The sequence below is a fragment of the Oryctolagus cuniculus genome, chromosome 4, assembly GCF_051225735.1.
Source record: "Oryctolagus cuniculus isolate XC-2025 breed Fujian yellow rabbit chromosome 4, ASM5122573v1, whole genome shotgun sequence".
NCBI lineage: Eukaryota > Metazoa > Chordata > Mammalia > Lagomorpha > Leporidae > Oryctolagus > Oryctolagus cuniculus.
In genome coordinates, this window is record NC_142870.1 from 57,111,020 (window position 1) to 57,183,108 (window position 72,089).

General features: G+C 37.1%; 1 protein-coding gene across 1 annotated transcript; it reads left to right on the forward strand.

Moving 5' to 3' along the window:
- The first annotated feature begins 4,568 nt into the window (after positions 1–4,568).
- On the forward strand, positions 4,569–50,004 carry ZPLD1 (zona pellucida like domain containing 1). Its single transcript, XM_008267008.5, has 10 exons — positions 4,569–4,674; positions 20,318–20,538; positions 23,119–23,300; positions 24,767–24,839; positions 30,765–30,862; positions 32,611–32,691; positions 39,691–39,862; positions 41,187–41,295; positions 47,111–47,140; positions 47,579–50,004. The coding sequence occupies exons 1-10, from the start codon at positions 4,569–4,571 to the stop codon at positions 47,752–47,754; spliced, it is 1,248 nt and encodes a 415-aa protein (XP_008265230.1). The 3' UTR covers positions 47,755–50,004.
- The last annotated feature ends 22,085 nt before the right edge of the window (positions 50,005–72,089 follow it).

Consider the following 72,089-nt stretch of genomic DNA (forward strand, 5'->3'; position numbering starts at 1 on the left):
GTACATCAGAAATTCTTAGTTTAGAAGTAGTTATCATTTTAAAATGCATTTTTAATATGAGAAATAATGACATATTTGGCAGCAAATCACTTAGCATGTAACCTCCTTTGTGTTGCTAAGTGTAAAACACTAAGCCTATTAGTGCCATTTCAGACGTGCTTCTTTTTTTAAATGAACACTTCTGGATTTCTTAAAATTCAATATCTTACATAGAGCCTTTCTCCTCCTCTTATTCTTGACAATTTAAATGTATGAAGGTACTAAGCCAGAAACACCTACAAAATCCTTATGCATACATACCTTCAATGTCTTTATTATCTGAGAATGAGTTATATATATTTTTTCATGTTGGCTGTTAGGCAGTTTGTAAAGCACTGTTTGCACTCAGTAGGGGTGTTGGTTGTTGCCTTTAGACACCTGGAAAAGATGGGAAATACTTCTGCAGATATTGTCTACTGAGAGTTTGCTGGAGACACAGTGAATCAGCAAGCACCTCAGTTTATCTCAAAGCAGACCACAGAAATCAGACTAACACAAATCATTTTTAGTCAGATCAGGACTGGAATGCACAAGTCTAGAATTGTACCCTTCCAAGAGATAGCATGAGCAATTAGGGTTTTATGGTTTTATGAATGTAAGGAGTGTCAACATAGTCCTCAAATCCCAAACAATTCCATTTCAGAAAAGTGTTTTGCAACTATATTAAGGTAGCACCTCCAAGCTTGCTGCTAAGGGCTAATGTTTTCTGTGTACAGGGAAATTGGCAAATTAACAGTTCATTGTTTTGTTTTAATTTGAAGGTGGAATATAAAATGCCTCCAGAGGTCTTGAAATGTCATTTTACAGAGATTCAAAATATAGATATTCCCTATATAAAAATGTGATATCCTTTTGAAATTCCCTGCTTAATATACCTTAATATTAAAATAAAGATCAGTGCAAATGTCACTGTAAATAAAATAATATGATTCAACTAATCAGAGTAATCATTAGCCTGTGGGCCACACTCATGTCCTAATCCAGCTCCTGAACACATGGCTTTGCCAATAAAACTCAGAGAAAATCTGGCCACAGTCTTCTCTTGGATGCCCTTGTGCTATGAACAACCTACTTATCACCATTGGTGCTCCTGAAACTAAGATTTCAGTGCCCTCTCTATGTACAGACTATGCTCTAGGCTATGAGCTATTTCTTCATGCACTGATATTTTAGAGTTTTATGATCATCATGATTATTTACAAATTGATTTATTTGAAAAAAAAATAAAAAGAAACAGAAGCAAATCTTCCATGTAATGTTTCATTCCCTAAATGCCCGTAATAGCCAGGGCTGTGGCCACAAAAAAGCCAGGAGCTGGGAACTCAATCTAGGTTTCCCACGTGGCTAGCATGGAGCCAGGTACTTGAGCCATTATCAACTGCCTCCCAGAGTGCACATTAGCAGGAAGCTGGAATCAGAAGTGGAGCCAGGACTTGAACCCAGGCAATCTGATACAGAATGTAGGTGTATCAAGTGGAATTTTAACTGCTGTGCCAAATGTTGGCCCCATCATTTTGATTTTTCAATGACCAATATAGAGAATGGCTGAGGAGATATTTGAATCTTTATTTGCTGATATCAATGTCAATGTACTTTTTAAGGATTTACTCATTTATTTGAAAGGCAGAGTGAGAGAGGGAGAGAGAAGGGGAGGAAGGGAGGGAAGGAGAGAGAGAGAGAAGAAGGAGAAGAAGGAGAAGGAGAAGGAGAGAGAGAGAGAGAGAGAGAGAGAGAGAGAGAGAGAGAGAGAAAGAGAGAGAGAGAGGATCTTCCCTCTGCAGCTTCATTCCCCAAATGCCTGCAACAGTCTGGGCTAGGTTAGAAGTCAGAATGAAGTCAAGAGCCAGGAACTTCACTTGGTTCTCCTCTGTGGGTAGCAGGAACCCAAGTTTTTGACCCATCATCTCTGCCTCCCTAGATCAGAAGCACAGGTGGGGCTTGATCCCAGGCTCTCCATCTGATACGGGAGGCCCTAGGGTAGCTTAAGCCACTGTATCACAATGCCTGCCTCTCTATGTATTTTCTGTTAAAGCAAGTTTTTTTTTTTTTTTTTTTTTTTTTTTTTTTTTTTTTTTTTTTAATTTCTACCTCTTCTTCATAAAGTAAGGTATATCTGCTTAGGATTTTATTCTCCTGGCCGGCACCGCGCCTCACTAGGCTAATCATCCGCCTGCGGCACTGGTACTCCGGGTTCTAGTCCCGGTTGGGGTGCTGGTTCTGTCCCGGTTGCTCCTCTTCCAGTTCAGCTCTCTGCTGTGGCCCAGGAAGGCAGTGGAGGATGGCCCAAGTGCTTGGGCCCCTGCACCTGGCTCCTGGCTTTGGATCCACGCAGTGCACTGGCCGTAGCTGCCATTTGGGGGGTGAACCAATGGAAGGAAACCTTTCTCTCTATCTCTCTCTCTCACTGTCCAACTCTGCCTGTCAAAAAAAAAAAAATACTTTTTGGACAATCTTAAGTCTTATTTCAAGTTGTAAGGCTAGGACTTTAGCTCTCAGTAGGCTATAGGTTCTTTCAATTGACATGAGTTCATCCACTTTTGGTAGTACAGATGTGTGCAGTTTATAGTAATATCTTTGAATTTTTTCACAATGAGTAATCAGTGCCTTTCCCCTTTTTGATAAATGCTTTTTCTCCTTCTTAATACTCATTTTACAAAATATGTTTATATACAAATTTTATGACTCACATAAGAAATTTCTTATTAATTATTAAAGAGTGAAAAATTTAAAAAGCTGAAGAAAACAGGTGATGACAAATGGCAACCTAAAAACCAACTAAATTTATTTAATGACAAATGATACTTAAGTAGCTTGTGCTGTGAGGTTTACTAGTAATAAGATTCAGAGTTTAATTCTAGTTGCTTTACTTGTTTTCCATCACACTTAAACTCTTTGAGACTTTTTTTCTTTGTATGAGGAATAATAATTCAAACCTCATCTGATCATAATAGAGATTGTGAATGAGGGACTATGTTTAAATGGTTTGTCACACAGTACTTTGTTTGTGCAGCATGTATACTCAGTAGATGTTATTTTTCTTTGGTGAGCAAATAGAAAAACTGGAAAGTATTTTAAAATACTAAGCTCATCAATTTAAATTCCTGACTCTGAATTCTTAGGAGAAATCCCTATATTGGGAGCCAATAGTGTGGGTCTGGAGTCTCCAACATATTCTGGCAATTATGGGGACCCATAATGAGGAGGCAGTGGCAGGGCATAGAAGTCATGTGTGTGGTGAGCTGTATCTCTCAAAGCCAAGCTGCTGTCTTTCCTAGTAGGCTTCCAAAGACATCAAAATAGCAGGGCCATGATTCTATTTGAAGTGTCTGGATGGCACTGTTTGGCCAGGAGATCCCAGGGAGTGGGTCAGCCATTGTGTGAGCTTTCTGTTTGTGGACTGTCCCAGGGCATCAGAACCAACAAGAGATGTGGTTGTTCTCAAAGTTGTTGGAGATTCGCCTGAGTAAGTATGATACAATGCGGAGGGAAGGAAGTTCCCTCTGAATTAGTATTTTGTTTAGAGCCTATTTTTGAAAGTAAACTTATGCCTTCCTTTCCCACATCCTTACCAAAGTGACTTTGTTCACCATAAACTTGTTATAAAATGATGATTCTAAAGCAAGATGCATTTCCTTCCTTTTGCTAAAGACTTAATTAATCACCTAAAGGGCACATCTTTAAGGACAGCTGAAATATTATTCCCTGCCCCTTTCCTCAACCCAACCTTTTAGAAGATACTAAATTATCTGACTAAACCATTTACTATTTTATTTTCCTTTTGCTTTTTATGCATAGACCAAAACCACAAATAGAAAACACTTTTTTTTTAAGTGTAAAAACTACACCATGAGAGTATGTTGTGCACTTCTGGAAGATGTTTTAACTTTATCAGGCCAATAAAAGCGCATCCTGAAAAAAATATTAAATGCCAGACTGGCTGGTATTCAACTGTTAAAGTCAATTTCTATTTATGTGTCCAACCCACATGGACATCTTAAAAAGCACCTTCTATTACTTTCTCCTAAGAATTCAGTTTTCATAAGTCTGTATTACTCACCAAGGAGCAGTCACTGAAACTGGTCTGATGCTGTACACACACATACTATTTTCTTATTTTTCCTTTTGCCTTATCCCTGTGTTTCCTGAGAAAATGATACACAAACCCTAAGTTTGCAGAAGTGGAAGAAGTCTGGAGTTCTTTTTTGAGTGAAAACTTTTACTGACACTATATAGTTAATTTTCAAAGTTTATGGTTTATATTCTAGCTCTTCTATAACAATAGTGTGATATTGTCCACTGTAAGAAAACTGAAGTCAGACATTGAAAATAATACGGCAATATGATTAGAAAAATCTCTGCCTTCTTTGCTGATAGGTATTTCTGATAATCTTTGGCCTTTTGTGAGCTTTGAATGAGTGGATGTGGACTGTTTACCCAGTGGTGAATTGAGATCAACCTTATGCTCTCTAGTAAGATGGAGTTAAGGCTGTGATATTCACACCACATGTAACTCTTGTCTAGGTTTTGCAATGGAACGAATATGGTTGCCGCTGCTTCTAACAATTAGAGTGCTTCCCGGATCTGCTCAGTTCAATGGCTATAACTGTGATGCCAACCTCCACAGCAGATTTCCTGGTAAGTCTAAACCCAATCTATTCTTTAATTACTTCTGAGAGGAGTGATTATGTTTAAGTAGTCAATCATTTAAATATATATGGAAAACAAAGGGCCATCCCTTTACATTAAGTGGATATTAACAAATGGGAAATGACAAAGAGATATTTTTCTGGAGCTGTAATTTATGCCTACATTAACATACAAAGTGGTCATCATAGTTAATATTATTATAATGGCTGATCACAGATGTGAATGATATTGGCTAGTGGATAGTAAAATTGGGAGAGGCTAATTTCATTCAAAATTTGCCTGACAGCTTTTTCCTCTCATAAGTTAATTCAGATTTTTAAAACTACCTTTATATGCAAATAAATTTGTTTGGTAATAACACTTAAGAAAATGACTTAAAATGTTATCCAATGTTCAAAAAATGTTGTTCATAACCAAAGTTCACAGCTTTGTTTCAGAATGAATTCCATAGAAGCCCATCAGTATTGTGACAGATAATAAGATTTTGAACATATTGAGATACATGATCCACAGAGTTAAAATCTATACTCATTGAGAAGGTAATCCACGTACCATTTAAATATTCATCATTTTATATTAGCTAGAATTATAGAACCACAGTTCTGCACTTGCGTAATAATGATTACACAATTTGAAAATATTTTTCCAAGTCTGCCACACAAATTATGTACCTTTGGCCATGTTTTACTTTCTCTAGCTGATGGTACATAAGGCAGAAGCACATTTGCATAGAAGTGTCAGTGGGGAGGTACACAAAGTGAAGTTATTATATCAGTGTAAAGACTAGACTGTATCTGAATGTCTCCATGAAGCTAGTACAGTAGTTCTTAGCATGTTAAGTAAAATGTAGAGTTCATGACAGGGTTGTCAACAGTAAAGTCTGTATAGGTATGGTAAGGCAGGGATTTATTGGTCTTACATACTCCCAAAAGAGTGCTTTTCCCCACTTTTTTGTTATGGAAAGTTTCAAACATATAGAAAAGTAGAGATAAGTAAAGAGAATATCCTACTGATTATCCAAGCTTTATTAGTTATCAATGTATATAGATTTTATGTCATCTCTCTTTTTTTTGACTTCTATCTCTGGAATATTTTTAAATAATTTCATTATTCATTCATTGGTATGTGTATCTAGTGGAAAAAACTTTAAAATCATTATACTTCATGTTTATATCAAATACACTTAATAATAATGCTATATAGTCTCTAATAGTCAGGCTACCTCTAATTTTTCCATTTGTTTTATAGAATTCCAACACTCTGGATTTAGCCAAACTAAGATTCAGTTATTTTGGCAAGAATTCTTTACATGCTATATCATGTACTGAAAGCATTTTGTGTTTATTTTGAAGGCATGAAGAGCCATTGAATGTTTTGAGACATACCTTGTTAAATTCTTGATGTGATCACATTTCATTATAGAAAGCAGACTTTAGAAAAAGTATGAAAGATAGAATCAAGTTGGTAAAAACTGGAGCAGAGAAAAATATGAAGGCAGTGACAATGTGAACAGCACAAAGAGACAATTGTTAGGAAAGATTTTTGTGGCAAACTCAACAGAACTTGAGAACTTATTAGCTTTGAGAGATGAAAGAAAGAGGAGACTAAAGCATATTTTGATCTTGGACAACTAGATGTTGATATTGTTAACTGTTGGCCAAAACATAGGATACTTGTACATTCCAGAAAGATAGCTTGGGTTTAGAAATAATGGATTCAAGGTAGTTTTAGAACATGTAGGAGAGGTTTCCATCCAAAAGTTGGAGACAGGGACCTTAGTCTGGGTAGAGAGGTTGAGCTTGAAGATAGCTATGAGAGTTGAATGAATAGGGGAAAAGAAAATGATAGATTTGTCAATGAACTGATATTTATTGATCTTTAGTGGTGTAGCAAAGAGAAGATCCTGAGCCAGAAACTGAAATGAGAAAAGAGTTTTTGTTTTTGTTTTGGACTAAAGAAGGCTGAGTACACATGAATAAAGCAAAAATATTCAGAAATCAAAGTACCAGTAATTAGTAATTCTAGGAATTGATGTAATGAGGAAAGAAAATTTAGAAGTGATCAATGGTATATGCAGAGGAATAAACCTTGGGAAGGAATAGCTATTTCTTTGGTTTGGGAGAGGAGAGATAAAGAGGCAGACAGAGAAGGCGAGAGATGAGATGTTCATTGTGCACAGGGAGGGAGTGGCCCTCAGGAAAGGGAGGCGCCAGAGGTCTGGCTGGGGTCCTGCAAAGGGTAGCCAAGCCATGACCCTATTCTGAGTGGGCATGAAGACCAAGATGTAAGAAGGCTGCCTAGCAGAGGATATGGCTGATGCTCTAGCTATAAACACTCGTAATGAGCCAGGAAGTACCTAGAAAAGCAAAACGAAGTATTTATCATATAGTAAACTTTTAAAAGATTATGTTAAAATCCATTTTTATGGTATATTCTGACTACCTGCATCAAAACCACTTATAGTTGTTAAAAAAATGTGGACCGTAACACTTTATCCCAAATATGTAGTGTTAGAATCTCTGGGTATGGTGTCGGGAATCTGTATCTCAAACTCTGTAATGAGTATAATGTACTCTAATGCATGAGAATATTGGGTCTTATATTCCATTATTTTCTTGAGTCCATTATTCCAACTAAAAGCACAATCATGCATTAGGGAAATATAATTAAAACAATATCTGCTCCCAAGACATAATTTGTCTCCACCAAAGTAGCAGAGAAACAAAACACTTCTAATATTGAACGTGCATTAACACCAGAAAGAAATGCACATTAAAGGCCATCATTGAGAATTCAAAGTCAGAAAGAAATCTTTTTTTTTTAAGATTTCTTTATGTATTTGAAAGGCAGAGTGATGGTCAGGGGTGGGAGAAGAAAAGGGGAATCCACTATGTACTGGTTCACTCTCCAAATGGCTGCAGGAGCCAGGACTGGGCCAGCATGAAAACAGAAGCCAGGTTCTGGTATCCTACATGGGCGGCAGGAGCCCAAGAACTTGGGTCATCTTCTGCTGCCTTCTCAGGTGCATTAGCAGGAAGCTGGATCAAAGTGGAAAAGCTGGGACTTGAATCTGCACTCCAATATATGATGGTGCCATTGCAATTAGTAGCACAACTCTGCACCACAGCACCCACCCAAAACTCTCTCCTTTTTAATATAGCCAGGCAGGTACAACCAATATATATGTGGTTTGTCCCACATCCTAACTTTACCTGGCAATTGGAGTCATCATTGTTGTTAGTGCTTTGGCTTTATCCAGAGGAAAAATTAACTCCTCATATCTTTACAACAGGATGTGGTTTTGCAACTTGAAGAATCACATCAAATCAGGTTCTTATTTTCCCAATAGAAACTGGTAGATAGGGGCACCGACTCCCTTGATGTTCACATTTCAGAGATGGCTCTCAAGTCATCAAGAAAGACATTCCTAGGTCATAAATCTGACAAGGGTTCTACCTAGTTTTCCAAAGGATTTATATATATTTCAAGGAGAGAAGAAAGTACTTACCATTTCATGTTCTCAGCTGTAAATGCTCTGAGAAAAGAAAGGGAGGAGAAATATCTTCTGTTATTTTCAGTAGGGAGAAATAAGCTTCTCAAATTTGCATTTTTTATTATACAAGCTAGCACTTTCAGCACTGCCTTGCTTAGGCAAAAAATATCCAGACTTTTTGGATGTACATGAATACACACACTCCTTTTGCTGTAATTTAATTTTTCTATATTTTTATTTCATTAATTTTTAAAAATATTTATTTATTTGAAAGGCAGAAATACAGAAAGTTGGAGGGGAGTGAGAAAGAGAGAGATCAATCTTCCATCTGCTGGTTCACTCCCCAGATGGCTACAAGGACAGGTGCTGGGTCAGGTCAAAGCCAGGAGCCGGGACCTTCATATGGCTCTTCCACATGGGTGGCAGAGTTAGCGTATTTGAGCCATCTTCTGCTGCTTTTCCAGGTATATGAGCAGGGAGCTGGATCTGAAATGGAACATCCAGCACTCAACTGGTACCCATGTGAGATACTGGTTTTGCAGCTGGTGGTTTAACCTGCTACATCACAATGCTGCCCCCATTGTTACAATTTAAAAATTATAATTAAAAAGAAATCCCAAACTCTAAAATATGAAAAGAGTAAATGTCCAAAGAGGGGTTTAAGTTTATATAGGTATTATTTAGTAAGCATTTTTGCAAATTGCTTGCATAAGGAAGACCAGAGGGAACAAAGAAATCCTAAAGGTTAATTGTGACTGCCCTCTTGACTTTCCACTTCTCTTCCACATTAGAATCACCCTTGATGTCTGCAGGAGTTCCACAAACTGCTCAGATCCTAAGCAATGAGACAGAATGAGAATGAGTCTGGCAAAGGCGAAGAGCTTTCTAAATGCAAAGCAATGTTAATAATGACTAAAGTAATCATGTCACCCACTCTGACCTTAGCTGTTTCATGACATTAGAACTATTTTTTTTAATTTCCATGGAATTTTTCCTTGGACCAACAGAACACCATGGTCTAATTCATTTGAAGTTAAAGGGATACTATTTGATTTCAAAATTAGTTAACTCTTGTCTGTCCTTGCTCATAGCAAGGAGTAGATTTGTATACCACTAGAATTATAATTCTATTCTCCCCAGAATAAAATTCAAAGCAGAATATACTTTTAGATACCAAGGAACTAGTTGGTTTGAGTAAAATAATACAAAGAAATGTACCTGGCTTCTTTGATGGATACCTCTGGTACTAGTGTCCATTTTTGGAAGGGAAAGGTATGTGGGTTAAACTTTCTAGCCTCTAAAGAAATCTTGAGGGGCTGGCATTGTGGCATAGGAGGTAAAACCCCCACCTGCAATGTTGGCATCCCATATGGGCACTGATTCGAGTCCTGGCTGCTCCACTTATGGTCCAGCTAGTGGCTAATGTGCCTGGGAAAAGCAGTGTAAAATGGTCCAAGTATTTGGACCCCTGCACCCACATAGGAGACAAAGATCCTGGCTCCTGTCTTCTGCCTGGCTTAGCCCCGGCTGTTGCAGCTATTTGAGTTGTCAACCAGCAGATGGAAGATCTCTCTCTCCCTCTATCTCTCTCTTTCTCTCTGTAACTCTGATTTTCAAATAAATAAAAATATCTTTAAAAAAAAAAAAGAGAAATCTTTGATGGTAAAGACACAACTCAGGACAGAAGTAGATTTATCTCACTAGAAACTAATTCATGGCCTTCCACTGTCTAATGGTTAACAAACCAGTTATGGAAAACTGCGTGTACTTCCTGGTTTTTCTTGACATTTTATTTAAAATAGCACTAATAAAACAATAGGCTCCATGTGTTGAGTGCTAGGTACAATACAGAGTTCTCTCTTATTCCTTACAAAAAAACCTAAAAAATGATTTTCAGTCCCCACTTTACAGTAGTGTAATTTTAAGATTGGAATTTTTCTAATACTTCAAAGTTAGCTAATGACAAGGACATAAAACCAGGAATCTTTTCATCAGATATTGAGATCAAAAATCGAATTTTTTTTTCCATTTTTTTTTTTTTGACAGAGTTGACAGTGAGAGAGAGAGACAGAGAGTAAGGTCTTCCTTTGCCGTTGGTTCACCCTCCAATGGCTGCCGCGGCCTGCGCGCTGCAGCCGGCGCATCGCGCTGATCCGATGGCAGGAGCCAGGAGCCAGGTGCTTTTCCTGGTCTCCGATGGGGTGCAGGGCCCAAGCACTTGGGCCATCCTCCACTGCACTCCCTGGCCACAGCAGAGGGCTGGCCTGGAAGAGGGGCAACCGGGACAGAATCCTGCGCCCCGACTGGGACTAGAACCCCGTGTGCCGGCGCCGCAAGGCGGAGGATTAGCCTAGTGAGCCGCGGCGCCGGCTACCAAAAATTGAATTTTGAATATTAAATTTAAAAAACAGTATGGAGGGGGCAGTGCCGGAGCTCAACAGGGTAAACCTCTGCCTGTGGCACCAGCATTCCATATGGGCTCTGGTTCGAGTCTTGGCTACTACTCTTCCAAACTGGCTCTCTGATAATGGCCTGGGAAAGCAGTGGAAGATGGCTCAAGTGGTTTGGGATCCTGCACGCATATGAGAGATTTGGGAGAATATCCTGGCTCCTGGCTTTGGATCGGCCCAGCTCCAGCTATTGTGGCCTTTTGGGAAGTGAACCAGTGGGTTGAAGACCCCTCTCTCTGTCTCTAACTCTGCATCTCAGATAAAGAAATCTTTTTTTTTTTTTTTTAAAGCCTTATATAGATAGAGATCAAAATGGACTACCGTGTTAACAAGTCTGAAATGTCAAGTGTCAGGGGAATTTGTTTAGCCTTTTCCGGGCCTGCTTAACTAAGAAAATATTTTTTTTTCTGGTAGTAACTATTAATATTTCCATGAACATGGCTGTTCCATAGGAAATCAGATTGAAAATCAAAAATTTAATTAATAGAATTCATGGATAACTTAAATTGATCGAAATTTTGTAAATCAAGCAAAATGAACTGTCTAATGTTGTTTAGACTTTGTTTTACCATTGCATTATTCCATGCCCAAAGACAAAATACAAGCCAATAATGGAACAATTACCCCCAGGGAGTATGTTCTGGCCTTCTCTGTAGATAAGAAAGGCCAATTCCTCTACCTTGGTTTCCAAGTTGTCAAGAGAATGCCTGCTTTCCATTGCACACCTGTGACTTCAATTATTAGACCAGATGAGGCAGAACTGACCTAGGTGGGATTACTGATCATGATCTGATTAATCTACAGTGATAAGGCACAGTGGAGAAGACAGCAATTAATCACTAAATTCAGGACCAAATAATTCAGGGTCCATGTCCTTCTTTGTTTTTAAAACAAAGTTCTTTATTATGTGAATTTTAGATTTCCTCTATTTGTATGCACTCATATGGTTTCTTTTCTGCCTGAAAGAGATGAACGGATACTTCTTCCAAAGAATGTGGAGCTGCAAGTGTGATTGTAAGCTGGCAAAGTTTGCCTCAGACTGTACATGAATTTCCTACAATACTGGAAACAACAGCTTGCATTTGCTAACAAGAAACAGATGTTGTGATGAAAAACTGAGGTGGCAAGAAACCTGTTCAATATAGAAAGAAAACAGGAATTCCTCATTGACTTAAATTTCTCATCAGCCGTTGGTATTTTGTGTAGATGAAATATCAATACCCCTTCAGGATTTCTTGCTCTTTTAGCACCAAAACCTCAGTCTTGTATTAGAACTTGGTAAGAGGAGATGAAACTTATAAAGGATGAATGAAAACAACGTATTTAACATCTATTGTCTAAGCAGTTTGTGTCACACAAGCTATCACTACTCTGATTCTATAGATGGAAGCAGAAATGATACATGATATGTAAGTTACTTTTATAATCTACTAAGATGATCTAAATTATTATATTTATTAGAGGTCAGGAAGTAAATCATTTCCAAGTAAAATTTTCTATGGTACTGTATAGCTTTCTTTAGCTTTAAAAAGTCTCCTCCCTCCATATTGAGGATATTTTTGTTTCTTACCAGTTTTAGTTCTATACTGTTCTTATGTACAGTACCAACCCATGGATGCACACACCATCATAGTTAACAGAATGCCTATATATGAACTGCATGGTACCTCCACTTGCTTATTGTAGACCCTGCTTCTGCACTGTTTCAGAGTTCTTCCAGTGGTATTTCACATGCTCAGGGAAAATCTACTAAGCTTCTTTTTGTAAGGAAAAGTGGCACAGAACAAAGAGGAGACAGGATACGAACTCTCAGCCAGGCCAAATTTATTCAAAGAAAATAAACTTGCAGAGGTCATCCAACTGCCATTGTGCACAAAGATTGAACATGTGACGGAGGGCGCAGACCCCAGGGGCTGAGTATTTTCATATCTTAGGTGGGCCAAGGGTCTGGAGAGGGGCAGGGCAATAGGTGGAGGTGAATTCCTTCATAAGGTTCTTCAAGTTTGGCCAAGCAACTTCCAAACCCAAGGAAGGATGTGGGGGTGGGGATGGGGATGAGGGTGCAAATGGGTTGGGGTTGTGGAGAAAAATATGGTAATGAGACTGAATTAGGATCTTGAAAGAAGGCAGGGGTAATAAGAACCTGAAATGGCTCAGGCTTATGTTCTTGTTCCGTCACTTTTCCCCTGAACTTTGTGACCCCGTGATGCGGCACCACATTTGCTGGAAGACTAGAAACACTACTCTATTTGGCATAGTTGCCTTTTGGGGTGGCAGTCCTGCTCTCTACTATAGTTATTGTTTGTGGAGTGGATTAGAGATGGGGGTTGAAGAAGACTGACTCTCTTCCCACTTTTGTTTCATATTGTTGTTTCAGGAGTACAATAGATTTACCTCTCTCCCAGAGTCTTCCATTAGCTCTATTTTTTTTTTGAAATCAAGATCCCAAGCCAATTGATTTCCCCAACTAGGACAGGAGCCAGACTCTTGCATTTTCTTCATGCTTCTTGTCCATTTCCCACCTTTCTTTCTTTAAATCCAGACCTTTCATTCTTGTAAGCAAGTGAATCATATCAGTATATATTTGATATATATATTGATATTGATATATTGATATTGATATATTGATATATATATATTGATCCATCCAACAAAGTTGTGACTTAGCAGCTCAATGGACTGAGAGACTTACAGCATTACCTGGGAGTGTTCATGAAATTCAGAAACTCGAGTCCTGCCCTAGATCTAGTGCATCAGAACCTATGTTTTAACAAAATGCTCTGATGACTCATTTGCACAAGAGTCTAAGAAGTGTTAGTCTGGTGGGTGTTTGGAGCTGTGGTTAAGATGCTGCTTGGGATGGCAGTATCCAATATCTCAATGCCTGTTTCTAGTCCAAGTTCCTTCACATTTAATCCAATTTCTTTCTATTGGGCATCCTGGGAGGCAGGAAATGATGGCTCAAGTACTTGGGTACCTGCCATCCATATGGAGCCCATTACAGAGACTGACACAACATATGCATACAACAAATGCTTTCCTGGAATCCTTTGTTATATGAAGCAGTGCATACTTTAGAGTTTGAAAATAAATACAAACAATAGCCTCTAGGCTAATAAGAAACTGAAGGCACTGATTTTGTATATTTCGGCTTTGTTCTTTGCAACTTTTGGTTATATTATACACTAAGCTCCAGAATTTCTTTTCATATGGATTTTTATTTTTTCAGCTCAGTGGTAAAAGAATATTTTGAGCAAATGCATTGCAATGCTGAGTATCACCGTACAGCAAAATTTCAACGTGTTGCCACCTTTGTATTATACATGTATGCAAATTATTTGAATAATTGCATTGTTCTGTGTCATGTCTATAAAATTATCAGAAGATGTTAAAAACAAATCTGATGCTAGTGAAAGGAATTGTAGACTTCTAATGTAACAGAACAGAGAGGAGACAAAAATAATTCAGTCTATCAAACAAAGCTAGGGAACTTGGTCCTCATCTGGATGTTAGATTTAAGCAAGTTGACTGGGGAAAAAGAACTCAATAAGATATGTTTATTAGATATGTGAATTATTTGTGCCACATAAGTTTATCTAAAGGCAAGGTATAATTAAATATTCTAGGATAAACCTTTATTAAGGATATGTAAGTTGAGTGATGTTTCTGTAGAATTGTACCCATCCCTTGCTTACTCCACTTGTATAATAACCATATTTGATGAACTCCAAATCAGAATGCTTTTTTAATACATGGTAATAAGAGTACCTGACACTGTAACAGGATATATAAAATCTGCATAATTTTAGAAAATCTGAGACAGACCATCCCATTACCTAGATAATAGATGAGAGGGATACAGAATTTATTTTTACTAATTCAATTGTATATTGCACTTAAAAAATTTTGTGGTGGCCAGTGTTGTAGCATAGTCAGTAAAGTAATCTCCAGTAAGGGTGGCATCCCATGCAGGCTCTGGCTTATATCTCAGCACTCTACTTCCAACCTAGTTCCCTGCTAATGGCCTGGAGAAAGCAGCAGAAGATGATCCAAGAGTTTGTGCTCCTACCACCCACATGCGAGACCCAGATGAGGCTCCTGGATCTTGGCTTTGGCCTGGCCCAGCCTTTTGTTGCACTCATCTGGGGAGTACACCAGTAGATGTAAGATCTCTCCCTCTCTGCCTGTAACTTTGACTTTCAAATAAATAAATCTTTTTAAAAAATTTTATGAAGAGATTGGCTTAGTTAAAATAGCAGGGAGAATGATCCTACATGGGAAGCAGGATACACAGCAGACTCATAGAATGGCAAATGCCCTAAACAGCACTCTGGCCTCAGAATCAGCCCTTAAGGCATTCAGATCTAGCCAAAAAGCCCATGGGAGTTTCTCAGGCATGAAAAACCAAGACACTGTGGCAAAAAAAAAATGACCTAAATAAAAGATCTCTGCGAGTGAGATCCCAGTGGAAAGAACGGGCCATCAAAGAAGGAGGTACCTTTCTCTGAAGCGAGGAGAGAACTTCCACTTTGAGTATGGCCTTGTCTAAAGAAGATCAGAGTTGGTGAACTAAAGAGGCTTCCATAGCCTTGGCAGCTCATGACAAGAGCCTCGGGTGCTTACTGACACCATAATAAGAGTGTCAATTGTTAAATCAACAACAGGAGTCACTGTGCACCTGCTCCCCATGTAGGATCTCTGTCCTTAATGTGTTGTACTATGCAGATTAACAGCAAAATTACTACTCAAACAGTACTCTATACTTTGTGTGTTTGTGTGGGTGCAGTCTGTTGAAATCTTTACTTATTATATACGTTGATCTTCTATATACAAAGATAATTGAAACTGAATGTTAATGAAGAATGGGATGGGAGAGGGAGTGGGAGATGAGATGGTTGTGGGTGGGAGGGAGGTTATGGGGGAAAAACCTCTATAATTCAAAAGTTGTACTTTGGAAATTTATATTTATTAAAATAAAAGTTCAAAGAAAAAATATCAGGGAGAAAAATGGCCATTTTTGAAACATAATTGCACATAAACTATGTAATCAGGTGTGCCATTTGCACATACTGAGTATCTTTAAACACAGAACATCGAAGTCAAATCTCTCAAAAATACTTATCCTTGTTTTTTTTGTTTGCTTGTGTTCATTGGTTGTTTACTACTCAAGTATTGTTGAATAGTATGTTGTTTTTCAGGCTAGGAATGGACAGTAAAAAACTCAAAAATTTAATTATTGAGGGCAACTGTTATTTTGGTAGAAAATAGAGATTTTTGCCCTTTGAGGACTTGAAGCTTCATCTTTTTTCTCCCTGAAAGGCTCAGAAATGGCAAAGTTGTGCTGCATGGGTATCTTTAGTATCTATAACCAGTGTTTCTCTGAAGGACAGTGAAAAGTCTTTAGAAAACTGGGTTAGGATGGATTTGAACAGATTGCTTTTCTTACACTACATAAAGCCTTTTGTTTGTTATCATATCTTCAAGTGGGATCAGCTTTTAGGAAATTCAGTTCCATTGCAGGGGTTACAAGTCTTCGCTATAAAGCAGAGCACAGAAAAGAGCTCTCCATGTACGCACTGCCATTTTCAAAGTATTCTAAGCAAGAATGAATTTCCCCACGAGGAGGTGAGGAAACTGAAGTCTTTAGCTGGCTTAAGTTAAGGAGAATAAAACCTCTTTTGTGAAATTATTTTTTAGTTTGTATCCACTTTGTGTATTTCTGATATATCAAGTAATGCAATAATACTTGTTCTCTATTTCACTGGGCATAAAGAGTTGTTAGCAAGCTCTTTAATAGTTGAGAATTTGATTTGACATTCAGGTAGACATTTTGCTATTTTAAAGAGATCATTTTACATGTAGACATCTCCTATGATTTTTTTTCCTGTGCCTGCCATTTGGCCACATTTCCTGTCATTTTTTTTTCCATTTTAAATTTTAATGAAAATGAACCAACTCCTAACCAGTCTGAGCATTTTTCATTATTCATCTGGTCTCCTTTGTGTTATAAGTTTTTTACTCCTTATTTATGATGTACTGACACATCAAAACCAAGCTCAATACCACATTCTCCAGGCCATTCCCAACCAGCTGGTCTGGGCAATGTTGGCCTTCTATGCCACCCCATAGCTCTGATGCAATCTGCCAGTGTGGACCAAGTTATCATGTCTATCTCCTGTAACATATTATATTTCAGGACAGGGGCAGTACTTTTTGAATCTTCTGTGCAGTCTATTGTGGCCAACAATTTATGTAATTAATTAATTAGATACTCACTGGAGTACACCGGTGAATATAATAGCTTTACTGCCTCCTCAGACTTTTATTTGAGAAGAAAAATACACAAATATATATACTTCTTATGCCATATGATGTCATACAGCAGAGTAGCATATGTTAGATACAGATCAGGGAAGTCTTTTGGAAGAGAAAATGAAATCTGAGGCCTGGAAATCTGGGTTGTGGCTACTTACAAAAAGCTTGGAGGTAGGAGGATTATTGTAAATAGAGGCAAAAAAAAAATGAAGGCCATATGTGTAAACTTTTATAGTGATTTAAAAGCTTACAGTATGCTATTTTGGAATAATTTACATGCAAGAAGATGGGCTAATTTTAAGAGTATAACTTCAAGTGTTAACATCTGCATATACTCCTATAATGCCCACTGAAATCAAGACAGAGAGCATTGTCATCTCCCCCAAATTTTTCTGAAGCCCATATTCTAAACAATCCCACACAGGAAGTTTACATTATTTTGGCTGTGATCACTCAAAGAAATGATAGAAAAAAATATATGGATTAAGGGTGATAGAAGAGAGGGAGATGAAAATGCAGAGGTAGCAGGTAGGGGATCATGGAGAGTCTTGAGGACCTGAATGGTTTTAGACTTTTGTTTTAAGTGAAATGAGTAGCTTTTGTCAATTAGAGCAAGAAGTTTACTTAACCAGATGAAAGTATTAAAGCTATACTAATTGAAGGGGATTAGAGGTGGAAATAAAGGAATCAGGAAGTTAATGCAATATACCAAAGAGAAAACACTGATGACACGGGTCAAGGAATAGCATATAAGTTGAGAAAAGTCAATAGATTTAAGATGTACTTTGAAGCCCATAAGTACTCAAAAATAATTGTGAAAATGAACTATATTGTTTTAGGGAAAGATACATTTGAGGGGTATGTTTGCATTTAAATAATCAATGTTGTTGAAGGTGTGGGGAGCAGCTCGGACTAGACTGTTACTGGAATTAAGACTTATTCTATGCATCTGCTCTCCCACAATATGGCGCTGGGAGAGAAGAAAACAGATTCTGCACAGCTGCCTCCAGTTCAGCCAATAAACTGTAGGACCTGCTCCTGATTGGAGGAGAGCAGTGTACTCGGCGTGTGGGCAGCCGAGCATGGATTGGCGGAGGAGGACTATAAAGGAGGAGAGAGATGGCATGCACCAGGAACATCTAAGGGGAACATCTGAGGGAACACCTGTGCAGCCCCCGAGAGAGCCGGCCGGCGGTGTGCCGCTCCCCTGCGGAAGTGGGGAATGCGGCCAGGGGGAACTGCCCTTCCACGGAGGTGGAAGGGATAGTAGCCAACCCGGGAAGAACCAGCAGCAAACCCGGGGAGGGCCGAGCAGACGAAAGAACAGCGCAGGGTCCTGTGTCGTTCCTCCACGAAGAGGGGGAGCGACAGAAGGCTGCAAAGATATTTCCTAATTTTAAACAATATGCATTGTCTTTTATGTTGGCAAAGCATACTTTATAATTAATTAATTTTTCCACCTACAAAGGAAATATTGCTTGGAATTTCTTATGCCATCTAGCTTAATATTTGCCTTTCAGCCATGGTAAAAGTTTTCATTTTTCTTTATGGGTAATTTTTAGTTTCAAATGATTACCAAAGATAGAAATTTCCATGTTGACTTCTTCATGCCCACAAAATACAATGCATTTTCCAAACAAAAAAAAGTACAGAAAATAAATATAATGTTGAACAGTTTTACTGTTATTATAGGATTGAGATGTTTATGCAAGTTAAATTTATGCTAAATTTTTTGAATAACATATTCATGTTGCTTAACATCCTATCATCTGTCAGAATGTATTTTATTTTGTTTGATTATCCTCTTTTTTTTTTGACAGGCAGAGTGGACAGTGAGAGAGAGAGACAGAGAGAAAGGTCTTCCTTTGCCGTTGGTTCACCCTCCAATGGCTGCCGCGGCCGGCGCACCATGCTGATCCGATGGCAGGAGCCAGGTACTTATCCTGGTCTCCCATGGGGTGCAGGGCCCAAGTACTTGGGCCATCCTCCACTGCACTCCCTGGCCACAGCAGAGAGCTGGCCTGGAAGAGGGGCAATTGGGACTAGAACCCAGTGTACTGGCGCCGCAAGGCAGAGGATTAGCCTAGTGAGCCGCAGCGCCGGCCTGGTTATCCTCTTTTGAAAAATAAAAATCATCACTCCAAATAGTATAATCAGTCTGGTTTATATCTTCCCACATTTTGTAAATCTGATGCTTGTTTCAGATTTCTATATCTAATTATTGAAATAGATTATTAAAAAGTGCTAAGTTTTCTGTATTAGTTTCCTATGGTTGCCGTGATGAAGTACCACAAATAAGATGACTTAAAACAACAGAAGCTTTTTGTCTTGTGGATGATTTAAAACAACTGAAATTTATTGTGTCACAGTTAGTTAAAAATTCAAACTCAAGGCAGGGGGTTCCAAATAACATCTTGGGTATGGGCAGTTAGGACTTAACATATATATATATATATATATATATATATATATTGGAGGAAACAATTCAACCCATAATAGTCACCAGATCAGATAAAAGTAAAATCATTTGACAGTGGAGAATGACATAGCAGCCAAACTCTGCATTTCTACACAGAGTTTGTTCTACACTTAGAACTAACTAGAAGTATGAAAATTTTGAATGTGTGTGTGAGTTCACTTCTACAGACGTTGGACATATCTCCTTACTAAGAACTCATGGCATCAAGGAGTGCCATACAAATTGTGTTTTACATTTCTGTGCCTAATTCATTATTTTATTGAGGCACAAATAGTCATTGTCAAATTTTTTTGGTTGAGAAAGCTGTACATTTTTGTTAATAATATCAGTGCACAATTTTTCATCCCCTTTATCCTCAAAGTGGTTTCAATCTATACAAATAAGACAGAATTTTTTGGATGGATTTTGTCACAATATCTTGTATAAAATGGGTTACCAGATTCTAAAGTGGCTATTTGATTTTGGGTGAATTTAACTGCTTCTTTTCCTTTACTTGGCAAAACACAGCATTGTTACTGAGTTTCATACACTAGACAGATGATCTGAATTATTCAGCTACTCTAGTTCTGAATTTCCACAGTAATCTAATTTTTCCCCTCAATTCTCTGATCATTTGACAATACTAGACTGACATTTAATTCACACCTGCTGAATACCAGGTGCAAGGAAGCAAAGATGAACTGTAATCCCTACATTCTTATATCTCTCCCTAAATAACTAAATCAGAAACCATTTTCTGGATAAATTTGCTCATTGTATTATGGGGTATTCAAATCTAGAAATGAGTTAAAACTTCTAAGGAGATGAGTAAATATTTAAAGGCATATTAAAGTTATTTGTGTTCTCTCTACTACGCCATTGAGACTTACATTGGCTTCTTATGCTTTTATTCAGCTGAACGAGACATCAGTGTCTACTGTGGGGTGCAGGCCATCACGATGAAGATTAATTTTTGCACGGTGCTTTTCTCCGGTTATTCTGAAACAGATCTGGCACTGAATGGGAGGCATGGGGATTCCCACTGCAGGGGCTTCATCAATAACAACACCTTTCCAGCAGTGGTCATTTTCATCATCAATCTCAGCACCTTGGAGGGCTGTGGAAACAATTTAGTGGTAAGATGACTGTGAAATTGTGTGCTAAGTCTGGGGTCATAAATAAAAATACTCCCATTTAATGAAATAATCAAAAGTCCTATCTATCTTTCAAGAAAAATTCCAATAAAATGGAACAAATCTCATTCCTTTGCCTGTTTTAGGGTTACACTCCTAAATATACAGTTCTGCCTTCCCCCGGCAGTTGAGGGGGCTGAGGTTAGCTGTGCTACCCTAGGCAACATTCTTTTGTGTGAGTGACTGATGACTATTTCTGTACAGTTTATTATTAGCCATATTCCTCATATTGTTTTTGGAAAAATCTGCTCATAGAAAGGATGTTTGTTCCAGTGACTTTGGTGGTGAACCTCTTAGACTGTGGCTTCAGTGACTCATTCTGGAAGAAAGATCAAAGATAGAATGGGAAATTTGCAATTTTCTTTCATGTTTGTCATTGAATGGTTGACACCAGTGCTTATAAAAGAGAGTTGTCCACGTTTCTGGTGTGAAGTTCTTCATTGTGTCAGACTGAACTTTGCATTTCAACATGTTTATTATATTTGATCTTACCCATGGAATCCCAGTGGTACATTCTCTCCAGTCATTGTGAAACTCAAAACACCACTTTGAACACTTCCACCCTGAGTGAGTTTGGTCTATATCATTCATTTCTTTATTAACACTTTGAACACCAAAAATAGAATTGAATAATTGAGGTGAATATATGGTCTTCAAAAAGTTCATAAAAGATGCATATCATGAAAAAAAACCTGTGTGAATTTGGAAAACGTTTACATTCAAACAAGTTTATCTTTTAATTCCATTTCCCCATGAATTTTTTTACTTGCCTTCATATTGTGATTTCAGGGAGAGGTATCAGTTATACTGAAATTCACTTAGTACTATTTTTGGTTTTGCTTGATTAGATATAATCTCATGGGTAAATCCTAGCTAAGACAAAAAGGCGATACATTGCACATGACTTTTACTCTTCACAAATTACTGCCTGGGATACGGGGGAAAACTTGATTATTCCAGAGACAAAGTTTCTAAGAGTTGGTAGGAGATGCAAGACAGGAAAAACATTTCTTTGAGCCTTCTTATGTACTTCTTCCCAGAGGACAGTTAGAATATTGTGCCCATGACCGTTTCCAAGCCTGCAGCTTGGGTATTGTTGACTCTTTTTATTAAAAACGTTTATTCATCTCCGTGAGTTGTGTGCAGTAAAGTTATGAAGCAAGCCTAAGGGAGAAGAGGCAGGTTGATTATTACATGCCTATGTTTCCTTGTTGAGGGAGGGAGTCTGTGCGCAGATTGACAGCATTTCCACCCCTCCTTTCATGCCCTGAAGCCTTTCCTTCATGGTTTTCTTCTCTGGGTTTAAGGCACCAAGCCTTGCTACCCAGAAAACAATTCAGTCAAAAAGCCGAGAACAAGTTCTGTGTGTGCGTGTGTGTGTGTGTATTTTTTCAACAGGTAGAATTGATGTATTTAGCCAGCAAGTCAGGCTAATAGTGGGAGGAGGGAGTGGTTTACTTATTTTCATTTCTTCCTTTGTAGATAATTGCCTTAGCTTTGCTCATATGCTGTTAGGTTCACCCATCAAGTTTATTATAATGTTGAAAACTAAGTGCTACAGTTCTCAGTGATAACTGCAAAGGATATTTATTGAGCACCTTGTTATATTTGACATGGTAGGAGTAGTTATGTCCTCCTCTGGTCTTATGAAGGTCAAAATGGCTGCAAATCTTTCCTAAAATACTAGTGCTTTGATTTTAGTAAGGTTGGAGAGTCCAGTGAAAACAAAAAAGCCCCAACAAAATGTACACATAGGCAATATTTTTGTGTAACTTCTGGATATTTATGCTTCCCCTGAAAAATAATCTGTGAACTCCTGTCCTAGAAGGGAATGAGACTCTCTGAACCACAGAGGAAAAACCTGAGAAAAATAATCCTCAGAAAATTTGAGATCTTCATGCTTTGTTCAAAAATATTTTTGGGGTCCAAGATGCAGATAACTGTGCTCTGTTGAAGATGCAAAGGTGAATAGGCTGTGATGGCTCTTGTCCATGAAGAGTTCTGATGAAGGTTGAGAGGACCAGCAAGACAGCAAGCTCTTCAAGCCTCCTGTTGTGATGGAGCGTGCATGTGGGGGAAGCAGGGACAGTTTTCCAGGGAAGATGAGCTCCAGGAAGGAGTGAGATACACCACAGTGAAGGCAGTGGGGGCAGGTGACTGAGGGAGTATGCACAGAAGCCAGAGCAATGAAGGTGCTTGGGTTGGGAGCATTATTTTTTGACAATGAGATTAAAGTCATTTCTTTTAAACCATTCCAGAGAATTCATGAGTATTTTAATAATTGTAGTCCTCTGAACATATAATCTCCCTCCTTATTTGTGAAATATGAGTACCTTAAATAAATATGAAGTTTCATTTAATTAAAATACACCCTTATTCATTTATAAATAACATTGTATGTGTATAAAACCATGGCATTTTGTTGCTAACTAGACCCTAGAAATGATCTGGTCTAGTGTTTTCTTTTGCATTTGTTATATACATAGTCATTTAATTAACAGATTTGACTTACCATTCTAACAGGTATCCACAATTCCTGGAGTCAGTGCTTACGGAAACACATCTTCAGTACAAATAGGAAATATTTCAGGATATATTGATACTCCAGACCCACCAACAATCATCAGCTATCTACCTGGGCTTCTTTACAAATTTAGTTGTAGCTATCCATTGGAATACCTGGTTAATAATACCCAGCTTGCCTCGTAAGTTTGCATTTTAGTCTTGCTTTCTTACATTATCTTTGTGTTTGAGTCATTTCTTATCTTCAAGAAATTTACATAAATACCAATATTTATTAAGAATTTATTAAGAATGGCCAAACTCACCCAATGTAATGGGAATTATATTATGAGCAATTTATCTCTGTGTCTCTCTTTCTCTTTCTCTCCCTCTCCCTGCTCCTCCCCTTCCTCCTCCTCCTGCTTCTTCTTCGTTATCATCATGAATATCATCATCTATTCCTATCTAATTGTCATTACCTAGACAAACAACCCCATTAGAACTGCTTAAACCACTCAGGTGTCTGCCTTGCGTTCCCTTTGTTCCCCTCATCTGAGAATCCTGGTTGCTTAAGTGGTCCTGAAGCTCCTTCCGTGTTTCCAGGTGTGAGGCATTTGATTACTACATCAGTGGGCCTTGCTTCCCCACTGGGTTGTGCTATATATTTTCACTGTTAGACTCTGCTGTCCCAGATTCTGTTGTCTCATGACTCCCGAGGGAGCTTTCACCTCCACTGGTGCTCATGCTTCCCAGGGAAGATGGCATGACCCACAGCCAAACAGTTCTAGACATGGACTAAGGTTGCAATCTTTGTTTGTTTATTTATTTATTTATTTATTCCAAAGCACATACTCAATGAACACGGTTTTATCTGTTACAATGTAATCACCTGTATTTGTCAAATATTTTTGACAAAATGAAGTGATTATTAAGAGGAATTTTTCTGTCTCCAGTTTTATAGTTTGCTATTAAAAAAGTCCTACTTTTTGTTTCATCTTAGTTATATGAAAACATAGAAGTCACATTCTGCTTCTGTTAAAAAATAATCGTCATCAGTGTTAATAGCCCAGTGATAATTAAAAAAAAAAAAAAGAAACTTGAACAAAAGCAAGACTTCAATGCAGAGAAAAGAAAAGCCTTGTGTCAACAGAATATAGGTTGTAGAGAGGAGGATATCTCCCTCTGCTCCCCCTCATCCCCACATTGAACACATTCTGAAGCTGCAATATCCATGGAAAATCATTTGTTACATCCGTAGTTATTACACACCTACTACTTACCATGCCATGTAATAGCAGCAAAGTAAAACAAAATCCTGATCTCATGAAACAATAATGGAACTGATGAAAGCATATTTCCATCAGATCCAATTTCTTATGAAATGAGGGTTTTCTGCAAAAAGTCTCATATATATATATAATGCAGAGTGAAAAAGGATGACTTTATAAATAAAAAGATCATAAAGAACAGTTTGTCTTTATATTTGATCTTCCTTGCTTTTTGATTATTTATCTCTTCGTTGATTTAAGCAGTATGCCCACTCCAGGCCCAGCTAAAAGTCTGACAGCTTACTGAAGAGTTTTATTGCCTTAACTTTAACATTCAGGTCTAACTGAAACTTCTGGTTTAAAATTTAATCAACACTTTCCTTCTTCTAAATCTGTTTTAGGTCCTCGGCTGCTATTTCTGTGAGAGAAAACAATGGAACATTTGTCAGCACTTTGAACCTGCTCCTTTATAACGTAAGCTGATGGGTGAAGGATGCTGTTTTCTCTTTCACTATTGGGAGGAGCCATTTATGCGAATGCTTCTCTATAAAAATCTGCTGAAAGCCACATTAACCCTACAACACTTTTGCTAACATTTATCCATTTTTACCACCATTTTCATATGTCCTATTGATAAAGGTATACTAAAAACCCCATTAATTTTGTAAAAGCTGATAAATGATTTGAATTTTACATGATCAATATGATTCTGTAATACTTAAAGTGTCTACCTGCATTTCCAAGTATATATTTATTTATGCATGCTTATATAAGTATGTGTGTATAGCCATATCAGGGTTGATTGGGGAATCATATTTTTTGTGATAATAAGATATAAACAGTCCAAATTATGCTTCTTGAGGAATCATTGGTGACGAATGTGTTAATATTTTCAATATGAGCTTTGACTAGTGATAATTCTATCACTTCTGAAATAACTCAGATCTACTACATAGCATTGTCTACTAAAGTTTTGTCATGTAAATATCAACAGTGGCAGCAAAATGTGAAAAATACATGAATTTCTATTTATAACTGTAACATTAATCCCCCAAATGATATTTTCATGTTGATTAAAAATTTTTATTCATACATTTTAAATGCCTGATTTAAATATCAATTTTTCAATCTATCAACCCACATTTTAGTAAATTATGAATCTGATTTTTGCATTATTATTCATGTCATCATGGCACTGAGTTATAATTCATGCAACTGATTTAAAAGTCAGTACTTTATACTTTGAATATAATGAGCTATAAATATTGTAGTAGGACATTTTCCAAAGGCATTTAAAAAATCATGTTTATAAGTTTGTAGTCTGTCACCACAGAGTTCTAAACAACAAATTAAAATGTGTTGGAATGAAGATTGCCTTTCTGTCAGTTCTAAACTTTATTTTGCAAAAGAGAAGTTGCCAAGTTACTTGCCTCTATACTACTCGGCAAATGTATGGTAATATTCATTCCTGACCTCACCAGATGTTTATTATTGCTGGGAGCAATAGTTCTATAAATAATTATAAATTGAGATGATTCTACCTATTGATTTATGTAAGTTCTTTGTGGTAGAATTCAGGTGACTAGTTTGTGTTCAATATTTATTAAAACTGAATCAGACAAAGATGAGCATCCCCAATGTTAAAAAGTTAAAAAAAAGGAAATCCACATGACAGTTAATTTTCTTTGAAATTAAATTATACTATCAGTGTAAAAGCATAAAATCAGATTTAGAAATGTGAATTTGGAAAGAGCTTTGTTATAAACCAATAGAAATGATATTGTAATCCTGCTAACATGAAATTCTTGAATCTTAATGCTAAGTAAAAGTCTACAATTTGATAATAACCTAAATATTTGAATTCTATGGTAAAAATGCAACCTTTTTTTTTTTTACCAATTCCACCATTCTTTTTTTAAGAGAGCTTTTATTTAATGAATGCAAATTTCATGGGTACAACTTTAGGAATAAAGTGGTTCTTCCCTCCTGTACTCCCATCCCCACTCTTGTCCCACCTCCTACTCCTTCTCCCATCCTATTCTTCAAGATTCATTTTTAATTAACTTTATGTACAGAAGACCAACTCTATACTTAAGGAAAGATTTCAACAATGTGCACCTACACACAGACACAAAGTATAAAGTACTGTTTGAGAACAAGTTTTACAGTTAATTCTCATAGCACAACTCATTAAGGACAGAGTTCCTACTTGGGGAGTAAGTACATAGTGACTCCTGTTGTTGATTTAACAATTAACACTCTTATTAATTATGTCAGTCATCACCTGAGGCTCTTTTCATGAGCTGCTAAGGCTATAGGAAGCCTTTTGAATCCACAGACTCCATCAGTATTTAGACAGGGCCATAAACAAAGTGGAAGTTCTCTTTTCCCTTCAGAGAAAGCTACCTCCTTCTTTGATGGCCACTTTTTTTTTTTTTCTACTGGGGTCTCACTCAGAGATCCTTCATTTAGGGCTTCTTTTATTTTTTTGCTACTGTGTCTTGGCTTTCCATGCCTAAATGCCCTGTTGGGCTTATCAGTCAAGAGTGCTTTAAGGTCTGATTCTGAGGTCAGAGTGCTGTTTAGCACATTTGTCATTTTACATCTGCTGTGTGGACTGCTTCCCATGTTGGACATTCTCTCCTTTTTAATTCTATCTATTATTATTACCAGATACTTGGTCTTATTTCTGTTATCCCCTTGACACTTAATCCTATCTATATGATCAACTAAACACTCAATATGATAACTTTAACACATAAGATGGCATTATTACCATCTAGGTTAATGGGAGTCCCATAGCAAGTTTTTAGCTTTTCCCTTAGGGGTAAGTCCATGGGAATGTGTGCAAAACTATACAGCTCCTCCCTCTCTTATTCCCACTCTTATTTTTAACTGGGATCTATCTTCAATTGACTTTATGCACATATGATTAATTCTATGGTAAGTGAAGAGTTCAACCAATGGTATTAAGTAGAAAAAAATCAATAAAAAATAAAATAATAAACTTTCTTAACAGTCAAGACAAGAGCTGTTTAAGTCATTGCTTCTCATAGTGTCAATTTCACTTCCAACCAATTTTTTGATATCAGACTATAATTAAAATAGATGGTACAAAAATGCTTCTCATTTTTTAAAAAGATTTTTATTTATTTATTTGAGAGGTAGAATTACAGAGAAAGGGAGAGATAGAGAGAAAGGTCTTCCATACACTGGTTCACTCCCCAAATGGCCACAACAGTAGGAGCTGCGCCAATCCAAAGTCAGGAGCCAGGAGCTTTTTCCAGGTCTCCCACACAGTGTGGGGGTCCAAGGACTTGGGCCATCTTCCACTGCTTTCCCTGGCTATAGCGGAGAGCTGGATCAGAAGTGGAGCAGCTGGGCCTCCAACCAGCGCCCACGCTGCAGGCAGCGGCTTCACTCGCTATGTCACATCGCCATCTCCAGAACAATTTTAGGTTTACAAAATATTTGACTGGGAAGTACAAAGCCTTGCACACACAATTTCTTTTATAATTTATATCTCATATTAGTATGTTACATTTATTATACTCAATGAGCCAATGTTGATATATTAGTATTAACTAAAGTCTATAGTTTACATTTAGTTAATTCTTCCTTTGGATTTTGACCATTATATCAAGTGGCATATATCTGTCATTACTGTATCATACAGAAGAATGTCACTGCACCAAACATGTTTTTAAACATGATGCTATCATGATATCTTGTCATGTCACAGGACATTAAAAATTAGTAGTTTTCATAGGAAAATATGATATACTTTTAAAAATTGATCACAAATTATATTTGCTATTTGCTTGACACATTTAGCTACTGAAATATAATATTATAGCATTTCAAATCAGATGTCCATGCATGGTCACTGGGGGCATTTCATATGAAATTTTTTATTTTAATGTTTAGGGAAAAGAATTCATCAATAGTTTGTAAAGTGTTATGTGTAATTGTGTTTAGGGATGATGAAAAGTAATACTGCATACTTACTACTCTTATTTCCTGGTTTGTTATTTGAAGGGACAAAGTTGTACCCTATTGGGATTTACACAATTGTTTATTTCCATGATTCTGGGATTAAGCACATGTTCTCAAGAGAATTGTATTTATAGTGGCAGGTATTTGGCCCAGAAGTGAAGCAGCCACTTGGGATGCCTGCATCACATATCACATGCCCACATCTTATACCCAAGTTTACGGGCCAGCTCTGTTTTCCATTCCAGCTTACTGTTAATGCATGTCTTCTTGCTAATGCACATCGTAGGGGGCAGCAGGTGATGGCTCACGTACTTGGGTCCTTGCCATCCGTGCAGAAGATCAAGATTGAGTTCTAGCTCCACTTTGGCCTGGCACAGCCTGGCACAGCCTAGCTATTTTGAGCATTTGGAAGAGTGAATAAAAAGGATGGAAAATCTCTTTTTCTGTTTCTATCTCTCTTTTTCTCTTTCATTATCTCCATGTCCAATAAATGAAATAAATCCTTTTCAAAAAGGAAATTATACTTATGAAAAATACTGACATGTATTGATGATATTTCCATATGTGTAGGTTATTTATTAATCTGTAATTATAAATAGATTTTAAAAGCTGGGGTAAAGCTAAATAAATATAATTGATTTTAAGGACAATATAGAACAAATAAAAGTAAAGGAAGCTATATAAAATTATATGTTAGATAACTATACAAAACTATCACAAAATTATCTCTTAGAAACAATTTCAGAAGGAAAAAGTTGATGATTCTTAATTAAACCTGAGCTGGATCACAGGTCATTTGCAATGACTCAGAAGTAAACCACTTGTGAAGAAAGTAAGCATTCTTCTGGACAACATGAGTATTGATGCAAACGTAAGATGAAAGAGCTATAATTAATGTAGTGTGGTTTGCTCGAAGAAGCTCGAGAAGGGAGCCGTGAGGTAATTCAATAAAAATGCTATTTATTGGATTGGTTAGAGTAGCTTTTATGGTTTATCTCAGGAATACAGAAAATAAGACTGACATTCAGCAGTTTTGAAGTATTACATATAATTCCTCATTTGTTCAGGAATGCAATGTTCCACATGAATGCAATTTAAAAAATATAAATATAGAAACCATCACTGTTTTCATTTTAAAAATTCAAAATATGTTGCTTTCTTCCCAGCTTTCTATACAGAATATGTTCCATGTTTTCACTTCCCTTGGCCACTTTAAGCTTTCTCAGGGAACATTAGAAACATTTTTGCTTTGCTGCAAAACAGTAAAATTTTCAGTTTCAGCAGAGTTTGAGGAAATAATTGGTCTCTAAGCTAAATTATTTGTTTAAATTTTGCATTTTAAAATGTGTTTACAACTTGTTCCACGTTTTTCTTCAATATTGTGTGATAGATGCCACTTATTAATTTCTACTCTGCAGCTTTAATCTACTATAAAGGGGCAGGCGTTTGGCACAGTGACTCAGACGCCTTCATCCCATATCTTGGTGCCAAGGTTTGAGTCCCTGCTCTACTTCTGATTCCAGGTTCCTGCTAATGTGCACCATGGGAGGTAGCATATGATAATCAAGTGCTTAAGTCCCTGCAACTCACAGGGGAAATCCAGACTGACTGCTAGCTTTAGCCTAGCCAGGCCCAGCCCCAGCTTTCGCAGGCATTGGGAGAGTGAACCAACAGAGGGCACATGTCTATCTTTGTCTTTTTCTCTGCGTTTCAAATAAGTTAAAATAAGTAAATAGAAATAAATAATTATAGTAATTGCAGTGATATAAATAAACTCACTAAAAATTATCTAAAATAAAGGTAAAAAAAAATAAAATGAAGTCCTGAGATAACCTTCTATAAATAAGTGCCGAAGAATTTGGCGCAGGAATTCCATATCACACAGTGTGGCAATTAAGAGATGGTGTTGGTCTCCTTATTAGCTCTTAATAAAATTTTGGTGATTTTAAATAGCCACATAAGTAATTTAGGATAAGTTAAACATTATCAAAAGATATATAAGACCTACAATTATAACAATAATGGTTTATACTGAAGCAAATATAATATAAATAAATGTAATATAATGTTATCCACCATTATTTTTCAATAAATGGAATTTTAATCTAAGAAATGTGCCCATTGACTACTGAACATTAAGTAAACTGAATAGCTAAAGACCATTGAATACATACATGGTTGAACCATGGGACAAAAAGATTTATGAATGGAGATAAAATTGTTACATAATTATGGCTTAAGAGCAATTCTGCAAGAAATCAAAGGATTAAATTAATCCTCTAGGTGTTTGTTGTGTAGAACTATGGTGATGTACTTTTCTTTTTCCATAAGACTAGTGTTTTAAATGGTAAGTGTGCTGTTGTTGGGAAGGTAATGACAGACTGTTTTTTGTTTCATCATTAGGATTCAACCTACAGTCAGCAGCTAATTATTCCGAGTATAGGATTACCTTTGAAAACCAAAGTGTTTGCAGCTGTACAGGCCACTAATCTGGATGGCAGGTATTTCTAAATTCTTTTCCTTTGTTAGTTAAAAGTGTCCAAATCCTCCTGAGTAATGTTAGCTCATTCACTTTTAAATCAATTTGAAAAACACTGTCATTACTATACCATGTAAGAATACTAATAAAAAGAAATAACAAATTATAAAGTTAAAAGGGTGACAATCACACTATGTCATTCATTAAAAAAAGAAGAAAAAAAATCTCCCATAAAGATGAGAGGGTAGTGACTGAAGAAGGGCTTGGGGATGTCTTCTGGCTCATTGGTTCTTTGGTTGCAAGATGAAAACCAGATGCAGTCATTGTGAACACTTTTGATTTGTACACTTTTTTAATGTATGTTATTATTCAATACTAATTTATTTAAAAAATGGAAGAACTCTTCCTCCAAAATCTGGGGCAAAATTATTTAAAACAATCTGCAGGAATACCTCTGCAAAAAATTTTAAAAATCAATCAAGTATCTTATGATGCTTAGAACACTCAGAATGATCAAAACTGGAAAGACACTCAAATGCTGAAGATCTTGCCCCATCCTATAAAAAAGTCATATAGAAATGGTTTATTTGGGGTTTCATTTATTATTATTTACAGTTTGCATCCTGATGAGATTAGTATACTTTAGAAATTTAGGACAGCGCCGCGGCTCAATAGGCTAATCCTCTGCCTGCGGTGCCGGCACACCGGCACACCGGGTTCTAGTCCCAGTCGGGGTGCCGGATTCTGTCCCGGTTGCCCCTCTTCCAGGCCAGCTCTCTGCTGTGGCCAGGGAGTGCAGTGGACAATGGCCCAAATGTTTGGGCCCTGCACCCCATGGGAGACCAGGAGAAGCACCTGGTTCCCAGCTTTGGATCAGCGCGGTACGCCAGCCGCAGCGCACCAGCCGAGGCGGCCATTGGAGGGTGAACCAACGGCAAAGGAAGACCTTTCTCTCTCTCACTGTCCACTCTGCCTGTCAAAAAAAAAAAAAAAAAAAAAAAAAGAAAAAAAAAGAAAAAAAAAAGAAATTTGACTCTTTTTACCCTCTCCCCTTCTGTCTTCTTGACATTTCTGTTCTTAGACACACATGATTCTGAAATTCTTACTATATGTGTTTTTTTTTCATTTTATTGACATTCTTTTACCATGAATCAGTATTTTTTAAAAATAACACTCAGAGTTGGAATGAAGTAAATCATAAATCTAGGCACAATCCGGCCTTGTAGGAAAAGGTTGTGAATTTGTCTCATGGCTTTCTTCTTCCTAACAGAATGTTTATTATGTATTCACACTCCTACCCCCAACAGATTCTGGTGTATGATTTATATACAGTATTTGCTGTATTTGATATTATAATATTCTCTGTATTCTGTCAAAGATAGTAACTTCTGGGAATGAAACCATTGTTCGTTGTGAGTATATAAACATGTACCTGCCTATGGAGTATACTTTCAGGTTTTGTTTCCCCAGATTGTGACCATTCACATATGTTTCTCTCTCCGTGTGTGTGTGTGTGTGTGTGTGTGTGCATTTGTCTGTGTGTCGTATTAGCCTTAACTACACTCAATGAGGGGATGACAGTTTGTTGCAAAATTTTAAATGTCTTGAGCTGAGGATAAGATTTTAATAAATAAGAAGCCTCTGTAAATCACAAGAAATGTAAACTATATTCCACGGGTTAAGATTTTGTCAATAATTACTTCCTTTGAATTAATAACCAGCCCCTAGAGGGAGATTCTAACTCTAGATTGTGCTTGCCTCTTTCTGCAGATGGAATGTTTTAATGGATTATTGCTACACGACCCCATCAGGGAACCCAAATGATGATATTCGATATGATCTCTTCCTTAGGTAGGTGTCTATATCTTGGGTTGCTACTAAAGACCCAGTTATAGATAACTGAAATGGAAAATCAAAGTGAGATAAAGAGATGATAGGGCACTGCTACAGCTTTTGAACTGAAAGTTTTACATCTTGAACTTTTAGTCCTTCTGAAGCTGGAAGTGTAAAAAGTTGAGCTAAGTTTTCAACACAAAATGCTGATAATGCCATTGTTGAATGAGAGTGGTAAGTAAGTTACGTATACCAAAGATGTTTTATTCATGTTTGGGAGATGTGAAAATATTTCACTGTCATAGGAAAAGCATGGTTAGATTTTTCACAATAAGAGAAAGGCAATGGGAGAGAATTATTTATCTGCAACTGGGCCATCTCATCATATGTTGAAAGTGGAGTAAAATTAAAGTAATGGACTGGATAATTTAGACCCCAAAGATGCTTTTGTTCATTTATCAGTAGTTAATAAGAAGTATAATATTGTCTACCACTCCTTTTTCATCAGAGCCAATAACTTCAATTTCATTCCCCAATAGACAGTGATAGAGTGAATGTAATCTACATTTGGGAAAAGGGGACATTGATCATAAAACCATTCAGTCATTCCAGTTCCCTTTCAGCATTTTTATCTGACAGCAGAACAGACTTGATAGTCAAGCAATGTCTCCTAATCACCTTGTAAAATGCAGTTGGCTCAGATCACTGCAGCTTATTGACACATGATGGGAGTAATATAATGGGAAACCAAAAGAATATGTTTTATTGCCTATCAAGGTTAAGATGATGTTTAAAGGGTATGAATCATGTTGTTGGCAGTGTTAATTTGTGCAGCATTTTTTGGGAGTGAAAAGTTAATATGCATCAAAATCCTTAGCAGATGTCATAAATGTATTTAAAATAATTATGATGTTCTAGTCTATCAATGATAGCTAAAATAGTGTAACATAGGAAAAAACTATGTATTCAGCAATAGGGAAGCGCGTAGGTGAATTATGGAGACCCAGTAAGTTCAGAGTTCACACAGGTACCACAGTCTTATAAAGTCATTTCTCAAATGCAAAAAGTAGTTCTGTTTTAGTTTCTTTCTTGTCTTCTTGATATTTCTGTCCTTGGAAATAAATGATTCTTTAAAATTTAATTATATTAGTATGTGAAGGGAATGACTTGGCATACACATTCTATATAAAATATACCTCACTTATATGACAGAAATGACTGTAAAGAAAAACACCCACAGGTTCATATGGAGATTGGTACGTGGTGGGGTTATGGATCATCGAGTTTTGACATTATCTTACTTCCTAAAGTTTCTATAATGACCACACATTACTAATCTGGAATATGATCATCAGACTTCCAGAATGCATCTTTTGGTTCTGAATCTTTTCAGTTTTCTTACTGGAAACAATAGAGAATGAAATGGGCACTAAAAAATAAAAAAAATTCACAAAAATGTTATTTTTAGTCAATATATTGTTTAATGAAAAAAACCTTGATATTAAAAAAGAGTTAGTGTTGATACAAGTGGCTAAGACCAGGAGAAATGGTACAGAGAGGGGCTTGCTGGCAGTAGTGTGAGAAGAGGTGGTGAGAAAGGCATGGATGAAAAGAGAAAGCTGAGGGGTCTGAGTGCGGCAGATTCCAGGAGCAACCAGCAGAAACGCATTCCCAGAAGCAGAGGGCACTCCTCTGGGGGACAGGTGCTAAGAGTAGGACTGAAATAAAGAACCACCAGGGCTGGGGAACATGAAGGATGAAGGAGCAGAGAGTGTGCTGAGCGTCAGAAGGGGAAGACTGCATCAACTTCCTGCAAATGCACTCCTTCGACAGGAGAAGGAGTCCCTGGGAAAGCAGGAGCTTGAGCCTTGGAGGCAAGGCTGGTCAATGAATCCAAGGAACTCAGGGTTGTTAGAACTCTTAAGAATGAAGCTCAGAGAGGTAAAGTCAGTTGTGCAGTTACCACACAGCATCACAGCCAGACACTTTGCCTGTGGCAAAACAGAAGAGGGAGCCCTAGGGATGAAAAAACTCTTGAAGAGGTTCTTACTGTTCCACATTGCCTTAGGAGTCCTCTGAAAATCTGTCCAGGGAAATCTAACTTTTTCAAATAGGGATGACAAATAAATGCATGCATTTCTTGCAGTTTTCTAATATGCTATGAGAAAAATGTCAAAATGACAGAAAAATTTAAAGATGAATTAAAATCATCAGAAAAAAAGATTGTCATGGAAGTTAAAAATTGTAATTAAAGATTCCAATATTTTTAATTAAAAATAATAATCATGATTAATATATTAATAAGATGTTTGTAATAGGGGAAGTTGAATGTGGAGTAAATGGGAACTCTGTACTACTTCACATATTTTGTTTTGTAAATTAAAACTATTCTGAAATAAAAAGCTTATTTAAAAATAATAGTTACAGAGATGGAACTATAAGAACTCAGGTAGCTTGGTATAGGACAATAAAAGATAAAGCTATGTAATAAGAAGAACATAGGACCCAAATAGGAAAGATAATTACATTACTGAAAGGAAGACATAATTAGAAAACATTCAAGGGAATACTGACACAGCAAAAAGTACAATAGGGGACTTTAAGGATAAACATTTTTAAAATGCAAATGAAAAGAAACAAATATAAAGAAAAAGATAAAAAAAGATTAGAGTAGGGGAGATAGAAATAAAAGGTAGATAAAGGGAATTCAATATGTGTATAATATCCATAAATAGCAAAAATAGTAGAAAAATATTTAAAAATATAATCCAGGAAACTTTGCTAAATAAAAACTGAAACCTGCATAGTGAAAAGTTGCTTTGGGTGAATCTGAAGCTTTCATAAGATAAAATGGGGAGTATATAAAAAGACATAGTTAAAAACACTACAAATTCAGATAATTCAATCTGCCTCTGAAGAAGATTAATTCTGGTGGCCAACAATTAAATATTGTCAAAGATCTAACTCACATAATCAGTAAACTGCATATTGAATATGGCAATTTGTGATAATATCAGAAAACAAAGTACTGGAAGTTTAAAAAGACAATTAATGACACATATCAAAAATGGAAATGTGAACTAATATTTTTCAGTAAATTAAGAAAAGCAGATTATTTGAAAAAGCAGAGAAACATTTGCTAATCTAATCAATAAGAAGACGGAGATAAGAGACAAATACTATTGGAGTGGCTTAATTCACTCAGCATAATGTTATTTGTCCCTTTGGGATTGGTATACTAAAATGGAAAAGTATTACATTGTACATCAACCGTCAGGACAAGAGCTGATCAAGTCACTGTTTCTCATAGTGTCCATTTCACTTCAACAGGTTTCCCCTTTGGTGCTCAGTTAGTTGTCGCCGATCAGGGAGAACATATGATATGCTGAGTGAATTAAGCCAGTCCCAAAGGGACAAATACCGTATGTTCTCCCTGATTGGTGACAACTAACTAAGCACCAAAAAGGAAACCTGTTGAAGTGAAATGGACACTATGAGAAACAGTGACTTGATCAGCTCTTGTCCTGACTGTTGATGTATAATGTAACACTTTTTACATTTTAGTATTTTTTTTTGTTCTAGTACTATTGGTTGAACTCTGTAATTAACACAAAATTATTCTTAGGTGCTTAAAATTTAACTGAAAAGTGATATCTGTTAAATATAAGAGTGGGAATAAGAGAGGGAGGAGATGTACAATTTGGGACATGCTCAATCGGACTTGCCCCAAATGGTGGAGATAGAAATGTGCCAAGGGATTCCAATACAATCCCTACAAGATTGCATGTAGCAATGCCATCTCACTAGTCCAAGTGATCAACTTCAGTTCACAATTGATCACACTGATAGGTCTAAGAGTCAAAGGGATCACACAAACGAGACTAGTGTCTGCTAATACTAACTGATAGAATCAAAAAAGGAGAGAATGATCCAATATGGGAAGCGGGATACACAGCAGACTCATAGAATGGCAGATGTCCTCAATAGCACTCTGGCCTCAGAATCAGCCCTTAAGCCATTCGGATCTGGCTGAAGAGCCCATAAGAGTATTTTAGGCATGAAAAGCCAAGACACTCTGGAAAAAAAAAAAAAAAAAAAAAAAAAAAAACCTCTGTTTCCACCTGGTCACGAACCGGGGACCTTTTGCGTGTTAGGCAAATGTGATAACCACTACACTACGGAAATCTTTACTTAATGTATGCTAAACTGATCTTCTGTATATAAAGAGAATCGAAAATGAATCTTGATGTGAATGAAAGGGGAGAGGGAGTGGGAAAGGGGAGGGTTGCGGGTGGGAGGGACGTTATGGGGGGGAAAGCCATTGTAATCCATAAGCTGTACTTTGGAAATTTATATTCATTAAATAAAAGTTTAAAAAAAAACCTAAATGAAAGATCTCTGCGAGTGAGATCCCAGTGGAAAGAACAGGGCCATCAAAGAAGGAGGTACCTTTCTCTGAAGGGAGGAGAGAACTTCCACTTTGACTTTGACCCTGTCTGAGTAAGATCGAAATCGGCGAACTCAAAAGGCTTCCATAGCCTTGTTATCTCATGACTAGAGCCTAGGGAGAACACTGACACCATAAACAAGAGTGTCACATTGTTAAGTCAACAACAGGAGTCACTGTGTACTTACTTCTCATGTGGGATCTGTCCTTAATGTGTTTTCCAATGTGAAGTAATGCTATAACTAGTACTGAAACAGTATTTTTACACTCTGTGTTTCTGTGTGTGTACAAATTGATGAAATCTTTACTTAATATATACTGAATCAATCTTCTGTGTACAAAGATAATTGAAAATGAATCTTGATGTGAATGGAATGGGAGAGGGAGTGGGAGATGGGAGGGGTGTGAGTGGGAGGGAAATTATGGGTGGGGAAAGCCAATGTAATCCATAAAATGTACTTTGGAAATTTATATTTACTAAATAAAAATAAAAGAAAAAAATACTATTGGAGTGTTTGGGCTTGAGTCCTGGCTATGCTTCCAATTATAGGTTCCTATTAATATGCACCCTGGAAGGCAGCAGGTGATGGCTCAAGTATTTAGGTCTCTGCCACCCACATGGGAAAATTGGATGGAGTTCTGGGCTCCTGACTTCAGTCTGGCCTAATTCTGGTTACTATGATTATTTGGGGAGTGAACTAGAAGGCAGAAAATTTCTATTAGTCTCTCTGTGTCTTTCAAAAAGAAATGAAACCAACAGAAAAAAATAAAGACAAAAAATATAAAAAGATAAGTGACAAATTGACATGGGTATGAGGAGCATATTGTCCCATCTAATGGAATAGTTAATAAAAGCTTTAAAATGTGTTAAAGCAATTCAATATCAAGCAAGATTAAACACATAGACAAAAACCAAAAATAGTAAATTATGGATCCCAAAGCACATGGAAATTTACTATATGATAGAATGTGGTACAACACTCAATATGATAAAGAAGGATTAAAAAAACTGGGATTAATAATGCATAACAATAAGAGTAGTACTAGATCTCAACACATTTAATAAACTGTAGATTATTAATTTAAATGTGAAAACTACAGCTCAAAAGTGATAGAATAAAACATACAAAATGACTCTAAAACTTTAGAATATGGAAATAACATTCATCTCATATATAAGAATTTGAAAAATAAGGTTTTGAAAACTTAACTCCATAAAACCAAAACTGTACACACACCACCCCCTTGACACATACATGTATGTACAGAGTAATGTCTAAAACAACTGCAATGCAGAACAATTTACAACATATATAACAAGCCAAGAAGCCAGGACTTGTGTCTCTCAATGCAAAAATAAATAAATACATTTTTAAAAAGTCAGGAAAGAATCATAAAGAGAAAGGCCAACAACACGATAGAATTTGAGAAAATGATATAAACAATTTTAAGATAAATAAGTACAGATGGCTTTAATTTATATGAAAAGAGAGATAATTCATTTACTCTCAGAAAAATGTGAATTAAAATGTTAGAGACATCATTTATTTTCACTTTCCAAATAGGGAACAATAGAAAGTGTTATCCTAACACTGTTGATATGGCTTTGGAGAAATAAGAATTGTTATTATAAATGGCTGGTAAAGTTCAAAATGGAACATATATAGAAGATAATATGGTAATACCTATCAAAGGATCCTAGCTATGTATTTGACAGATGACACTGTACGTATTTAAAATTATGTATTACAAGTCTATTCATTATTGCTTTAAAAATTTATTGGAGAGCTTACAGAGAGAGAGCTCACATCTACTTGTTCACTCTCCCAAATGCCCAGAATAGCTAGGGCTGAGCCAGACCAAAGCCAAGAAACTGGAACTCAGTCTGATTCTCCCATGTGGGTGACAGGGACTCCAAAACAAACCATCACTGCTGTCAGGATGTATATTAGCAGGAAGCTGAAGTCAGAAGTGCAGCCAGGATTTGAACTCAGGCACTCTGATTTGAGAGACAGGTGTCCCAACCAACATCTTAATTGTTGCATCAAATGCCCATCTTTGCTGCTAACTTTTAAAAAGGTTCAAACAGTGTAGACAGAAGGCTATCATTTGTTTAAAGAAAGGAGGATAAAATAAGAGTATATTGCTTTTGTATCTATTTTCCAGTGCCTCAGGAGAATGCAAAAATAAGTGAGATCACCTCCAGCAGGCTTGAATATAGACATGTATTTTGAAATCTGTGGACAAGGATGGCAAAGATAAAGGGAGGCTTTTTACTTTATGTATTTTATATTACTTAGATTTTTTAACCTTATGAAAGTTCATCCCTCCAAAAACTTGACCGTAATATTATAATCAGAAACTGCTCTGTTATAAATTCTATGGTCCAGGTTACTCTTGTCATTTCTACTGAATTAGCATATACTTTTATTTAATAGATGTAACATGGCATGGTTCTGTTAGCTTTTAATGGAATGGGGATACCCTTAATACTGTAGAAATTAATTTACAAGTCCCAGTAGGTTGGTTCTCTCCAGTGATGTCCTGTTTTCACATTTCCTAAAATACAGCTGTGACAAAGACCCTCAGACTACTGTTATTGAAAATGGCAGAAGCCAGCGGGGCCGATTCTCTTTTGAAGTGTTCCGATTTGTGAAGCACAAGAATCAGAAGATGTCTACTGTCTTCCTGCACTGTGTTACCAAGCTCTGCAGAGCTGATGACTGTCCCTTCCTTATGCCAGTACGTTTTCAAGCAACTTTATTCTAAATTGTTGAATTGACCTAACCTGAAAGGGTATCAAATGTCAGGAACTAATTTCTATACAGAAAGTAGATATGCATTAGGTCTAAGAATTTGAAATATAATTTATTCATTCATCCAGTAAGGACTTATTTAATGCCTACTTTGTGCCAAACATTGTACTGGGGATATAAAGTTGAAGTATTTGTGAATTCTGAATTAAATTAGCTTATCCCTTAGGATTATGAGATAATCATGAAAGGAAGCAAGGCAAAAATTGTGTAGTGCAAAGTCAAAGACATATATTGGCTGTAGTAAGAGGCAGTTCTCACCACTATGAGAGAGATGGAGTAAAGATTGGGAGATTTGGGGGAGGGAATGACCCAAGCTGTGGTTTTGAAGATGTAAAAACCCAAAAAAGGGATAGTCAAAGTGTGAAAGACATTTCCTACTAAAAGCTGGCCAAAGTCACAGACACATGACACAGGGTAATCAAGGATCTTCTAGTTCTGGTGAGGCTCTGGAGCAGTGTAAAGGATGATGGGAAAGCCTGGAGTCGGGGCTGGGCTGGTGCTAAGAAGGACCAGATGGCTCAGCATCCTTGGATTAATAGTTAAAAGCTGTAAAAGTTGTGTCTCTGAATTGCATTCAGCCATCATTGAAATGCAGACCCATTTAAAAATAAATAGAAAAAAAAAACTGGATTCCTACCTGGTCCCTAGGATCCACTGATAATAACTTGAAAAATATGCAGACTAATCTTTAAATCTGAGGTAGATTTAATATTCATATACATGGATCTCCAAATTTTTTTCACTAAAATACTCAACTTTTATTTCCATTTCCATGAACTTTTTGAAGTCTCCTTGTGTGTTTACATTTATGCTGCATTCATGCATACATGGGAAGCTTCGCTTCACAGTCATTGATCTGTTTGATACTTTCTAGCTCTATCAGGTAGGAGTCCACATTACCTTAGGTCCGTGCTGGCCAACATTTCATGCAAGGATTTATTAAAGTCTTGAGAGTTACAAAAGTGGAAAAGTTTGATAAACACAGTTATTTCTTTTCCAGGAGAACCACTGAGCTATGTAAATTAATGAGGCAGTGCACAATTACAGCGGGAGGAAATAAGAAATGTGGCCCAGACCAGGATGAGAAATACTGTAGCAGTTATATGCAAAGTAATTAAATAAATGCACAGAAGGAAATGAATAAAATTAAACATGTGGTATCTCTTCCAAAAGAATCTGCTTTCCAAATGGCCATAAAGAAACAATTTTGTGCTGGTGTGGAATTTCATTTGTTTTCATTAACACCTCAGATTTGCAGCAACAGAGAAAGGAGAGATGCAGACATGAGGACGACTCGGAGCCCCCAGAGCACTTCTGGAAACGCCGTCCTCTCTGCTGGCCCTATCATTACTCGGAGTGGTAGGAGTGCGCCTCCTTTCCTATGCATAGTAATAGACGCTTACAAAAATAGTTCATTACTTGGCTTCTAATGAGAGCTCAAAGAGGTTCCCAGACAGCACTAATTAACTGGAAGACTCGATAAACTGCTAAGCAACTTTAATTTCACAGGGGTTTTCTGTTTAGAAAACTTTTACTCAGAGGGCAATATTGCTCTTACCACAGTTCCCTTTTCACACACACACACACACACACACACACAAACACAAGTATGCTGTGCTGAACATACTTCATTACCCCTACGGTTCACTTTACCTTTCCATTCCCTGTTCTCTGCGGGTTAGGAAAGACCTATGTGGACTGCATCCGCTGGCTCCCGTGCCATCTAATTTCTGATTGGATTTGAGCACTAGGTGGTGCTGTCAGAGATGGGAGCACACAAACAAAAGTGAAGTTCACATGTTTCTGACCAGACAGTTCAACCCATGAAACTATCTCTGGGTCCTGGAAACACACTCCCAACAGCCCAGATCACTTGACTTTCTTTTGTGCATTCCCTCCATCTTTGTGAGTCATCCTACTGAATTCTCCTTAAATTTTCCAGTCTGAGTACCATGTTTCCTTCCAGGATCCTGTGTAGTACCTGCTTCCATCTGACATACTCATCCACACTCCTGAATTTATATGGTCTAATGCATACAACTGCTCAGCTACATATACTCCCATGTATACAACTGCGTGTACACACATGTGCCCACGCACATCCACACCAGCTTCACACAGGGATATATATTTAAGTCTATGTGAAACAGGACGTCGAGAGTTGAAGACAGATGTGCAGGGTAAACAGCACTGAAACTGAAGTCAGAAAACCAGTTCTAGGTACAGCGTTTGTTTTAGCGGGCTGTGACTTGGGATTTTGCATTTCTCTAGGCAAAATTTTCTACATTTTGAAAAAAGGAATTTTAAAAATTAGGCTTTGATATTTTCTCTATAGTTCTAAGTTATTCTCAAAAGGAATAATACTTCTGTTTTGTATTGTAAATTAATAATGTTTTCTCTATTTTATATTAGGGTGTTATTATGTTTCAGTTAGGTTTCCTTTACTTTTTCTCCCACACTGACAGTCCCACAATGATAAAGCAAGTTTTACCTGAAATGGATGAACAAGTAAAAAGTGGTTGGGCCTGAAAAATCCAGGAAATGCTTTAATTATTCACTTCGTTGTGTTTGTGGGGACACAATATTATTTGAAAGCAAACTAATAATGAGTCTTTTAAATAATTCATACATTTATGATATAGGAAATTTCAAACTTAGTCTGTATCCCCTGAGTATTTGGCATGTGCTTAGAATGGTTTGAAAATGACTGGTCTGTAAAAGGCCAAATCTTATCTCTATTTAACTGTAAGAAATAGCTCAAATTACATTGAATAGAAATTCATTTTTTATAGCCAGTGATTAGGAATGTTTGTGGTTAGGCGCAATGAAAACAATTTTTCTTTGGGGTCAGTTTGCCATCAGAAAAACCCTTGAAAATGACCTCTCTTCTGCCTATCTTGAGTGGATGGCTTTTGCTTAATAACTGCCTTGCTTCCTTCTTACTTACTTGGGTCGAACTAAATTTATATATCGTAGATTTTTTAAACAGTTTATTAGTAGAAGATAATTTTTAAAAACACCAAGAAAAGTCTAAGTTCTGTAAACCCTGGAAACATTTACCAAATAGAAGTTCTAATTCTAGCACAATTTACCCAGTTATCCAGGCTTATAGATTTCACCCATCTGGTTGCTCAGTATGTCCACGCCAAATCTTCCCAGAGCTAGCACGACATCTCTGATGTCATGCCTGAATTACTTCCTTTCCAGTTTCTGACCTGTTTTCCTCAGAGATGTCACTTATTCCCCAACACATTAGGGTTGTCTCTGAGTTCCCTCAGGTCTTTCTCCCAGCAAAACCCTAACAGGGAATGAGTTCAACATTTGGGATCCCCCTGAGTCATTTTCATTCTCTCTGGATTTATTCTTTCATATCTTTGATAAACAGCAGTAGGGGGATCTTTAAGTTTTGGTGACTATGGTGGCCTCACTACTAAGAGGATCATGTATAACTATGTCTACATTGTAATACTGTAACATCTGCACAAAAATAAATTCAATTCCATAGGAACTTAGAACTCAAGCCATGTCTACCCACAGGCAAATCCTTTGAAAACTTTATGTTCAGCTTAACTACCAGGGCTACCCTCTTTCCTTGGTTTCACTTTATTTTTACCTTAGGTCAGCTGGAATTTATCTCTTTAGGTTCTGTGGCTGATTTTATGTAGACAAGTCCAATTTCAGGCTTGATTTGCTCTCTTCAAAGCTCTCTGATACTTGAGAATTTTGCTCTATTTACTCATTGAACCAGTCCTTTTCCCTAGACATCTGGCTTAGGACAAATTTAATAAACTGTTAAATTCAGAACTCTTGTTTTATTTTCTAATGAAATCAAATCCACTGTGGTTATCTTTACCTAGAAATATTAATCCTTCTGCTAGACAACATTTTATTATCATAGGGCGTAATACTGGAAATTGTAAGATGATGCATACCAGGAAACAATAACATCTGAATGTTTTGTGTCCATAAATTCCTTTGGAGAAGCCCAGGCCAAATTTTTATTTCAACCAGTATCGTTGAGTTTTATAGGTAGTTAATAATTCATTTGAGGTATTTACTTAGCCCCCACCTGGGAATGGCACTCTGCTGTGAAATGGAAGTAGAACAGAAACCATGCCACAGACTTTGACCTTGGGAATTATAGAGTTCAGACAAGCGACAGACTAGGACAGTGAGGACAGTGAGGAGTAAAAAGTCTGAAGGTTTTTAACTTGAAAATGCAGTCCACTTTATTACATAGATGACTAAAGATGTGTTACAAAGTGGTTTGTTAGTGCTAAAAAGGGAAACATAGTTAGTCTGCATAATTTGAGGGGGCTTCTAAATGTTCATGAAATAATGGAATGAAAAGATAAATTTAGTTTGTGCAAATATTTTTGAAATCAATGCATAACTTTTTCATAAGAATTTCTATGAACCTTTTAAGATTCCTCCTGTGTTTCCACTGTTGTTCATTTTTTCCATTTATTTTAATTTTATATGAGAGAAAAGCAGTGAATGGCGATTTTTTATTTGCAACTTCTGGCTTTCAATGGCTGTAGTATTGTATTATTCCCTTTCTTCTATGTGTCCTCAGAGAGATATATAGTTTTTCAAGAGCCCACCAAGTTTAGTATTCCAACACATTTTTCCAATTTTAGAACGCTTCCTGTACTCCTTGAGCATGCATGTACATGTCAAAACCAAGAGGATAGGGGCTGGTGCTGTGGCACAGTGGGTTAAAGTCCTGGCCTGAGGCGCCTGCATCCTGTATAGGTCCCAGTTCTAGTCCTAGCTGCTTCTCTTCTGATCCAACTCTCTGCTATGGCCTGGGAAGCAGTGGAAGATGGCCCAAGTCCATGGGCTCCTGCACCCACGTGGGAGACCCAGAAGAAGCTCTTGGCTCCTGGCTTTGGATGTATTCAGTTTTGGCCGTTGTGGCCACCTGCGGAGGGAACCAGTGGATGGAACACTTCTCTCTCTGTTTCCACATCTCTCTGTAACTCTGTCTTTCTAATAAATAAAATAAATCTAAAAAAAAAAAAAAAGACTAAGTGGATTTGAGGGAGAAATTGAAGTATGTGATGACAGAAGTCTCCTGGAAAAATGTCCCCTTCACCTTTCTGAGCTGGACACAGCTTTGGTTTTTTTGTTTGTTTGTTTGTTTGTTTTGTTTTTGATTACAATAATATAAAAATTTGAGGATACCAGATAGCAACCAGATAAAGCAATTATCTTATCTTTATTCACTACCAAATCGAATTCCAAACAGTAAACACACATGCTTCAGTTTCAGCCTTCTGCTGAAGGTAGGGCACATTTTTTTTTTTTTTCATCTATTTTTGTAGAGTCCTGGAAGCTTTCATTAGGCCACAGGGTTGTTTTGTCCCCACACAGGGAGATTTTGTACACAGCCAAGACCATGTGGGTGACACCTAGAATATTGTTCCCACAAGTGTAGGTGGGGAGTGTGGAGGACATTCTGACAGCTATAAACTCAGGATGTCAAAAGTGGTAGGGATATTCAATATAAATACTTTTTTTTCAAAGCAATTAAGTGTGATTTCAAAACAAGTTTTAAAAAAGAAATCTTTAGAACATTCTACAAGAGGTCATCAAAATATTCATGGAAAGTGTGTATTTTGAAAAACTTTATGCATGGATTTCAAAAAATTTTAAACCAAAATAAACTTATCATTTAATTCCATGTTCCATGAACTTTTAAAATTTCCTTTATATATTCCACTCCTGTGTCTGAGATAATTTTTGGGGTATATGGATCTTCTGGGTGAATGATCACAGCCCTTTCATCCTGTATATTTTCATAAGAAAGTATCTTGGAAAGTAGTGTTAATGGGAGTTTAGGATTCTCTTGAGTGTTCTCTAATAAAACCTGTGGGCTCTCTCTCTCGCTCTCTCTTTTTTTTTGGGTCTTAAAATAATGCATTGCAACACTCTAAAGAATCTTGTGAGAGTGCCGTATTTAATTTTGGCCATTGTACTTCCAGATAAAATAACAGAAAACTCTTGTTGCTGCCAAAGCTCATATATCTGAAAAGAAATAGCACCGGTTATTTTATAATATTACACCAAGTACTAACCCTGAGTTTCATAGTTTGAGTTATTTATCTCCATAATCAAATATAGTTTCCATACATGGCCAGTTTATACTATTTTAGAAAAAGGACTCTGAAACCAAGTTTTGACTTAAACATATGTTTAATTTGTTATGGAGACTCTGACAGATGGAAGTTCCTTCATCTGTAAAATGGGGGTAACAATAACATCTCACCCATATGGCTATTGTGAGGATTAAACATATGAAACTGCATTTTATAAATGGCGTGGCATTACACATACACTAATTGTAATAATATTTATACAACAGAAATAAACGCACAATTGCACACATTTTATGGTTCAAATAACCAACATTTGCGGGCATTTACACATTCATATATTAATCACAAATATGAAATCCACTTGTTATACAAGGTCAGGGGCTCATAGAAATATAGATATTACACATTAGACAATAAAAAATAGGGAAACCAAGTAAATGTATTCATTTTATCTTTTATGTTTGCCAGGGAAAAGTGAATAATCAAGAGCTTCAGTTTTTCACTTAACAGATGCGAATACAATCACAGCGCCAGCACAGGAGTCATGATTTCCTTTCATTTAGCTATTAAGTGTGAATTTGTCTTCTTGGAACTTAAAATGATGTTTTTGCAGATTATGTTGGGCAAATTGGTGACATTTAAAATAGAGTGGTACTAAATAATGAATATTTCTCTATAGTAGAATAACAAATGGCAGGTTTTAGTGCCATAAAAATGTAATAGCTTTTAACAATCACTGCCCTCACTAACCTGACCGGAGTGATAATGATGAAACAATGCTGGCCAGAATGAATAGAGCACAGTATATTTTGTATTATCTTTACCAATGACAGCTGCAGGATATGGGTTTGGGGATGATAAAATCCAGGGTGTATGGCACAGAGAGTGGGAAAACAGAATGGTTTAGAAAGACTTTCCATTCTTCCTCATGCAGCTTGTGGGTGAAGGTTAAGGGGAAATATAGGTTAAAATGTCAGTGCAAAGTAATGGTAGAGGCAGAATAAACAAAGGCAAATACTTGCTTGGAATAACAATGTCATTTTTATATTTCTTCTCCCCACTCTCGCTCCAAGATGAGACACCAACAAACAATTCACAGCTTGGTAAGATAATTAATATGTATGTGTGTGTGTGTGTGTGTGTGTGTATATAAAAGTGCTTTACTGTCAAATTTTTTGATGATCAGTTAGGAAACTGTAATCAACTAAGTGTAATGACCTATGGTTTTATGAATTTGTTATGTTCTAAATAATAGTTCAGTGATGATTTTTGAGTTCATATGAGATTTATTTGCCAATTTTTATATAATTTTTATAGTTTGGGGGTTTTGTTTGTTTTGGGCTGCCTGTGGGATATTAGACCTCTAAACCAAGCACTCCTTTGGATATTAGGTTCAATTACAGTCCAATAGATTATTGCATAATCCAGTGTCAAGCTGCTACTCTATGAAATGTTGGTGACAGATATTTTGTTGATAAAACCAGAATAAGATGAGCTAAATGTGATATGGAGCCTTTACAACTGTGTTTCATTGCTTGTAGGTTCTCTGAGTATGCCTGCTTTCCAGTTGAACACCGTCACCAGCGCACTGATATCGGGATTGGTCATTCTGGGCGTCATGAGCTTTTCCCTTCTCCTGTGCTCACTTGCCCTTCTGCACAGGAAGGGATCCACCAGTCTGGTGTTAAATGGCGTAAGAAATCCAGTCTTTGATTAACAGCAGCAGGTAGCTGCTCTGGGGGAGAAGGCTTCACTGACAATACTATATGTGAATACAGTCAGTGTTCCATCTGAATTGAATTTCAGCCAGAATTTGGTATTTGTAGGGTTGATAGATTCTATAGTATAGCTCATCAGCATGATTAGAGCTAAAGAATTTTGATACTATTGCTGTTGTTACCTAGGTATGCAGCCAGGTCTATTGTTATGGTATGAATTGGTATATTGACAATAACAAAAAATTCTAGACCTAGCTCTTATGGGATCCTTATATTTCATTTTATTTAAATTTATTTTGAATATCGCTTCTGGTGATAAAAGGTAGACATGGAAAAAATGGAGTCTGTTGTATTTTACCCCAAGCATTAAAGTCCAGTACAATGGCATTAGATTCACATATGTGGTCCTTAAATAAATTTTTTTATTCTATATAATTTCAGTTGTGGCCAATTTACGCGCCTGAGGTTTAACTACTCATTCTATGGCCTCTTGATTTTTTGGCTGTTTTCAATGTCTGAGGACATACATTTTAAAAGAAACTCCTGGAAAATGTGTCTTAAAATAGGACATCCATTGGTGTACCAAATAGTGTCTAACTCTCAAAGAATATTCAGTGGCCCTAGATCATTTTTCAGTTGGATCAGAGCGCCTGTGTTCAGTTTTCTCCTTCTGGTTCATGTGAGAACACATGTTAACTCTCCTTCCAGGTAAACAGTTCAGCTGCTTTCACAGCTGTGTTTCCAGCAGGGAAGCAACTGTGCAAAGATCATTCTTAATTCAAGAATCATTACGTGGGAAAACAAACTATACTTGTGGAAGAGAACATTGTCACTACCACATAAGTTTAGTGTTCCTACAAAGGCTTTTAACAAGTTAGATTCCTTTTCTTAACAAAGAGGAAATTACTGTAGTTAATAAGAAATTTGCTGGACTCTCCATAAAAAGTGTTCCTTTATCTCCAGTATTTCATGTCAGTCACAAGAGTCTGGAAAGACCTTTTTTAAAATTATTATTATTTAAAGCCTTCTTTTTAACATCTTCTTGTAGGTGTCATAATCACCATGGAATAAGTACTATTTTTCTGTAATAGTAAAGTACAAGAAGCATCGACTATTTTATCAGTTTTGCCAAACATTTTACAAGCTAAGTTTTAAGCAGCCCATTTTCTTACAAAACAAAACAAAACAAAACAAAACAAAACAAAACCCTCTTCTTTATTGAAGAATCCACACAATTGAACAAATACTTCAATGACAAAAAACCCTAGCACATGCAGTTACTAGAAGTGGCATGTTGAAGTTAAAAAAAAAGTGCTGTGATAACTAATTTCTAATGAACATTTGGGACTTATTATTCTGTACTTATTTTACTGGATGACATGTAGATAATTATGTAATTTTAGATTTGTTTCAAATGAAATGCCTACACTATGCATTAATTAAATTAACAATCAAGTCAAAAGATACTTTCTCCAGTTTGCCAGACTATTTCGGAGTGTTTGTATTATGATGATCAGCTGTGTAATTGCATCAATTTTCTATTTCAGGGCATAAATACAAAGTCAAATGGGATCTGTAAAATCTCTGGATAACTTTTTGATACATAAAAAATTTAAATCTCTTAAAAAGCCAATCTCTTCTTTTCAGTGTAAACATCAAAATAACTTTGAAAAGACCATTTTGAACTTTATCTATGTTAATATGATTAACTGACCATGTTACTAATGTGACCCTGTATGCCCATGGATAGTACTGAAATATTCTGATTAATGTACTTTAGATACCTTAAGTGAATTGCCATTGATGCAAGGATTAAGTTCTGTGAATAGGACATTATACCATTGAAGCTGCTCTGTCAATTTGATTTTATGCTTTTGCAATGGCTACTGTTTCAGCTGTTGACCTTTTAAATTCTATACTCCATTTTATGGATCTGAATAATGGACATACATCATTTGGAAGTAACTGAAATCTCATTTTTTTGCTACCCTTTCATCATAAGTGAGAAAATCAGATCTACAATGAGATAAACCTAGCTTGTTTCATATGACTTTGTTTTTAAAATCTGTAGTTACATGTAATATTTAGGCATGGTAGATTTTTCTGGTTATTATAGTATGAAAACCTTACAAAATATGTGCAAATATTCCTTCAGTTTTCATACCTCAAACTGTTTTTTGCACTTCAGGGGTAAGGTCTGATAACATGTAAAAGATGATTGTTTAATAAAATAAATATAAATGAATATATTTAAACTGTTGACTTTTTTTTAAAGAAATATGTTTATCCTTCTTTCAAAATCTCATTGCTACTTTTGGGGCTGGGGCCGTGGCTCACTTGGTTAATCTTCTGCCTGCTGTGCCGGCATCCCATATGGGCGCCAGGTTCGAGTCCCGGTTGCTCCTCTCCAGTCTAGCTTTCTGCTGTGGCCTGGGAAGGCAGTGGAGGATGACCCAAGTGCTTGGACCCATGCACCTGCCTGGGAGACCAGGAAGAAGCACCTGGCTCCTGGCTTCGGATCAGCGCAGTGCCAGCCCTTGCAACCATTTGGGGAGTGAACCAACAGAAAGAAGACCTTTCTCTCTGTCTCTCTCTCACTGTCTGTAACTTTACATGTCAAAAAACAAAAACAAAAACTCATTGCTACTTTCACAAATACTAAGAAAGGTTTAGTCTAAAAGAAACTGCCTGATGAAACATCAAAGTCAGAGGCCTCTCGAAGTAAGTGGAGTGTGTCCTGTGGGTTCTGAGCCCTAGGTTGGGAGCCGTATCCTTGGGACCAGCTGCTGGAGAGAAGTACACTTCCCTTTGAGCTGGGGCTCTGACTGAAATGGAGCCTACGACCTCTCCTCTCCTCTCCTCTCCTCTCCTCTCCTCTCCTCTCCTCTCCTCTCCTCTCCTCTCCTCTCCTCTCCTCTCCTCCCCTCCCCTCCCCTCCCCTCCCCTCCCCTCCCTTTCCCTCCCCTCTTCTCTTTTAGATTTATTTTATTTATTTGAAAGACAGAGTTAGAGAGAGAGGTAGAGACAGAGCAGAGAGGGCTTCCACTGGTTCACTCCCCAAATGGCTGCAATGGCCCGAGCTGCGCCAATCTGAAGCCAAGAGCCAGGAGCTTCTTCCGGGTCTCCCACATGGATGCAGGGGCTCAGCAACATGGGCCATCCTCTGCTGCTTTCCCAGACACATTAGCAGCAACCTGGATCAGAAGTGGAGGAGCAGCTGGAACTCTAATCAGTCCCCATATGGGATGCCAGCGCTGCAGGTCGGGGCTTTAACCCACTGTGCCACAGTGCTGACCCTGAGCCTGTAATCTTTAACATCTGAGTGATCACAGTTAAAACAGCAAAGACAAGGAGTTCAGTTTCTGCCCAGTTTCAAAGTCTCCCATTAGAGTTCCTGTATGGTCTGGCTGCAGTCCTTTGTCTTGGGAGTGAGTAGGTAGGGAAGCAACACAGATTTAAGAAGAAGCCATTTTCCTGATGAAGGGCGCGTCCAGTTTTTCAGAAGTGGGTCCTACTCTGAGCCCTCAGGTGTCATCAATTAGCTTTCGGAGCATCACAGGACATGAGGGTGGATGGCAGTTGTGGAAAGTACAAGGCCACCCTTTCGTGCCTCATAGGCAGTAAACTTCCCGAAGTGAGAATAGAGCAGGAGAAATTCACAGGAGCAGCTTGCTTGTGAGCATATATGAGGCATAGCTTGAGGAATTCCCAGAGCACATGGCAGGAAAGAATTGCAACAGGATAGCGGGCCTGCACAAATTTACCTTCATTCCATATTTATAAGAAAAGGAGCAAGCTGATCATAGCTCAGTGGCTTTGGGGAATGAGGTTCTTCAATTATTTACAAAGGAAACAATCCAAATTTATAATTTGAATTTTTTAAAAAAAGTTCTGGAATAGTAAACAAAACAAATACAAGGATGACCTGGTCTATTATTCAGGATTCTCCAGGGACAAAGGACCAATAAGGTGAAATAAAGAACTGGCTCATGTTTTATGGAGGCTGAGCAAGTCCCCCAAGATCTGCTATTGACAAGCTGGAGACCTAGAAGAGCTGACAGTGTAGTTGCTGTCCAAAAGCTGGCAGGTTCAAGACCCAGGAAGAGTTGATATTTCAGTTCAAGTCCAAAGGCAGGGAAAAAAAAAACATGAAGAAGCTTGGAAGTCACTTATCGGGAAGAGTTCCTTCCACTCAGAGTAAGATCAGACTTTTGGTTCGATTCTGGATTTCAATGGACCAGATGTATCCCACTGCTGAAATACAAAACTCCCTAATCAGCCCAGTGACAATAGGGAATGGGTAAATAAAAGTATTAACAAAATTTGACAGTACAACTAAAGAGGTTGTGAAATATTTAATGTCTAGAGGTAAGGGTTCATGAAGGAGAGGATCTTATTTTATGTTAGCTGAAGCAGCTGGGTCAAATGGAGGAAAGACAGGGCCATGAGTAGGTGGGCAGTGATGAACTCTAATCAAGCCCATTATCCCCCATCATCAGGAGAAACAGAACACAAGGGAGCCTGGCCTGACAATGCTCATTGGGCCCACTGTACAGAGTTGACTGGGGGGTGCTGGTCACCAGAGAGAGGACCAATGACCTCAGGAGTGGCAACAGGCTAGAAGAAGTGAAGAGCGTACAACAGAGTAGCAGAGCTAATGGGGGCAAAAGCAACAGGGATACTGGATACTGAGAGGAGAGACCACTTCTTAGAAGGAACCAGTTCACTGGCAGGAGACAGAATTAAAATCAGGGACAGCTATTACGCGCTTTCTTCATGACAGCAGCCTGTCTTGTTCAGAGGCTCAAGGTAAGAGGAGACGTGATACAAGAGTTTTATTTTCATGTTTGTGAGAACTTCTTGCCTGACAGCTTATTGGCAAATGACATCAGTCTCTTCCAATTTGAATAATGCAGGAGAACTAAAATAGTGTTGATTAACGCTACTTTTTGCTGAGACTGCAAGGAAAGATTGGATTTGGGGGAGGGTGTTCTGTTCATATGCAATAGACATGACAGAAATCTCTGCTCAGTGATCTTCATTTATTAAATACTTTGTATTATTGGCCATGTGACATCGAGAACTCAGATTACTATTTGTGTAGGTCAAATTTCCAATTCCCTTTTGCCTCAAGTATCTGGATATTTCCTTTTTAACTTAAATTGCCAACATAATTATCTCAACTTTCCCTTTCATTGCTGTGTAGAAAAGAGCAGTACTATCATTACATTGAGCTTCAGTCAAAGGCAATGTGGCCCAAATTTAGTTAGTTTTCATCAGGAGCATAGTTGTGTTAGCATTGCCCAGAGCGGAATCCATTACTGAATAATCCTGCTGGTTTGACTAATCAACTCACACTGGAAGATCCTGGGAGAGTTGTGGTTCTACAATTTCATGCAACTCTGGCTCAAAGTTATACAAGTCCTGAAGCGATTTTTCTGCTTGTATGTAGCTTTGCAGCTTTTCTCTTTTTAACAGTAGTGAACAACTGGCTAAAATGAAAAAAAAAATGCCTAAAGGAAATAGGGTTGTTTTTAGTGATCATTTGGTACTTGAGAATTAAAACTAATTTGTGATTTAAAAATTATTATGTTTCTAACATATGCGTTATGGTTAATAAAGTGAGATGTCAGAGAATGATACAGGGATGCCTATAGTGGAGGAACTTGAACTCAATAATCCTTCTTGCATTTTATGAAGAAAAATCATGGATGCTTCAGTGGAAACCCATCTCACTCTTTAAGTGGAATAAAAGTGATTCACTATTCCTCATTAAAAGAGTCATCAAAATTTTAATATGTTTTCTAGCATGTCAGCTAATGTATAACATTTCTTTTATTTCACATAGCTTTGTGCCTTTAGAACTTGATAAGAAACTCTTTAAAGATATCATTATGAACATCATGCGTCAATCGACAGGACTGTGTGGTTATTTAAGTAGCAAATTGTTACAGGGATTTCTAGGCGAAAGTAGTGTGCACAGATTCGGCCTTGCATTCAGGGTTGTATGTGTGAAGACATTTGCCTGAGCGCCTTCTCAAGTGCTGTACAAATCCACATGCTCACTCCTCTAGCATGGTATTTTCACTGACTCGCAGCAATTCTCCTCAATCTTGTCTTCATTTTATGTGTAAAATATTCAAAATGGCCAGCAGTTTCTGTAAGTTTTTTGTGTATACACATAATTGGAGTATATTGGAGAAAAAGTGGAACCGGGCTGGGGTTTGACAATAGAAAAAGAGAGGCTAAGGACATTTAAAAACACCAAGAGAAGTTAGAGGTATCCAGATTTCTTCTCTTGTTTTAATTACCGAATATTTTAAACATGGAGGGAAGTGCAGAGAGCAATGTAACAAGCACAGAATTTCTAGCACCCTGCATTAACAAGGGTGTATATTTTGTTTTCATTGCATCAGAAACAGAACAAAAACTTGGATATAAATTAGAGTCCATTTTGTTCACCTCTAATTCCTTTACTTTGTCTCCAGAAGCAATCATTATCAAAAACTGATGTGTTTTCTTCCCATATATGTTTTTGTATTTACTGCATTTGGGTATTTTCCAAACAAAGGGCTTTAATGTTATAATAATGTATATTTCATATCATATTGTATGTTTTCTATTGTAACCTAATTTTTAAAATCAACCACATGTTATTGAAATATCTTCCTGTTATATTTCAGTTCCATGGGTCCTTCAAATTCAACTATTTGCTAATTACTTCCTCAGTGACCTCTGGCTTTATTATTATGGTATAACAGTAACTTCTTCAAAATTACCTTGGCTATTCTTGGGACCATAACTTTTACCTATGGTTTTTCAAATCTGACATTATGAGAAAAATGATAAATTTTGATTCCTATGTCACTGAAGTTCTAGATTGCCATCAGGATTTTTTAGAAGGAGAAAATTGCTATGGTTTGGATTTTTCCAATTATCAATCATGTTTTCCTGTATTACCTTTCATGTAGTCTCATCCATATTTATAAAATTGATAATATCTTACACAGCTTTTGTTAGATTTTGCTCCCAGATATAATGTGTGTTAATGGCTGTAGTAAATAATACTTTTTTAAAAAAACTTGACTTTCTAATTATCTTTTCTGCTGGATACACATGTTGTTAGTGATTTTTGTTTTTATATTTTGTTTACTCCAGTAGCTTGAGTGTTCAGTTTGGGAAACGACCTCTTTGACTGGGGATCCTTTATGGGACCAGAGTCTCAGGGTATTCAACAGATGTGGCAAGGCCCTAGGCCAAACTCTTTCATTCAGGGAACTCTTCACTTTCTTTTGTGAAAATCCCTGTTAATTTTGTTTATTTAATTACATTTCATTATCTTTACTTCGGATCTAAGTTTTTTAAAAAGGACTTTTGTAATGGTACTAAATAATATCAGTCACTTAGTGAAGTGTTTGATATCATGAGGAACTTCCAAAAATGTTATCAGTCTAAAGCTAGCTCTGAAAATCAAACTCATGTGTCAGAAGTAAGTGAAAAACAGTGATCAAAGGATATTTATTCCCTTTTGCCGCCTCTAACATAAGCAATAAACATGATGATGTTTGGCATGTTTGGGATATATTTGTGTAAATCTTCCAGGCTGAGAATTTCAGGCATCCACTTTTTTTTTTTTTTTTTTTTTGACAGGCAGGGTGGACAGTGAGAGAGAGAGACAGAGAGAAAGGTCTTCCTTTGCCGTTGGTTCACCCTCCAATGGCCGCAGCAGCTGGCGCACTGCGCTGATCCAAAGGCAGGAGCCAGGTACTTATCCTGGTCTCCCATGGGGTGCAGGGCCCAAGTACTTGGGCCATCCTCCACTGCACTCCCTGGCCACAGCAGAGAGCTGACCTGGAAGAGGGGCGACTGGGACAGAATCTGGCGCCCCGACCGGGACTAGAACCTGGTGTGCCGGCGCCGCTAGGCGGAGGATTAGCCTAGTGAGCCGCGGCGCCGGCCCAGGCATCCACATTTGAGGTAGATCCTAGGAGTCAAAGAAAATGAGGCACATGCTGCAAATATGTTGCCTCCCAGCACTGGCCCAAGGTCAGATGTTAACTTACAGCATGTGCATGAGGGGAGCCCAAAGGAAGAAGCTTCCACACTTAGGTTTCAGATAAATTACTTAGGGTGCTGAGATATCCCATCTGTCCCTTCTAAAGAGGAAAGCGGTGCTGTGATAGAGGGAAGGTATATTCAAGGTGATGGGCATTTGATGAGGAACCGATAGCAGGATTGTGAAACAGACAGAGCCATTAGGTGTCCCATGGTGTGTTGTTGAGTGTTTGACAGAGAGCACATAATGTTTTCCTTGAGACCTGCATGATGGTGACTCCTGTTTCTTGATTTTAATAGGTTCAGGCTATAGGGCATGGGAGAAAACTTGCTGGCGGATTGCCTTTATACATTTATATCTAAAGTAGTCATTTAAAACCACCCAATTTTTTATACCTTGAAAGATAAATTTTACAAGGTGTTAAAATTTATATTGCTTTACCCCTAGATTATCAAAGAACATTTACATTACAGTTACAAATGTCCTGACCTCCTTAAGAGATAAAGGAACTATAAATACAATAAATGCCTCTCAAAAGCCTTATCCCAGGGATTAACAACAATATCACTTCTTCCAGAGCCTGAGAGTCATAAAATCTCTTTAGCATAGTTAAAATCTAGGCACTAATGTATTAGAGAATGATATACTTTAACAATTAAAAAATCTGTTATACTCTTAGAAGTGAAGCATGAATTTTTGGCTTATATTATGTCTTTTATTGTAAAGTAATGACAGAAGCCAAAACATTCATAAAGTTCAAGCTGGGGCTCAAAATTTTTGAAATTCTTTTCCAGAAAAAATATGAAATATTAATTTAATCACTTAGTTTTTTTCTGTTACATATGTGATTTTTAAATCTATATGTAATATCAATAAAGCATGAGAATATAGGAATATTGAGTATTTGTAGATGTTTTATATCTACTAAATTTGGAATGTCCTCATAAAATAATTGCTACTTTCCTAATTTTTCTTAGAAAAATTTGAGTCACTTTTGAAGTGTATTAAGCCTTCCAAGTTTGATTAATCAGTTAATTCATGCTTTGTTGTCATCATTCTTTTAATGCCTTAAGTGTTTCCCATAACCAAATTCTCATTAAAAACTTGGAAATGACTGAGATGAAGAGAATGGGGAACTCCAGATTTGATAGAACAGATCCAAGTTCCTTATTTATCTGAGCATGTTAGTGTGCACGAATGATGAATACTGAAGAGCTGAACACTGACTGTCAGAGAAATCTGTCAGCATTGGTATGGTTCCATGGTTATTGCGTCTCAATAGACATTAGATCAAACTACCAAAACCTTGATTTTTCTGCCTAAGAAAATTGTAATGATTATAGATAGCAACAATGTGTGTTTGAATACCTTGCAAGTTTTATTTCATTAAAATTTAATCATTGTATTGCTTAGAATAATATTCATTTGCAAGTAATAGACACAAAATACCAGCAGCTTAAATGAGATCTAGGTTCTAGGTTTCATGTAATTGTCCCAGGCTGGCCCAACAGCTCTGCTCCACGGACCCCTCAGTAGACTCCTTTAGTGGCTCATTACTGCGTCATCACCGCGCTGTAGCCCTATGCTCCGAAATAGAGAAAGGTGCAAAAAACAGGTGCACACCATAAACTATTTAAGGAAGTATCCTAGGAGCTGCCACAGGGCATTTTCATAACACATATAGTTACAACTTTTTGAGAATTTACTCCTTGCTCCTAGTCACTCTAGGAGCAAGGGTATCTGGAAAATGTAGCCTTTATTACGGGTATCCATGTGTCCAGCCATCACCAAAGGATCTGACTTACGTTATTTATGCTGCTCAAATAGCATCATCATTTACTCACAGCTTTAAAATATTAATATTATATTACTTAACTAAAGTACTAGATGCCATGTACATATCTCCAATACAGAATTCTTAGATTTATTATGATAATTTCTTGTGATATAATACTATATAGACACTGAACATGAATTATAAAAAATGAGAAGATTGTTATGCAATAATATGAATAAATGAGCGATACATAAATATATATATATAAAATTACCCACACAGAAAAAAGGAAGGAAATTCTCAGAAGTGCTAACTGTGGATGGTGTGGGAAGTAATTGACTTTTTAAAATTTATTTATTTTTTTGACAGGCAGAGTGGACAGTGAGAGAGAGAGACAGAGAGAAAGGTCTTCCTTTTGCCGTTGGTTCACCCTCCAATGGCCGCCGCGGCCGATGCGCTGTGACCGGCGCACCGCGCTGATCCGATGGCAGGAGCCAGGTGCTTCTCCTGGTATCCCATGGGGTGCAGGGCCCAAGTACTTGGGCCATCCTCCACTGCACTCCCGTGCCACAGCAGAGAGCTGGCCTGGAAGAGGGGCGACCGGGACAGAATCCGGTGCCCCGACCGGGACTAGAACCTGGTGTGCCGGTGCCGTAAGGCGGAGGATTAGCCTAGTGAGCCGTGGCGCCAGCTGGAAAGTAATTGACTTTAATACTAGTCTTCTTATGATGTCCTCTATAATATTCTCTGTTTTTGAGAAAATACCCAGATAATTTAAACCAGGAAGCATTTTAGTCATCTGATAATTACTTTACTGAGTGAAGTGTTTTGTTTATATTATTGAGATAATTCTATTAATTATCAACTTCATGTATTTTCATCTATTGAAAAACAATTCTTTGTACTTAATCTAATAAGAAAACACATTTACCAACTTTTTCTGCAAGATAGTGAAAATTCAATGGCTTTGTATATTCCTAAGCAATTCTCACATTTCAGTCCACATGCAAATGATCTACAGCACATTTCATATTGCACAATGACGGCGCACTAGGCAGTTTCTGGGAACTCTGGCTCCTACTGACAGCAATGCATGAACTATCTGACTCATTGTTTTCCATTTGCACATTTGTGTTTCCCACAGCACTAGCATTCGTTATGGTCACACAACCAGGCTCATGCAGAAAACGAGTTTGTGCTGTGGGAAATGGTTGAAAAACATCATCTTCATTGTATCAACACTGAAAATTATGCTTGTCCATGCTCTTTGGAGTTGATGTCTGGAATACTTGAAAACAACATCTAGTCATTTCCCATTTACCCGGAGTGAAAAAATATATATGCCTCTGTTATTTTTAAGACTTTATTTTACAAATAATCTGTTTTATCCTTGCCCTGTAGAGCTAAGGAAAGCTGCATGCAATCAATGCTGTTTGTAGATAAAGGCAATTTCCAGAATAATCATACCACTGCCTACCAATTCTTGAGAGAAATGGCACGTGAAAAAGATGGAAACTCCAGATTTCTTCTGTCAGTTGAACATGACCCATTTTTTGAAATAAGCTAATAACTATTTTCTAGGGATTTTCACCTCATTCCATGTTGAAACAATAACAGCTGTGTGGACTCTCCACATTGCCTCTATTACCTACCAAGTTATCTCTTGGAATGGGCGATGAGAACTCCAGTGTAATGTAGCTATAAAGTAACTCCACTGTAATGTAACTGTCACTCCTGCGAGTCTGTAAAGCAGGCAGCTACAGCTTTCCTCCACTAACTCTTTCCATATCAGGATCTCTCCTCAAAAGGGCAACTATTGAAAGTAACTTTACACAAACCCATGAGCTTTGAAATAATACTTAGAAGACTGCATGTTTTCCCAAATTGTCAAGCATACTGTTCAAAAGGGATTATATTTTACATCAGTTTAAAATCATAACTTTTTTTCTTCAGATGAGATTAAGACAACAGAGCCAAGGATAGCATGTCAATGGGTTTCTCTTTTTCTCTTTAGCCAAAATTGTTTCTCCAAATATCTAAATACTGTGCCAACTTCAATTGGAAGGAAGTGAAGAAAAATATGCTGTTTTAAATGTTGATCAGAGGTTAGATATTGGGACTAACTTTTAAATATCACACTAAGATATGTTCATCCCACTCTTACATTTAAATAATGTTCACATTAAATAATTGTTCCAAAGGAACTGTCAAAATGAAACTGTCAGTCACAGCTTTCCTTAGCTGAGTTTTGACAACTATAAAAGTCTAAGACTTGCAGTGAAATTATGAGAATTAAAAAAAATCATTTGTAAAACATGAGCAAAACCTTATTCTAGCTTATTTTTGGCAGAATAGTGAACAAGTTGTACAATACTGAGTGGATGAGCTTTCTAGATTATATTGATTTTGCAGGACTAGCCAAAGAAATATAAAGCGTGTAGAATCTATGCATAAACTGTAAATTATAGATTTATTGGTCTTAGTTTTTACCTTAGTTGTCATAGATATGTGTGCTAAGTTTAGGAAAAATTTGCAACTCACAATGGAATTTATAACCTCTACAAATAAGTACTTAGATTTTCCTGGGAACCTTTAAACTCTTTACATCCAGAGTTGAGCAGTTGCTTAAAAAGCACGTGGCTCATTGTTGATAGTGGATAGAAAATGGAGACCCTTTGTCTGTCATAAAGAGAAATGAATTGGAAACTTGCAACAACCATAATCCTCAAAGTATGGTCCCCTGACCATCAGTGTTATATGGGAACTTGTTAGCAATGCAATCTCTCAGGACCAAGTCCAGATCTACTCAATCAAAAACTCTGGGAGGTAGAACTGTCTTTTTTTTTTTTTCTGTATAACGAGGTCTGGATTGATTCTGCTGCACAATAACATTTATAAACCCATGTTCTAGAATAAGATTGATGCCAATTTCAGAAAGCTAATAAATCATCATAGACATGTGACATCGTTTGATTATTTGTATGTCTGCAAACATAAAGGACATAGATTATATAGAAGACATACTCTATCCAAATGTCCAGAAGTGGAAATGCACTTCTGTTAAGGACTCAATATGTTCTCATTTGTGTAGTACTGTTTTTTTAAGGTTTACATATTTATTTTGAAAGTCAGAGTTAAAGAGAGAGAGAGAGAGGAGAAACCTTCATCCACTGGTTTACTCCCTGGATGTCCACAATAGCCTGTGCTGGATCAGGCCAAAGCCAGGAGCTTTCTCTTGGTCTCCCATGAGGATGGCAGGGACAGAAACATATGGGCCATCTTCTGCTACGCTTTCCAGGCCATTTGCAGAGAGCTGGATCGAAGGTGGAACAGCTGAAACTCGAACCAGCACTCCCATGGGATACAGACGTCACAGGTGGGAACATTATCTACTGGCCCCTTGAGCAGTGTTTTAATATGATTATGTTTTTCTGCCATTTTTTGATCACTAGGGCTGATCAGCTGAGCTGGGTGAGGCATTGTATATTTTCTCCCTCATTGCTCATTTTTCCCCTGAAGGCAGATATGAAAGTTCAGTCTAGTGAGGTGAGCTCTCCAGACTGAGAAAGACTTCTTTGATCAAAGATACACATACCTGAATTCCTTGGCAGTTCTGTGCCAGGTTTGTTATGGACAAAGAATGTTTCTGGATTTGGATTGTGTCAATTTGGACTTTGGCAACGTTGTATATAACAAAGAAAGGCAATTGCTTTGGAATTGGATCTTACAGGAATCACAGGTTTGCCATTTGTTAGCTGCATGACCTTAGGGGATGTCATTTAGCTTCTTTGAACTTCAGCTTCTTTATTGATGAAATGAGATTCTCATATAAACTTTAAAGGTTAACCTGAGGACTAAGGATAATTTATGTAAGGCAGCTGGCCAAAAATTGGGCACATAGTAGATATTAGATCGTCCACCTTGCCTGATTTCTTCTTAGTATTATATCTGTTGTTTACCATTATTGTGGGGTCTGGCTTAACTTTTTCCTATATGGAGTGACCTGAGTTTAAGAGCTCAGGATGTGATGTTAGCCTACCTCAATGTGAATCCTAGCTCTGAGATATATCATTTGGTTTCTTCAAGTGCACAGTGTAAAAGCTACTACTATCATCTTAACAAATTCTAAGTAATAAGTTACTGTAAGATGCTTATCATATGACTAACATAGTTAGCATGCAACTACTACTATCCTCATTCTTCATCACTGATGTGACTTCACATGTTTTTGTTACTCTCCTTTGGTAGGAAAAATCATGTGTTCATTATTCAGTTAATCAAATGTTTTTGAGGTTCTACAATGTGAGAGGACCTGAGAATAAACAGATTCCTTGAAGCAGAGATGTGCACTTATTACTATTTCTCAAATTAGTTTCCTGATCTGTAAAGTGGAAATAATTAACTCAGTATTTGTGTTAGAATGTCATAAATAAAATGGTTGCAATGAACATGATTTCAAAAAGTGAAATGAAAAGCTTCAGACACAGATAATTGAATCATCAATACATCCCCAGATCACATTTTATGAAAACAGAAGAAGACAATTGGTGTTGTTCTTTTCCAAACACAAGCCCAAACTCCATGTTTTTATTTTCTTTGACACCTTACTGTTGTTGTTGAGAAGAAATGAGGGAAAAGAGGAATTAATTGAAAAATAACAAAGTAAATAGGTAGAAGGAAAAATTTATGAGCTATTGCTCCTCTTCTTCAAGAGCTTGAAGTAAAGCTTTAGAGTCAACTATATATATATATATATATATATATATAAACACATGCACAGTGGGCCTTCAAAACTTTCCTGAGAAATGTGTTTTATGAAAAAAACTATGCATGGATTCCAAAACTTTTTTGCATTAAACCAAATCCATACTAACTTACTAAAAACATGCATGTCTGAATAGGATCTAATTGAAAGCACTGAGATGGATAAAATATCAGTTAGAACAGAGCTCTTATCATGGCAACATGAATTCTGATAAAAATGAAGCAAGAAAAATGTCAAATTTATGATGAATCTTTGGTGGGAAAATGGTGAAATCATTGATGCAGTATGAAAAGTTGATAGGGAAAGTTCCCTCAAAGAAATCATCAGTTAATAAATGAATAACTCGTTGTCACAAGGAATGGCATGAGGTTGAAAACAAAGTCTATTGGGTGGACCTTCCATATCAATTTGAAAACCTTGAAATCTAGTCCTTGTCTTGAATGAAGAGGACCAATAATTAACAGCACCAATATCCAATACTAGAAACATTTTGGTGGTTTAGCTTATACAATTCTGACTGAAAAGTTAAAGTTGAGCAAACTTTCTACTCAATGGGTACCCAAATATTGTACCCATATCAGCAGGCAATAACATAGCCTTCAAAGAAAATTCTAAATAAATGAGATCAAAATCCTGAAACTTTTCATGGAAGAATTATAACAGGAGATATTACATGGCTTTCTCAGTACAGTCCTGAAGACAAAGCATAATCAAAACAATGGCTACCAAGAGGTGAAAGTGGTCCAGTCAAAGCAAAAATGGGCTAGTTCAGAGAAAGATCATGGCAACAGTCTTTTGGAATGTTTAACATATTTTGCTTGTTAACTTTCTGGAGAGCCAAAGAATGATGACATTGACTCGTTATGAGAGTGTTTTGAGAAAACTTTAGCAGAAAACTGCCTCGGAAATCTTCATCAGAGTCTTTCACCAACATGACAATGCTCCCACTTATTCTTCTTGTCCAACAAAGAAATTTGTGAGAGCTTTAATGGGCAATCATTAGATACCCACTTTCCAGTCCCAGTTTAGCTCGTTTGTCTTCTTTTATGTTTGTAATCTTAAATATTCTATAATGGGCAGCCATTTTTCTTTAGTTACTAATGTAAGAAAGGCTACATTGACATGGTAAGAGAAAGACTAAATGGCTGATATCATCCCATCCAAACGTGTCTTGAACTCCTGGAGCTTATGTTGAGAAATCAAGTTTCCATTTTTAGTGTTTTCTTTTGATTTTCCCACAAATGGTTTGGAGTCCATTTGCTATATATTACTGAGATTTTTTTTTACCTGAAAGGACATTTGTTTAGCATCAAGATTGTTATGATCTGAATAACTGTGAATTCCCTCCGTTCATATGTTGAAACAAATTTCCCCAAGTGGTAGTAAAATCATGTGAGCCCCTAAGGAGCTGATTAGGTCATGAGGGCACTGCCCTTTAACAGAGGCTTGAGGGAACTTATTTTCCATTTCCCGTCAAGTGAGGATGCAAAGAGAAAGCTCTGTCTATGAGAAAGCAGACTTCACCACACATTGAATCTTCAGGCTCCTTAATCTTTGGTGTTCCAACCTCCAAAACTATGAAAAATAACTTTCTGTTTGTACCATTTAGTTTATGCAGTTTCTCATACAGTATCCCAAATGGACTAAGATTATATTCTGAAAACTAAGAACTTGATTTTTGGGCACCATGTTGGGGTTGCTGGCTTATGGACATTTGAGCTTTTATCTATTGGGGAAATATTGGTGAATCCCTGCTTCAGAATGCCTGACTGTAGGTTACTTCAGATCCAGTTTTGGAGCCAAGGAAGACAAACCTGACTGTGCGTTATGGTCCCCTTCTCCAACAGGATGGATGACAGGATTAGAATAGTCTTACTGCCTCCAAGACATACTGCCACCGCAACTCTGGGAAGTCTCTGTCCATCAGACTACATCCCTATTAGTTCTTTTCATCTCTCCTGACAACTTCAGTGCCAAATGCTGACATAATTTTTCTGACAAATTGCATGATTCTTTTCTCTGCAGCTTCTCTGTCAGTTGCCCCCCAGAGCCTGGTATAAACTGGACTCTTGAGCTGGGTTGTTTCTTGACCACAGGTATAACCAGTATTGGGATATTTCACTTTTGGGTCTCTTCTGTCACTTCACTCTCTTGGAAATTGACACTAATTGAGATCATGTCTAAGTCTGGCTGTGGTTTGTTTTTGAATTTCTGATGGTTAGCTACACAGCATCCAGTGCATGTGGGTTTTTATTCATGTTTATTTCCAGCTTACTTCTTTTATGCTAGATCCTTCTGAGTAGTCTCAGAATTTTTCAATGCCTGGATGTTAGGACTGGGAATATTTTGAGGAGAAAAAGTCATTTATATCTTCCCTAGATAGCGACTTAAAAGACTGAGGCCATTCAAATAATAAAATTTCTAGGCAGGCAAGCAAAAATATTGTTAATTAAATGTTTAATCTTTATTATAGCTAGCATATTAATTTTAAGTAGTTTTAATTTATGGTATAGTACAGCTTTATTTATGTGTAGCATGTATGCTTTATAGGATAGATTGCCCTTTTGTATAATCAATGCATATAAGATATTTATGCTCATTTTATTAGGCTCTGGGCATAATTTTATTATTGGATATATGGAAGAATTTTATGGGTGCTTTTATGACATCGTTGGCCTAAACTAGGTTACTTTTACGCCAAGTCTCTTGTCAAGAGCAGAGCTCTCAATTTTAACATTGTTTCCATGGGAAAATACATAAGTACATTGTCTTTCATTAGCATCTGCTTGTCTGTAATTTCAATGATGCTAATGGACAGAGGCCCAGGTTTGCTTCTTGCTGCAACATTTTACACTCTGTGTTTCTCTTTTGTAATAATTCTTTCCCTTGCAATTATGTGGTTATGTAATATGGTGATCAAGTCTTTCACTATGACCCCTTTTTCACTTTTCACTATGAATTAAGCCCACATGACCTTGAGATAGGAAAGTTTCAGAAAACTAACATTCTTAAAGTGTGTGTGTGTGTGTATGTGTGTATAGCCAAAGTTTTGAATCAACCAAGGTGTCCATCATCAGATGAATGGATAAAGAAAATGTGGTGTATGTTCCCAATGGAATATTATTTGGATATAAAAAAGAATGAATGAATCTCTACATCTACAGCAAATGGATGCAACAACAGTACATAATTTTGAGTGAAATAAGCCAGACACAAAAAGGCAAATGCTTCATGTTTTCCCTTATATTTGGGACCTAAAATTAAAAAAAATAAGAAGAAAGGAAAAAGAAGGAAATGTCTGTGTGTTTCAACACTGCTTCAAATATAGTTTTGTAAAACTTTATTTTAAACCTTTGTGAAACCAATGGTTAGGAATGTTATACTACTATAGTTTAATGGTCTGTGATTAGTTTAAAATTTACTGTATATGATTGACGTCATTTTTGCATTCAATGTTTGTTTATAGCCATTGTCTATATTCTCACTAAACTACAGTCTATCCTTTTGCTTTTCAATTATTTGGTAAAGTATTAAGCCTTTTTACTGTTTAAAGAAAAAGAAAGGGAAAAAGAAGGAGGATAGCAAAAAAAGGGAGAGGGAGAGATGGAAGGAGTACCATATGTTCTTAGAATTGTATTGACAAAGCACATTGAACCTGCTAAAAACTAACTAAAAATTAAAATAAAAAAATTTTAAGAAGTGTGTGTGTGAGAGGTGTGTATATGAATAAACCTAGTACAACTAGAGAAACACTTAACTAGGAAGCAATTTCAATTAAATAAATCCTACTGAAAACTGATTTAACACAAATATTTTAATATTGTTGGATTAACCAGCAATTCTTCTATCAGTGTATTTTATTTACTTATCTATTTTAAAATATTTATTTTTATTTATTTGAAAGGCAGAGTGGCACAGTGAGAGGGAGAGAAAGTGAGCGTAAGATTTTCCATCTACTGGTTCATTCCCCAAATGCCTGCAATAGTCAGGACAGGTCCAGGCTGAAACCAGAATCTCTGTCAGGCCTTTCTCAAATATCTATATTTTATGTGGCCAATGAGGCCTGAACACCTTCTCCTTGGTCCTCTGAAAGTAGGTAGAATCTGACAGATGTAGATGCAGTGATTCAAATCCTTAATAACATTGGACATCAGTTGGTCAGTATCAAAGATAGTTGTACCTAGGGCCTTAGGTAATGTATAAAATAATAGGAGCTAGTGATATTTTGGGAAGAATGTTGAGCAAAATGTCAGAAAAACTACATTTGCTAAGGCAAATCATAACTGCTCTAAATTTCCATTATAGTCCTTGTTGTGCTTTCTTCTTTCATGACAGAATATAATTAAAACTCATGCATCTGATGTCAGAGTGACTGGGTTTGAGTTTCCTGCTAGTGTGCACCATGGAGGTAGCAGATGGTGGCTCAAGCAGTTGAGTCCTTGCCACCCATGTGGGAAACCTGTATTGGGTTGCAGCCTCCTGGCTGTGGACTGGCCCAGCCCCGGCTATTGTGAGCATTAGGGGACAGAATCAATGGACTGAAGATCTTTCTTTCTTTGAATGTGTCTCTGTCTCCCTTCCTCTCAGATAAATAAAAATAAAGCAGTGCAACTAGCATTTCTTCTACTTCATGTGTGAAACCACTCTAAAATATTAACATTTTAATGAAAATAATATAATTGCATACAAATGTGTCCGTTTCCATTGTAAGTTTTCTACACTTGGACAGAGAGTAATATTAGTCCCAACCACGAGGCCTTGACTTAAATCTGAAATAAATACAATTTATTTGCTTTTTAAAGATTCATTCATTTATTTGAAAGTCAGAATTACACAGAGAGAGAAGGAGAGGCAGAGAGAGAGAGAGAGAAAGAGGTCTTCCATCCGCCCATTGCCAATTGATGGCAACGACCAGAGCTGTGCTCATCTAAAGCCCGAAACCAGGAGCTTCCACTGGGTTTCCCATGCGGGTACAGGGGCCCAAGGACTTGGGCCATCTTCCACGGCTTTCCCAGGCCATAGCAGAGAGCTGGATAGGAAATGGAGCAGCCGGGACCCAAACTGGTGCCCATATGGGATGCTGGCACTGCAGGCGGTGGCTTTCGTTGCTATGACAGAGTACTGGCCCCATGAAATTTGATAATTTAAAATTCCCATCTTCAGACTTTATATAATAAACTATACATGCTAGAATAATAAGTCCTTATAAACAGCAAATACCTAATCAACTTTTGTTTGTTATTGAGTTTTTAATTTTCTGCCAGTTGTTCTTTGTTATCATGTTCTGTAAGATGCAAGTCCTTGCAACTATTTTTATACTAATAAAAAGTCATAAATTTAGAAACTATTTCATTTGACCCATGAAATGTTAATTTTAATCCAGAGTAAGCAAAATACTTCACATGCACACAGTGAATCTCTTATAGTCCCATTTTAAGGTTGTCAAGTATTCTGATTTCAATCCTATTTGACCAATTTAAATTGCAATTTAAATGGTTAGATTCTACCATTAGATTTTAATTACCTTCAATTCTATCAGATCAGAGTTCCACAACCCTTTGTAGCAAATTCGTTTCCTGCTTAACCAAAGAGACAATAGCCTTTGAATAGACTTCCCCTGCCAATGCTTTCTCTGGAAGAAATAGTTTTAACATAGTATGTTGTTCATTTCCTCTCTTATTCCAAGACACATTTATGAATTAAAAAAGTAACACCCCTATGAGGGGACAATAGTACAAAAACATAATGATAATTATTTAGTAAAAATACATGCTTATCATTTCTTTAACATTTATGCTTAAGTGACTTTATCATTGGAGTTAGGAACCTCACATTCACATAGTATGCCTGTGTAACTTTAAACCTTACTTTGCATAGTGCATTTCAAATACAATCTCTGTATAAATTATATAATTGCATAATTAAATGAAATGCGTGGAGAAAAACAAGTTCTTATTAGTTTTACTCTGATTTAAATCATGGGATAGATAAAAATCGTGCAGAATCTATCTGAAATGTACACATTTACCCCTACATAAAAATATATTGTGAAAGATGCAGCAATTCAGAGCCTCATTCCTATTCTGTTAAGTTATTAGCAGCCATTTCTGGACAACTCATTAATTGCTTCATACCACCAAGGGCCCACTTAGGACACTGAAGCAGTAACCTTCTAAATGGTCCCAGTGGCCTGAAAGATTTAAGTTGGGTTCCAAAAGAAATTCGTGATAGTTTACCCAAAATTGCTAAAGGTCAAACATGTTGATAATGACTTTAGTGACTTTTGTGACTGCATCCTTGGGAATGCAAATACTGCCATATACATGAATGGGTGGTGAGAGGAAAATTATTTTTTTCACTTAAGGCTTGAGGACATTTGATGAAACAATGTCTACAAGTGACAGTAACTCTATCAGGAAGTTTCAGCATCTTGGCAGAAAAGTTTCCCATTATTTGCACCCCATCATGATTAAATCTAGTGTGTCAAGAGATTGTCAAGTTTCTTTAAATGGGATCTTTTGCCATTGTAATCAAATCTGACAAGTTCCTGGCTTATAATTTAAAGTAAAGTACCTTAGTCAAATAATGAATAGCCTAAAAAGTCAGTTTGAATCTTTTGTAAGTCCTGCATATGTTACATAACAACCTATAAACATTGAAATTGCTTCTAAGTACATCACTTATCAGTATTATAGAAAGTCCTAGATGTTAATGTGGTTTATAGTTTTGGATTCAAGCAAGTCTTGGCTCTTGACTTACCAGCTATGAATCTTGAGCAAATTTCTTGGTATCTCCTAAGCCTCAGCTTTCTCATCTGTAAAATGGTAGTAACCACATGTAGCTGTTAGTATTCCATGAGATCACCTAATATAAATTCTTAGCCTAGTCCCTAACACTTAGCGCATCCTCAATACGATGTCAATGGTGATGATGAAGAGTAGCTGTCAGCTAAGGCTGAAATTCTTTGGCTGTTTTCTCACTATGTATATTCAGTTTCTATACTACCTCACATCTTTGCTTTATTTTCATTCTTTCTCTAGTGTCCTTCATCAGGCCATATACACAAGAGAGTGTTTTGTAAAATCTTACACACATGGGATTCCTATTTTTAATATTTCTTGAAGCTTACTAGAACCATAGTAATTAATTGGTATCTCTAATGATGGCACATTCCAATCCATTCTCAATAGTGATGAAATGTACCTTCTAAAACCTATATTTTCAAGTTACTCCTTTACTCAAAAACCTTCTATGGGACCTCAGTATAATGAACAATGCTCTTACCAAATACATCCATCATCTATCCTTATAACTTTATCTTCTAATGTTTCCCACACTACTCAACCAACACCATGTGCTCCTGCACATCAAAAATATTACTTTCTCTAAATTTACTCTAACTATTCTTGCCTTATAAACATAGCTAGCTATTTAATTAAGTGGACAAATACTGAGGAGTTTTACATATGCCCTCTCTCCCCGCCAACAAATCTATTTCTCTTTCCACTATTCCCATCCACCAAAGTACTACTTTACATTCTTCTTTCTGTTTAGATTTCTCAGTTCTCCATAGTGGGAGTCACCTTTCTCTCACCTATTTTCTATTTTTTATAATGTATTTGTCTTGGGGCCAGCGCTACGGCGCTGGTTAGAGACTGGCTGCTCCACTTCCAATCCGACTCTCTGTTATGGCCTGGGGAAGCAGTAGAAGATGGACCAAGTCCTTGGGCCCCTGCACCCACGTGGGAGACCCAGAAGAAGCTCCAGGCTCCTGGCTTCGGATCAACACAGCTCCAGCCATTGCAGCCAATTGGGGAATGTACCATCGGATAGAAGACCTCTCTTTCTGTCTCTCTTTGCCTCTCCTCTCTCCTGTGTAACTCTGACTTGCAAATAAAATTAATAAATCTTTAAATATATATATATATTTGTCTTCACTCTTCAATCTTAGTTTATCATTCGCAACATAACATAAGATGCCTGGAAAGCAAGAATTGGGCCACCACTACCTCATGGTCCTCCAAAATGCCCAGTGAAACATATTTACAAGGAAGGTACTAACTCAGTAGAAGAAATATTTTCTTTTCCTATAGATGTAATTGTTAAGAAACAGAGGAACGTGGGGCCGGCACTGTGGCGCAGTGGGTTAACGCCCTGGCCTGACGCGCCGGCATCCCATATGAACGCCAGTTCAAGTCCAGGCTGCTCCACTTCCAATCCAGCTCTCTGCTATGACCTAGGACAGCAGTAAAGGATGGCCCAAGTCCTTGGGCCCCTGCACCCACATAGGAGACTGGGAAGAAGCTCCTGGCTCCTGGCTTCTGATAGGCGCAGCTCCTGCTGTTGCAGCCCTCTGGGGTGTGAACCAGTGGATGGAAGACCTCTCTCTGTCTCTACCTCTCTCTGTAACTCTTTCAAATAAATAAAATAAAAATCTTTTAAAAAAGTAATAGAGGAATGCAAATAAAGGAAGAAATGATAGAGACCAGGTAGATTTAAAAAAAAAAAAAAAAAGAAACACCCAAATCCAGAGAATAGTGGTGGTTGTCTTTGATACTCCCTTCGGTTTCTCCTTCCTCCTCCCCCCTTTCCTCCCCTTCTCCCTTCTTTATTTCAATAAATACATTTCATAATTTACTAGCATAAAAATTTTAAGTGAAGGCATCAACTTTATCAGAGTTTCTCCCTAAACCAAAAGTGTCATTGTGGACCCAAATATTTTTTCTGAAGTATTTTGCTAACACTTACAAACAATGCTTATGGTCATACGGCAACAGCAAAGGACACACACAACTCCTGAATTTTTGTCATTTAATGACACATTTATTTTTATGGTTGACTTATTTTGTTTGAAAGTCAGAATTACAGAAAGAGTGGGAGAAACACACACACACACACACACACACACACAGAACCTCCATTTGCTGGTTCACTCCCCAAATGGCCATAACAACCAGGGCTGTGCCAGCACAAAGCCAGGAGCCAGGAGCTTCATCCATATCTCCCATGTGGGTACAGGGGCCCAACGACTTGGGCTATTTCCCATCTCTTTCCTAGGCTCATGAGCAGGGAGCTGGATTGGAAGTGGAGTAGCTGGGACTTGAATTAGCATCCATATGGGATGCTGGCACTGAGGACCATGGCTTAACCCTCTGTGCCACAATGCTGGCCTTGGCAACCCATATTAACCTTACCTGGTCAGTTTGATTTTCAGAGTAAACTGAAAATTCATCACAGAATAAAATTTCATTTTATCTGTAACTGTTCTCGTTTTCTGCATTCTACTTCTAACTTGATATTTTATGGTTCTCTTTAGTTCTAAATTGTTTTTCTGGGTGAGATGTTGAAAACTGAAGGGCAGAGTTAAAAGACAGTTTCTTGGCCTTCAATATCACTAAGGTGCAGGATTATCAATTTTACCACAAATATCAATCAGGCAGCATTGTGAAGACTGCTTCAGGCTTCCCAAATCTTCTTTCATCCTTTAAGTAAGTCAGAAGAGACTATTGTGAACTGTGTGGAGGATGTAGTTGGAAGGCTCATCTGGGGATCACAGTGTTGATGGCCGTAGACAAGATGTTGTTATTAGGTTTGCTGTACCTTTGTCAGAGTTGATAAATATCATTTTTCCCTTTAAAGATCTAAGAATCCCTCCAGAGCTTTCTGTTTTGTAAATAAATGAATGAACAGTATCTTACCTAGAACTGTGGATAGCAGAGAGTAGTCATCCCTTCCT

Bases quoted from the DNA above. Each gene is read 5' to 3' on its own strand.
- ZPLD1 (XM_008267008.5), top strand. From the start codon at position 4,569: ATGGAACGAATATGGTTGCCGCTGCTTCTAACAATTAGAGTGCTTCCC. The intron at 32,692-39,690 runs GTAGGTGTCTAT...CCTAAAATACAG, and splicing joins CGATATGATCTCTTCCTTAG to CTGTGACAAAGACCCTCAGA. The intron at 39,863-41,186 runs GTACGTTTTCAA...TTAACACCTCAG, and splicing joins ACTGTCCCTTCCTTATGCCA to ATTTGCAGCAACAGAGAAAG.